The sequence below is a fragment of the Barbus barbus genome (assembly GCF_936440315.1).
Source record: "Barbus barbus genome assembly, chromosome: 39".
Classification (NCBI taxonomy): Eukaryota; Metazoa; Chordata; class Actinopteri; order Cypriniformes; family Cyprinidae; genus Barbus; species Barbus barbus.
Genome location: NC_136717.1, coordinates 3,582,689 through 3,654,777, shown reverse-complemented (window position 1 = coordinate 3,654,777; position 72,089 = coordinate 3,582,689). Strand labels below are relative to the sequence as shown.

At 38.1% G+C, this 72,089-nt stretch overlaps 1 protein-coding gene across 1 annotated transcript; it reads left to right on the top strand.

The window, feature by feature from the left end:
* Positions 1-15,365: 15,365 nt before the first annotated feature.
* LOC306858511 (membrane-spanning 4-domains subfamily A member 5-like) lies at positions 15,366-26,824 on the top strand (the record flags this gene model as incomplete). Its single annotated transcript, XM_079399077.1, has 8 exons — positions 15,366-15,534; positions 16,903-17,013; positions 17,109-17,177; positions 17,889-18,029; positions 21,932-22,048; positions 26,251-26,430; positions 26,630-26,716; positions 26,813-26,824. The coding sequence occupies exons 1-8, from the start codon at positions 15,391-15,393 to the stop codon at positions 26,822-26,824; spliced, it is 861 nt and encodes a 286-aa protein (XP_079255203.1). The 5' UTR covers positions 15,366-15,390.
* Between the last annotated feature and the right edge of the window lie 45,265 nt (positions 26,825-72,089).

Sequence of the window (72,089 nt, the reverse complement as noted above, 5' to 3'; positions counted from 1 at the left end):
GCATTGCTCCCCTCACCATAGAGGGTCACCTATGAGCATGCTGCTCCCTTCCGAGCATCTGAGTTTCTCTCTCATCCTGAGAATTGGATTCTCTGTTCTGTGGGATCCACCGTGCAGTCATGCCATTGGTTCAGGACCGCCCTTCCCCTTAGGCTGATCTCATGGTGTGTTCGGTAGTGCTCCCCTCTCTCCGAGGGTCTCTTACGAGCACACTAACCCTCCCTGAGTGTTTGAGTTCCCTCTCATACTGACAGTTGAGTTCTTCACTCCCAAGAGCTCTGTGATGCCCCCTGTTAAGTTGCTCTCCTTGTTGGTCGAGCTAACATTGCTCCCCTCACTATAGAGGGTCACCTATGAGCATGCTGCTCCCTGCCGAGCTCTCCTTGTTGGTCAAGCTGCCATTGCTCCCCTCAACTTAGACGGTCACCTATGAGCATGCTGCTCCCTTCCGATGCTCTCGAGCTGGCGTTGCTCCCCTCACATTAGAGAGTCACCTATGAGCATGCTGCTCCCTCCCGAGCATCTGAAAAGAATTTCAGCTCTGTGAGTCAGCAACTTTAGGTTGTTAGGCCTCTCTCTGCCTCCCTTTTAAGTTGCTCTCCTTGTTGGTCGAGCTACCATTTCCCCCTCACAATAGAAGGTCACCTATGAGCATGCTGCTCCCTCCCGAGCATCTGAAAAGACAGTGTTTACAAATCCATGTTATGGTAAGTGCGCACGCTAGTCTCTGTGCACTTTCTGAAAGCCACGTTGTGGTAAGATCGCACACCAAATGTTTTGCAGTCTTTCAAAAATCCTATATGGTATGGGGTACACGCTGCGGCTTCGTGCCCATTCTTTCAGTCGGACAGGCCCCGGTTTCACCTTGGTCCCCACTCTACCTATGTATCCCCAGTGATACTACTTGAACAGGGTGTTGCTACCAAGGATCTGTTGAGACAGTTCCTTCAGCGAGCTCTTGCAGAGCAAGCAGTAGCCCCTGAGTGACAGGCCAAGACTTAGTTACTATCCTAGGCGCTTGGTCGTATCCCCTTAAAAATGTTCTCTTCATCTAAATCAACACTTTCTGACTGTGTGTGATTGCAAAAACTGATACGTCCTCAGTAAGAAGTGGTAAACTTTTACAAAATATGATTTCAGATGTTATAATAGTGATTTTATTATGTCCAAATAAAAGTCCCACAGCAAAACTTAAGCAAGTGGGTAGAATGAGCCAATAAGTGATCCTCTGCTGCCATCTTCTGAAACTATATTAACTGTAACCATACATAGCTATATATATATATATATATATATATATATATATATATATATGTGTGTGTGTGAAGTGAAGTGACATTCAGCCAAGTATGGTGACCCATACTCGGAATTCGTGCTCTGCATTTAACCCATCCAACGTGCACACACACACAGTGGGCAGCCATTTATGCTGCGGCGCCCGGGGAGCAGTTGGGGGTTCGGTGCCTTGCTCAAGGGCACCTCAGTCGTGGTATTGAGGGTGGAGAGAGCGCTGGACATTCACTCCCCCCACCTACAATCCCTGCCGGCCCGAGACTTGAACCCACAACCTTTGGATTACGAGTCCGACTCTCTAACCATTAGGCCACGACTTCCCACCCCCCACGTGTGTGTGTGTGTGTGTGTGTGTGTGTGCGTGTGCATGTTTATGTGGTTTATGAGGACACAAATTTGTATAATGACATGGGTATGACAGAGGTATTACAATATGAAGGTGGTTTATGAGGACACTGCCTATGTCCCCGTAATTCAAAAGGTTTAAAAAACATACTAAATGGTGTTTTTTTTTTTTAATTTTTTTTGAAAATCTAAAAATGCACAAAGTCTCCTGTGAGGGCTAAGTTTAGGTGTAGGGTTGGTGTAGGGCAATAGCACACACAGTTTGTTCAGTATAAAAACCATTACGCCTATGGAGAGTCCCCATAAACCACAAAAACCAACGTGTGTGTGTGTGTGTGTGTTATTTTTTTGCCAGGGAATATATAACATGAAGTAATTATTTAAATGTGCATCTCATATGATAAAGAAATAAATAAAAATCAATAAAATAGATATAAATGTAATTTTGACTATTTTACACCTCACGTGCAATAGAGTGGTGGAACTATGATGTCACTTTGTAGGCGAACAGTTAGCAAGTTAGCATTTTAGCACTTCCGGTTCCATCGTCCCAGAGTCAATGGGTTTTTTGAATGGAATTTTGGTTAAAACCCTTAAATAAGGTCCGTGGTTCACACAGGCTCAAGATATTTTCACGTTTTATTCTACGACATAAAACACACCAGTTACACACCACTCGTGATTTTTTTTAAACTGTTATGTTTCTTAAAAAAGACGGTTGCTAACAAGTTGCTAAATGGGACTACAGGCGCTGTCGGAGACATTAAACGTCATCACGCCGAACAGTTTATTAATTTACAGTATTTTCCAGTTGTAGTATAATTTGTAATTCAATTAATTGTAGAATAACCAACGAATACTTTCCCGCATTTTATATTGTTGTTCAACAAGGTTTTTTTCTTTCATGAAAGTCTTCAGAGGGAAGATGCTCGTTTTATCGCTCACTGATGCGGAGACTCTGGGTTCGGACCATAAGGTAAACTTATATTACAATTATTACATGTAAACACCACATTTACCAGCTTTACGAGGTGAAAGTGAAACTTTAATGATGCATAGTGCTTAAATCCACGTTAAAATTAAATGTTTACGGCCACATGAAGCTGTTAGAATGCATATAGATTGTAGAAGCAAGGATAAAATAATATTTTGTGTAACCACCCTAACAAAATGAGAGCAGAAATTAGGTGCTTTGTTCACTAAAATAAGTTTAATCTTAACATATATAAAAACTTGCGCTCTCTGCTGTTATTTAATAGATTAAATGCACTAGCATTTTATTGAATGACACATTTTCAATTAAAATATTCATATTAATCAAGGATTTATTGACTTTTAATAAACTATTTGACTTTATTTTCAGAAATACGTGCTTTCATATGTCCTTCAGTTTATTTCATTTATTCACTATACTATTTATTACAATGTCTCAAGCATCATCTGATCTGTTTTAAAAGTCATGTATTTTGTAGTTTGCTAGTGAATTTTAATTATTATTTACACAACATATTATGTGAACAGTGTAATAATGTTCCTGCTACAATTTTGTGATTGCTTTTTTATATATAGTTTTTTGCCAGATTTGTCAAGATCATGTGAAAAGAGTTCACCTGTGCCATGTAAGTAATTGAATGTAATATTTTGCTAAAGAGTAGATGTGTAAATATATGGTTTCTTTTAGGATATTGTAATCAGATGAGCTAGGACATAATATATTAAGATGAATTTTGTTGTACTGTTTGAGTCAGGGTGTTGTAAGTGGTCAAGTAGTAGTGACCATGCAGGGTGCCCGAATTTGTATATTTTTTTGTCATTTTAAACTGTAAAACTGTATTAGTTTTAAATTAAATCTACAACATAATAATGTCTGCAAAAAGTGAAAAAGTGTCACAAATCACTCTCTCCGATCACCACCAGAGGGCACCCTCACCCGAGTATTAACTCTCCACGTACCTAGGACTGATTACGCCAGGTGTTTCTCATCTACCCCATCTACTTAAGCAACACTCTCACTTCACTTCATTGCGAAGTCTTGTTTAGCCCCGTCTGACATTTCTGAGCGTTTACTTTGATTGTTTAGTCTGTGTATGATCCTGGACCGCCTTGACCCTTGATTGTTTGATCTGTTCCTGACCTGTTCCCAGCCTGCTAAACTCTTATGATTCTGGTTCTCTGTGACATTCTTAATATGTACATAAAATGTATATAAGCTAGTTTGGTGTTAGTATCCTGTGTCATTCATAAACCCATGTTTTTTTAAACATATGACATGAAAGAGATTGTTTTTCAGTGCAACATATGGTCAAAGAACAGACACGATGTATGATTATATATGATATTTATTATTAGTAGTTCTTTCTCAGATTCTCTAAACTTAAGCAATGCTCTGTATTTGACTGTTAACTAAATACAATTAAGGAAAACATGCTTTTGTAGGTCCATTTTAAAGGGACAATTCATTCAAAAATAAAAATGTCTATGTCTAAAATAATGTCTAAATTATAATTTACATGATACATAATATAACATGAGAAAAAGGAATATTTGTAGTTTGGTGTTGATAAAGATACTGATGGGGAAGCTGGGAAATACTGGCTATTAAAAATAAAAAAGAATGACAGGATACTCACACCAGACTAGCTTATATACATTTTATTAGGCCCCAGATACATTTGTAGAGGTTTGTTTCAGGCATTGTTGTAGCTACACACTGCAGTACTAGTCAGCAATGACAACTAGAGAAACTAAATACATTAAAGCCCCACAAATGAAATATATAAAAGCTACACATCATAAAGAAAACAACAACAACAAAATATATTAGCCTAGGTTAGCATAAGTTATTCACTTATTGTTTGTTTTGCTGTGTTCCTGTAATCAATCAGGCAAAACCCCATATAGACGAATTATCATATTATTACACACTGTTGCAGTTAATGCTTTAATGCTGAACATTGATACTTCATTACCTTTTCAAAATAATCCATTAAACACGTAGAGATTTGAGGAGCATGCACTAATATTTTCAGTTTCATTCTTTTGTGCGTTAATTCAAGGACACGCCCACAACAGGGGAACTAATATTATTACACAATAAAACTTCACCTACTGGAACAGTTTTTCACAGGAGCTGAATATTACACAACACCGGCCTCATTCCCTTCTTCCAGGACTGTTTGAAAGTGCATCACAGGGACCCAGACCCAGTTTTGTGCCTCAACGAACCCCAGCATCGTATCAGGTCTGCAACAGGGTATTTATTTTATTGATGGCCATTTTGAACATTGACAATTAGTGGTTTGATTACTGTTGGGGACATTTGAGTGAACTAATTGTGTTAATTGTTGGACTTGAGTATTATTCGCCTTCATGTTTCATTTGGTGATATTCAACACCCATCTGCAAAAGTTGTCTAGTGCTTTGTAAAAAATCTCAGATTTAATCCCCTATTATATACTATTTTTAAGTCATTTATGATCATCACAGGTAAGTGTCCACACACTATTGCTCAAAAAATATAAAGGGTTTTCTCCCATTTGTAAAATGCAGTATTAAGACAACACAAGTGCATAACTGTCCTTATGTATTATATCTACAAGTGATCACAATTCTATCTGTGGTTTTCAACCCGATTAAACATTTGCACACTGGATTGAGACCATAACCTAATACAGTTATTGACTAATTTTAAATGCATAGGTATCGGCTTTATCACTTATAAACTAAGTTCATTGTATATGCAAAAATGTTTAAATGAAGTTTACCTATTTAATACAGAAATGGGTATAGTCACTGATTTGTGATATGTAATTCTCAAAATACTACAGCCTAAATACTACAGCAGTAGAGGACATTATCTTTTAATATGCATTAAAAGGACAGAGGTGAAAAACAGAAAACAAATGAATACAAATAGTCAAGTTCAAGGGACAATCATGGCCCAAGAATAGAAATTACACAAAATCCGAGGCCTAACTCATATTAAATTTATGTTTTGGCTGTGAATGTATCGTCGATAATGCTGGAATTGCTCTAATGTGATGCTGGTCTTTGAAATACTTGCTTTTTTTTTTTGTCCAAAGTTGTGGCCCCTTAGGAAAATGAATTGCCGACCCCTGGTCTACATGCAAGCAGGCTTTGTAATGAAATAAGGTGGTTGAGTGTTCATAAATAAAAAACTTAAACTATAACAGTGCTGCTTTATCCGACGATCACGTGCAGTGTCATAGAACTACATTTAAATAAATTAATTGTATTATTTAATAATAATTTAATTAGAAGAAGTTATGTAATGTTCTAATTGTATATGATTATTTATGTAAATTCTGCGTGACTGTGACGTGTTTTAATGCGTGCGCGCTGAACACTGGAGTGGAGGGAGTTGCCATGGAAACAGAGCAGAAACACAACGACTGACGAGCATCGCTGCTGTTTTTACTGTTTTCGGTAAGTTTAGTCCCTAAAATCTCACAAATATTAAATACAGCTATTCCTGACTCCTCTCTTGCTTGTATTTGACTCACTTCTGGTGAAATTAGTTCATAGAAATGGTTTAGTGTCTTCTCACGAGTCCGATACCATCTTAGCCGTTTTCAGAGGAAGCAAGTTAGGCTAACTCCATAGACTGAGCTCTTTTTGAAAGTTTGGGATTTTAATCACATTTTTATGTGTAGATGAGAGGTTTTGACAGTTTTGTAAAAGTTTAGCTGGTAATTTTTCAGTGGGTGATTGGAAATAGGTTTTGTTTAACCTAAACATTAACCGTTAATCGGCGACGTCACTTACATTTGCAGGACAATTAAACATATTTTGATCTCTTATGGTAAACAAATATTGATTAAAAAAAAAAAAAATTCTGTGATTTCAGAAAAAAACAACAAAAAAAAACACGGAAACATGGGAGGCTCCAAGATTTCACATTTTCTGAAGGGAGCCGCAGACGGAGAAGTAAGGAACACAAGTGAACAGGTGAAGCTTCTTCATTTGAAGAGGGCTTTGACATCCACAAGTAAGAAGTATGAGCAATATTAAATAAGTAAACCTAGAAGCAAATGATGTTTTCTGTATATTCTTTTTTTCTCTTTTCTACATTTCACCTGCTCTAGCTTGGCTCCTGTCATAAACCTGGCTGGCATTATGTACTAAATATTGTTGGCTCTGTGACAAATAGTTTATGTTCCTACATTCTTCCATGTTGATGGCCTGCACCCCAGACTTAGAGCGGACCTCCTGTCGGACAACATCTCCCAGGCACAATGAACCATATGGCTAGTAAGTTAACCTCAAACATACACTAATGTTCAAAATTTAGTAAAATATTTTATGTTTTTGAAAAGAAGTCTCTTATGCTCACAAAGACTGAATTTATAAAAAAAATGCAGATTTAGAAAACAGTAATACTGTGAAATATTATTACAAATTAAAATAGCTGTTTTTTGTGTGAATATATTGTAAAATGTCATTTATTCTTGTGATCAGAGCTGAATTTTCAGCATCATTACTCCAGTCTTCAGAGTCACATGATCCTTCAGAAATTATTCTAATATGCCGATTTGCTGCTGAAGAAACATTTCTGATTATTATGAACGTTGAAAACAGCTGTGCCGCAGAATATTTTTGAATAGAAATTTCAAAAGAACAGCATTTGAAAGAGAAAACTTTACACTCACTTTTTTTTTTTTAATCAAATTAATGCATCCTTGCTGAATAAAATAATAATTTCCTTTAAAAAATAAACAAACAAGCTTTACACTGTTAAAACATTCACACAATTTTTTTTTTTTTTACATTCATATTTGGGTCTTTCTACAGAAATATCCACTTTTGGTAAAGTTTTCTGAAGGTTCCAAAGCAAATCACCAGCAACATTAATTCTTTCCACCCAATTATTTTCTTAATAATCATTACTGGATTAATAATCACAATTTAGCTATTTTCTTTTATTTAGAATCAGAATGAGCTTTATTGGCCAAGTATGTTTACACATACAAGGAATTTGTTGTAGTGACAGAAGCTCCACAGTGCAACAGAAAGACAGCAACAGGACAGGACACAGATATTAAAAGAATAATATACAAATATCCAAATAGGCAAACACACAATATATAATATAGACAATTATGTGTGTACAGGTCTGATATGTGAAAATTTGAAATAAAAAAAAAATGGATAAAAAAGTAAGCAAGTGTGGTGATTAAATAAAGTTGTGTGTTCCGCGTTTTATTGTCAAGTGTTCATGAGATGGATTGCCTGAGGGAAGAAACTGTTCCTGTGTCTGGTCGTTCTGGTGCTCAGAGCTCTGTAGCGTCGACCAGACGGTAACAGTTCAAAGAGGGAGTGTGCTGGATGTGAGGGGTCCAGAGTGATTTTACCAGCCCTTTTGCTCAGCAGTCCGGACTACCATCCGTAGTCTTCTGAGGTCAGATTTGGTAGCTGAGCTGAACCAGACAGTTATTGAAGTGCAGAGGATGGATTCAGTGATGGCAGAGTAGAACTGTTTCAGCAACTGCAGGGGGTCCAGTGATGTCCTTCAGATAAGCCAAAACCAGTCTTTCAAATGATTTCATGGCTACAGACGTTAGAGCCACAGGTCTGTAGTCATTAAGTCCTGTTATCTTGGGTTTCTTTGGGACGGGGATGATGGTGGAGCGTTTGAAGTATGAAGGGACTTTGCACAGCTCCAGTGATCTGTTGAAGATCTGTGTGAAGATGGGGGCCAGCTGATCAGCACAGGTTTTCAGACAGGCTAGTGACACACCGTCTGGGTTGGTGCTTTCCTTCTTTTGTTCTTTCTGAAGACCTGGCACACATCTTCTTCGCTAATTTGAATTGTAGGTGTGGGGGAGAGGAGGGTTGCTGGAGGTGTTAATGGTTGTGTGGAGAGGTGTTCAGGGCGGGTGTGGGGTGACCTTTCAAAACGACAATAAAACTCGTTCAAGTCGTCTGCCAGTTGTTGATTCTCCAGAGTGCTGGTGGATGGTGTCTTGTAAATGGTGATATCCTTTAGATATCACAATTTGATGAGTTTAGCTCCTAAACTCTAACTCTGTGTCATAACATCACTTGACTCCATGTAAATATAACTATATCAATAAGCTATTCATAATTTTTCTCTACCTCATATTGCTGCTATTTAAATACCCTGTACAACGTTTTTGCACATTCCTCTTATATTACTATTTAAGTCAACACCATACTGACCTGCACATTTATATTTATATTTTTTATATTTTATTCTTTTATTTTTTTCTACTTTTCTTTTTCTTAATATTTGTATTCTTTAGAATTGCACTGTCCTTGGAGCGGAGCTGACTTACATTTCACTGCTAGTTATACTCTGTATAATTGTGTATGCGACGAATAAAAATCTTGAATCCTTCATGCCTTTCCATACTGAAGCAGTATCACTGGAAGATAATTTTTTCCTTAGCTTGTCAGAATAATTCCTCTTTGCCACTCTGATCTCCTTTTCCAGTGTGTATTTGGCCTGTTTGTACAAGACTTTATCCCCCTTTCTGTAAGCATCTTCTTTGGCCTGACGGAGTTGTCTGAGTTTTTCAGTGAACCATGGTTTGTCATTGTTGTAGATTAGATGAGTCCTGTTAGGAATGCACATATCCTCACAGAAACTGATATAAGATGTTACAGTCTCTGTGAGCTCGTCCAGGTCGATGGCAGCTGCTTCAAAAACAGACCAATCAGTGAGAGAGAAACAGGCTTGTAAATCCCGCTCTGTTTCATTAGTCCATCTTTTAACAGATCTTAATACAGGCTTTGCAGATTTAAGTTTCTGCCTGTAGGTTGGAATAAGATGAAATTTTGCCAGCACAGGTCACATTTATTTGTAAGCAAAACTGCCAGATGATGCAGGATGTTAGGGGGTGATTGTATGTTTAATTTCTTTGTCCTGTGTACTATAACTTTTAAACAAGAACTAATACTCCTTTGACTTGTTTGAGAAGATTTAGATGGAGTGTTTAGCTGTGTTTCTCCTTTCTCCTTATTTTATTTGTTTTTTTTATATACTACTACTATTAAATTATTAATCAGTTTGGAAATCTTTTTACCACATTTATTAAGAGCACTTTGGGACGGAGTATGTATTTATGATGCAAATGTAAATGATTGTAAATGAACCTAAAAGCTGTTACATGCCTTTCTCATAAGGTTAGCAATGTTATTTATTATAACAATAATATTATTTAGTGAAGTTATTAATGAGATCATTTAAAAAGGCAATATAGTGACTTCATTAAATGACCCACTATGAAAATACATTTTTATCAATGTACTTTTAGGGACGAACTTGTCAACAAATCTACCTCACAGCGCATCAATGAAAGCAGTTTGACAATTACAGATGGGTGTTGGATCAGGGCTAGATCTTAATTCTGCAGATGGGTAGATCTCCAGGAACAGGATTGGGCAGTCCTGTTATATTGGTTATGTATGATGGATTTTGAACTGTAATATTTTTATTGCAGGTTTTCTGGATTCCCAGTTGAAGACATCAGATTAGAGATCGACCGATATATCGATTTACCGATATTTAAGCTTTTTTTCCATAATCGGATATCGGTTTTGTAATATCGGATTCATCGATAAACACTGCCATCTTGTGGGCGTTTTGAGAATTGCACGCAGGATCGCACTTGCAGCGCATCTGAGGGGAGCAACAACAACGGCGTGCAGGTACTTGATTTGCTGTAGTTAGTAAACTATTTAATATTACAGTCATTAATGCACAAATTAGATGTATTACATAAATGCCTGATATATAGTTTATGCAACTTGGCTCTAAGAAATATGATAAATAAGATACTCTGTCAAGCCCTGTCCCTATAAAGATATAACTTTGCCTGAAATAACACAGCCATGAATCAGCGCATGTTGGAAATAAAAGCACTGAATTTAATTCTCTCTCTGTGGTCTATTAGTCTCGTGAAGTCGGAGTCACATAGATAATCTGTCAAGTCCTCTCCCAATAAAGACGTAACTTTGCATGAATTAAATAATACAGCCATGAATGATTGCATGTTGGAAATAAAAGCATTGAATTGAATTCTCTCTCTGTTGTCTATATGCTCATCATTAGTCTCGTGAAGCCGCTTTCATATTGCAGTTCACTCAGCGGTTGATGCTCAAGAAATGCTCAGCACGGCCACTGCATGTAACTTTTAACAAGATTCACTTTTTTGAAGCACCCTAAATTGTTTTAACACTTACTATATAACCATTATTTCATTTATAAACATCTAAATTAATACAACTCTATGGAAATTCTCTGCAATCGATGGCAGTTTGAGTAGCCTATAGTTCTGTGTAAATGCATAGATAAACCGCGCTGTCAGCAGCATAATTTAGAGCATGCCAGTTGAGAAATGCAATAAAATAAAATGCTTGTTATATTCCAATATTCCAGAGAATATTATTCCATGAATTAACATTATCCAGTGAATTATTCTTCCTTCTTTAGCCTACTAAACAGCTTATAAACCTACTAAAACTGTAGTTAAAAATGAAGTTGATATGACTCCTGTCCTTTATTTATGTTCGCCATTTGAAAACATTAGACATTCTACGTTTATTTTGCTCACTGCTAATATTAGTGTTGCTGCTAAAGCTTTTTATAAATAAAATGTTTTTTATTGTTGTAATACGAAGATTAAATTTAACATGACAGGGCTCTAGACTGCGACCAAAATGGTAATTTTTTGCGAGTTAAAATTTGACGTGGTCGCATTTGTACGAGTGCATGGTCTGCGCTGCTCCAAAGTGTCTGCTTCATACAGCGCGCGCTGCCAGCCGCAGCACATTATAGCAGGAGTCAGATTTCACTCTGGTTTATACTCGGCGCGTCAGCACGAGCTTGAAGGTGCGCGTCGCGGACAGAGCACAACGGAGGATTTTGTTTTCAAACTAAAGTAAAAGACCGCTTCTTAAACCAGAGAAGGTGAACATGCTGGTGTTCTTGTAGAAAAAACATGCAAGTCCTGTCAGCGACAGCCAGTTTAGTTTTACTTTTCTTTTTGTTTTCGTTTTGAGAAGCTTGTTATCTTTGCTGTTTACCTCAGGTTATGCTATGGAGGCTTTCCTTAATTAAAAAAAAAATATATTAATATTTATTTGCTTCCTCAGAGTTTGCTAAACATTCTGTAATATACTCTGTATATAAGACAGCATGTGGTGTGTCCTGTGCCATGCCTCGTCTTATTCGTTTTTGTTAATAAATGTTATGTAAGCTAGTTTGTCATTGTCAACGTACTGTTTATTGTTGTTGTGCTTTTTAATTAAGAATAACAATGAATCCATCTTTTGTTTTAGTCTTAAAAAATGAAAGGTGTGTAGATATAAACAAAACACAATTATCTTTTCTTGTAAAATGTGACACCAAGATCGCGAATTTGAAAGTGATAGCGCACGAAAAAAAGGAATTCCTGTTCACAAAATCTAAATCACAAATAATACTGATAAAAAAGAATGAGTTGAATGTTGAACACTTTCGTTACCATATAACTATAAACTATGATAAAAGTTCATCAGCATGCATTGATTAATCAAATGTTAAAATGTGCAAAAACAAAAAACAAATTGCAACCAAATTATGTGCTCGTGCGACCAACTGAGAAGGTTAGTCGCAAAAGTGAGATCAGTGGGAAGAATGAGTCTAGAGCCCTGCATGAAAGACTGCTAATTCTCAAAACATTTTTTGTTAAGATGACTGAAAGGAGGAAAAACCAAAGTGAAGTATGGACTTGCTTCACGCTGTCATTTATTTACTTTAAACAGGAAATAAATATCGGTTCTGCATATCGGTTATCGTGCACACAAACATGCAAATAATTGGTATCGGTATCGAAAAAAAAAAAAAAAATCAATATCGGTCGATCACTACATCAGATGTTGACCTGGACAGCTGTCTCTACAGTACACCACACTGACCTCTCTGCTTTTGTATAGATGGCTGACTACTGCCATGTTCTGTGGTATTATTGGAATTATGTTCTAAGGTATTATTATAGCAAAACTGAGCACCTGTGACAGTGGAATTTGTAGCTGTAAAGAATAGTCACACGTGTATTACAGGTAGTAAATTTAAAGTCACAGAGAATTTTTTTTTTCTTTCTAACAAACACAACAGTTACATAATTTCAGGTGCATAAATCATATTCTATAAATCACAAATTAAGAAACTCATGTGAATGTAGGGTACATTCACACACCCAAATAAAAAATGTGAAGTCATGAACAAATTTTGAACATTTGCATATATACAGTCGTAGTCAGAATTGATATGGTATATATGAACAAAGAAGCCTGTGAAAATAAATCTGCATTGTCAATCCTTTTTGATAAAAGATCAAAAAGGGGGTAGGGGGAAGCTCATTAGTAAACAGTTGATCATAACCATGACAAACTTTTTTTTATTCTTCTTTAACAGACCCAAATTGGACAGGTATAATTTCACGTTGTTTCACAATTTAATTGTTTCACTGAGGTGATGGAACTGAGACAACTGGTAAATGCAAACAACTGATTTTATTGCAATGATTTGAATTTCAGTCACCCTGCCTCTTCGACTCTGACAGTGACTGAAGACACTTTTCGCCATTTTGTTTTTATTATATTCTTTGTAATGTATATAATTCATTCAATTCCTTAAAAAAATTTTTCTCTCAAAATAAATGATAATCAACATTGTTTTTTGTTCATATTATTTATGTGATTTTATCATAACACAATAAGATACACATCTGTTGCATTAATAAACCAATCAATTCACTGATGTTGTAATTAATACGTTAAGTAAATCAACAAATTATTTACAATGATTGAACAAATGTGTACCGTGTTGATTTAATAAATCGATCAACTGATACAATTAATATACTAAGTAAAATCAATAAATTCCTAAATGTTTAACTTTTTGTTGAATGATGTTTCAGTGTTTTAATGGGTCTCGGACAGAACTGTACTAAAGATAAGTTCATAGTCTAAAGTTTTTTTTGTGATTGCTGGGATGTCCTTTTTATTTGTTTGTTTCCAAAAAAAATGTATATTGCCTATAGGCACGTTAAATATCCAGTAAATATGCTAAAAGCCTAGCCAACGTCCAGAAAGTACCACATACAACGTGATATCAATTTTTTAGAACGTGCCTAGTAACATTAAAACAACGTAAAAAAAAAAAAAAAGTTTTCGCAACGTTGTGAAATTATGTATTTAAAACGTTTAAAAACTCTGACATCTGTCGTATTAAATACGTCGGGAAAAACTTTATCACAACCTTTTCACAACGTTAAAAAGAAAATGTTTTTATGTTTGCTGGGTTAATCCCAGTTGGATTTCCCTTAACAGTCTGTGTGGTTATTTTATTGATTAATAGGCCCACCAATATTAACATTAAAGGGTTGTTGAAACAAAGCTAATAATATTCAGAGAATATTTGGAGAGATCTAACAACAAACGAACCCAGGACCCCTTCTGTTTAACTTAAGGGAGCGGGCCGCTACATTATGTTCACAAACAATTAGGCTTATTATTTGTTTAATATTTACATTACTACTTAATATTTAAATTACGTAGTACAATAAATGAAGTGGAAGAGAGTGCACTCTTAACCCAAATTAATTGTGTAAGAGCTACTAGACTGCTCCCGAATTAATAACAGCAGTTGTCGAATTGGAGGTGTCAACCCGGCTTTTTTACAAACGGGAATTTTAGCTTAGCAATAGAATATAAAAACAATTAGAACAAAAGTTACTAGGCAACAGAGACGCGCATTTTAATCCGTGGGAAAAAGCAGCTAAAGTTGAAATTATACGCCGTCTGTAATGCTTTGGCCATTCGAGGTAGAAATACAAAAAAATAAAATGACTCTTAGCATTAACTAAAAAACTAAACATACTCTTTATTTTGTAATTTTAATAAAATATATAGAATGAAATATGCACGCACTTAAGAAAAGTCAAGGAATGGTTATGTGGGTTTTATTTCTACAAAGTTATTAGAAGAAATGTGCAGCATTTTGTCCAAGCAATAATAAAAAGACAACTTTTAATTTATAATTTGTATCATGAATCATCGCATCATGAGTGAATCGTTACATTCCTACAAAACATGTAAATACTGTTTGACTTCTGCTGATCCATAAGCGCCACCTACTGTCAGAAAGTGAATTTACAATTTTTATTCAGCGTCTCCTTCACTCATTTCTTGCTCCTTGTCCAGCCTCTTTTACTCAGCATACAGGCAGTGTTGATAAATGGAACCGGTTAATGGAAACAATGTGGTCACACGTGTCTAGGCTCAAAATCTGCTGGAAATGTGTGACCATTTTCAAAAAATTGCCAGCTCCTCTGAATATTATGGAACTTGCTTGATGTAGCTATTTGAAATATTAACTATATATGTTTAACAAATTATGAAAGAAAGATATTACATTACATCTGACTACCTTCATAAAAAAATCTTTGCATTATGTTTGAGTGTTGTTGTTTTAACTAAAATGGTATAAATGGATTTAATTTATTTGGTAATAAGTATCTATAATGGCAGTCAGGTCACTTTTGTCGATGTCTTCGGAAAAGAGCATCTGCTAAATACCTTAAATGTAAATTAGATATATACCTACATATAGGTATACATGAGTTGTGTGTTATATACAATTAAAATCTATTTCATAATCAAATCGTTTACATGTTTTGATTTCCTATGGTTTTGTACAGGTCAGTTTGATATTCAGACACCAGAATGTCCAGCACAGTCTTACCCGTGAACTCTTCAGCGCTTGTCATCCAGTTTCCACCATCATCACAAACAACACCTGTGGTGACGGGAGTTTCACCTCTTCATGGACTTCAGGCGTTTCTGAAAGGCCAACCGAAAGCCCTTGGGGTGAGAAAAGTCTCATGAACCCAGATAATTGTTTTTTTATTTTTGCATGCCAGTTTTAGGTGAGAAAAGTATTTGAATAGATTTTAAATTAGTACACACACTAACAAAGCATAATTTTTATTGAAGAATGTGACTTGCTGCCTTGGTGACAGTGCAGGAAAGACACCAGTATAAAACCAGGGTTATCAAGTAAAATAGTAAACTTTACAGTGTATCAGTCACAGAGAAGAATGTTTTAGGAAATACAAAGCAAATACAATGACATTCATACAAATTAGTTCCACACTTGCAGAATGTATATATATATATATATATCTATCTATCTATCTCAGGGTTCTGTCACTTTGGTCTAGTTTATTCATGGTTTTTGACAGAGCTCTGACACTCCCTTCTTGTCTTGTTTTCTGGTGAGCGCGCGGCTCTTTCGTCTGCGTGCTCTGTTTCATGTTGGGGCGTGGTGTTCGGATCCCAGCACTCCTGTCTTGTTCAGGCTTAGTTTTGGTCTTGTGTTGGGGTTCAGACACTCACGCTCCAGGTTTGTTCTTGCTGTGGGAGCGTGCGATTTCGAGTTCGCTCGGGCTGTGCGCTCCTCTGTCCTCTGTGTGTGTGTTTTGTTCGGCACGCGGTTCGGTTTCGGCCGCATGGTTTTTTTCGCTTGTTTTGTCTTGTTCTGTGTGGCACGCAGCTTGTTTTTTCACTGGATGCGTGCTTTCATGTTTGTCATGTTTTGTGAACATGCAGCTTATGAGTCTCCTCATTAGCTGCGTGTTCGTGTCCTGTTTTGCACATGGCTAGTGATTTTTGTTTTGCTGGCCATGTGCTTGTGTTTTGTGTGAGCACATGGCTTGTCTTGTTTAGTTCTATGTGCCATGTGCTCTCGTGTCAATTGTCTTGATCCCACCCACCTTGTTTCCTGATTATTGGTTAATTTGCCCCACCTTTTTTTCTCGTTACCCTCCTCATTTGCTCCCTTTATAATCTCCTTGTGTTTGCAGTCCTGTGCCAGTTCGTCGTCGATGTTACCCTGTGTGAAGCCTTGCCTTGCCAGTCTGTTTTCCCCTATGGGGTAGTTTTTGTTTGTTGATTTTAATTTATAATTAATAAAGCCTCATTTCCTCCTGCAAGTGAGTCCTTGCTCTCATCCCTTCACCCACACCTGATATATATTTTACATATATATATATATATATATATATATATATATATATATATATATATATAGGTTATTTTTCTTGTAAAATCATGTCCATAAATACAACTGCCATGAATTGATATTGTACATTTTAAATCGTTCCCCTTTACGAAAGAATCCTGTCACACTCAGACTGTACATTCTTACACTTCCTGCATTATTTTTGTCCCTCACAGACGGTTCAGATAATGATCGGTGTGCTGACTTTCCTGTTTGGCATTGTGTCTTCATTTTATACACAGTCCATCTTTGTTGTTACTGGTGTTCCTTACTGGGGATCTCTTATCGTAAGAAACTATTTTACAACTAAGTGTTCTGTCTTTTATGATATAAGCTACATATTCCAACGCAAGGGTTAATTTTTGGCTTTTTTTCTTCTCAGTACATTACAGCAGGCGCACTCTGCATTTCTGCAGAAAATAAAATAAATTTTCCTTCCAGTATGCGTTTGGTATGTATACAGCCGTTATTACTTTTAAGGGTCTAAGTCAGCGGTTCTCAATTCCAGTCCTGGTTGACCCACCGCTCTTGCATGCATCTCTTATTTAACACACCTGATACAGATAACTAGCTCATTAGAAGAGAGCTCCCTGTGTTCCCATTGTCAGGGTCCCAGAGAATGGGAAATTACTTCGGAACATTCATTCACGGATTTGCACTACACCACGTCCTGCAGTGTCTTCACACACAGACAAAACTTACTAGAGAAGTGTGACATAATATACCTTTGTAAATAAATACAATTTAAATTCACGCCTCGCACACTTTAATGTACTTTGACTGGAACAGATACGTGCCCTTTGAACTGGAATCATGGTGGAATATCCTGTGATGTCCGCTACGCAGGGCACTTATGGTCGAATAGAACAAATGTCTGAAGTGATGAGAGATGCATACGAAATGTGCAGAGTGGGCGAGCCGAGGACTGGAATTGAGAACCACCGTAATGGTTTGGTGACCATAATTCAGAAACCCTAAACTTGTAAAGAACTGTAAAGTCCTACGAGCTTGGACCCTGATGATTCCTGTTTGAAGCTATATTTTTATTCATTCATTTATGTCAGTTAGTGTATTTTTATCACATATATATTTTTCCATCTAAGTGTACGTGACATGTTAACACAACGTTTTAAAGTTCTTGCTAATTTCTTTTTGTCTACAGGTGAATGCTTCACTTGGAATGAACATTTTCAGTACTTTAACTGCAGGCATCACCATTATTCTCACTTCACTGGATTTGGCTTTTGGACCAATGAACACTTGCTGCAGCATTTATGACTGTTATTTAGAGAGAAAGTATGAGGTATGTCATCAACTTTTAATTGCATGTTAACTTTTAAGGCCATGTTTACCACTGTGTGGCATCCCCTCTTCTTTTTATAACAGTCTGCAAACGTCTGGGGACTGAGGAGACAAGTTGCTCAAGTTTAGGAATAGGAATGTTGTCCCATTCTTGTCTAATACAGGCTTCTAGTTGCTCAACTGTCTTAGGTCTTCTTAGTCGCATCTTCCTCTTTATGATGCGTCAAATGTTTTCTATGGGTGAAAGATCTGGACTGCAGGCTGGCCATTTCAGTACCCGGATCCTCCTCCTACGCAGCTATGATGTTGTAATTGATGCAGTATGTGGTCTGGCATTGTCATGTTGGAAAATGCAAGGTCTTCCCTGAAAGAGACAACGTCTGGATGGGAGCATATGTTGTTCTAGAACTTGGTTATACCTTTCAGCATTGATGGTGCCTTTCCAGATGTGTAAGCTGCCCATGCCACACGCACTCATGCAACCCCATACCATCAGAGATGCAGGCTTCTGAACTGAGCGCTGATAACAACTTGGGTTGTCCTTGTCCTCTTTAGTCTGGATGACATGGCGTCCCAATTTTCCAAAAAGAACTTCAAATTTTGATTCTTCTGACCACAGAACAGTTTTCCACTTTGCCACAGTCAGGGCTCCAGACAAAAAAATCGAGTAAGGAGCCATGGCTCCTATAAAAGAAAAACTTAGGCGCCAAATTATTTTTTTAGGTGCCACAGAATAAAAGTGGTTTATTTTATTATTATCATTTTATTTTTCCCCCCTATTTTAACATTTCAATCATTTTGTCATGTGTTTATGTCTTATCTTTTCTAGGCTTTATCAGCATTTTAATCCATCTTGTAGATGATCAGGTCGACCGGGGGACTAAGGTTCACTTAAAGTGTGAATTAAATGTCTTTTACAACTTGAAATATACAGTCACAAAGAATTGTTTGTTACACAGAATCTGTACCAATATCATGGACCATAAGCATCACTTGGCAACTGAGTGCAGTGCATCCTATAAATGTTGTCACGTCTTTCACACATTCAGTCTGTTTTTCTTCATTAGTAAAATGCAATTTTATAGGAGGAGTTGAATCATGTACAACAGAATAAGTAAAAATATTAATATGCAACAGCGCATGAATATAGCAAAACGCTCCTCTTTATAGTTATTTTTCTAGCTGACTGATGAGTTTATGGACACTGAGTGGTTATTCTGAGGTAAATGTATTACAATGCAATGTTTACAAGCTTTATACATTTCCTCAGTTTGAAACACTGAATGAGCTTTTACATAAAACATTTCAGTAAGTTGTACTATAGGCTTTCTTATTGCCTACCTTTTGATCATGTTCATTTCATACTATAGTAGTAAATCGAAATATATAATGGGTTCACTTGCTGCTTTAACTGAGGTGCTAAAGAGATCGCGCCTGAGCATTAAGTGCGCTACTCTCCGCTCGCGCGATCCGGACGCATACACGGACCGTGTGGACGCGGGGTACTGGTGTTTATATTACCCAAAGTGTGCGCTTGTGGTCCGCATTAAAGAGCACCCAAACCGCATCATTTGAATTTCGTAGCATTTTAAAGCTGATACTTTGTTTATTAAAAAGTAAGACAGCACAAAGCTTTTTGCGATTACTGGATGGCAAGTGCGCTTCAAATAACAGGAAGTCCATGCATTAACAGAACACAGCATATAGACTAAGATCTCGATAAGAAGATCGACCGGACAAGTGTAAATGCATCTGGTTGTTGAAACTACATATGGTAATTTTACTCCTCCCATAATATTAAAATAATAGACGTGTGAGAGCGTTTTATAGGCTATATGGCATGTTATAGTCAGATATGACAGCGCAATGCAACAAGCATCACCGCGAATGAGTCGCGGAGTATTTCTTCAGCAAGCGACGCGCAAACTGAATGAACCTGAAAGTAAGCCGCAGACGCTCAACACACAATCTTCTTCATTAAAAGTAGCGAGACTAGTCTATCTTTCCAGTGCTGATGCCGCGCGCTCTCTTGATATTGAAATTAGCTGATAATTAATAAAATTATCCATTGCTTTCATTGACGTGAACTCCGTTATATTTGCATATGAAGCGGGAATTGAAGAACGGATTTATATCCGTTTTGCGAAGACACATTTATGCGGCCAAGTGTAAATGGGGAAACGTTTTAACAAATCATATAGATATCCGATCAGAGAAAATGCATGAAGTGACCAGGTGTAAACAGGCCCTTTCAGGTCTCTCTCACTGCGTTCAGCAGACTGTGTGCGGCAGAGACGAGGACTGTTTGAAACCCTTTTCAGTAAAACTTTGATGCGCATCGTCTTATGTAAGTTTAATAAGTGAACATAACAAAAGATGTGAGCGCAAAACAATCGGGAAAAAAGTCCTTTCATGCAAATTATATATAGTCGCCAGTGGCGACCTCAGCAAAAACTTCACTCGCAAATTAATATTTTTGGTCGCAAATGCGACCATTTTAGTCGCAGTTTGGAGCCCTGCACAGTCCATTTTAAATAAGCCTTGGCCCAGAGAAAACTTCTGGATCATGTTTAGATATGGCTTCTTTTTTGACCTATAGAGTTTTAGCCGGCAACGGCGAATGGCACGTTGGATTGTGTTCACCGACAATGTTTTCTGGAAGTATTCCTGTGCCCATGTTGTGATTTCCATTACAGTAGCATTCCTGTATGTGATGCAGTGTCGTCTAAGGGCCCGAAGATCACGGGCATCCAGTATGGTTTTCCAGCCTTGACCCTTACCCACAGAGATTGTTCCAGATTCTCTGAATCTTTGGATGATATTATGCACTGTAGATGATGATAACTTCAAACTCTTTGCAATTTTTCTCTGAGAAACTCCTTTCTGATATTGCTCCACTGTTTTTCGCCGCAGCATTGGGGGAATTGGTGAACCTCTTGCCATCTTGACTTCTGAGAGACACTGCCACTCTGAGAGGCTCTTTTTATACCCAATCATGTTGCCAATTGACCTAATAAGTTGCAAATTGGTCCTCCAGCTGTTCGTTATATGTACATTTAACTTTTCCGGCCTCTTATTGCTACCTGTCCCAACTTTTTTGGGAATGTGTAGCTCTCATGAAATCCAAAATGAGCCAATATTTGGCATGACATTTCAAAATGTCTCACTTTCAACATTTGATATGTTATCTATATTCTATTGTGAATAAAATATAAGTTCATGAGATTTGTAAATTATTGCATTCCTTTTTTATTCGTAATTTGTACAGTGTCCCAACTTTTTTGGAATCGGGTTTATAATTACTATAAGGCTTGTGTTCTGACCACACAGTGATCTTAATCTGCACTCATCTGTTCACTCTTTTTATCTGGCATTTCAGAAGTAGTTTATAGATCATTTACAATACAAGAAGTCATTCGCATTATACATTTATTGTAAACTCAGTCCAGTTTGACCTATAAGAGCCAGATTTACTAGCAGCTTATGACCATCTTTTGGCATTAAAAACTACTGTCAGGGTTTACTAAAGACATGCAGTGAAACATCAGTGAAAAGGACACAGTTATATTTGTAGCTGACCTTTTTTATATTAGCATTTGTAGGACTTTTATTTTTATTTGCATTGGTCATTATGGAAAGGAGATGCTGTGCCTGTGTTCTTTAATGTGCTAATTGTCAGTAGATCACACACAGAACATTTCACTCTCATCAGCACTTTTATGGGATTGTGCTCTCACGCTAATTTGCCCTGTTTAGAAAATCTGACCCTAAATGTGTTATAGTACTATATGAACCTGAAGGATAGTAGATTCTTGACTGCTGAGCATTCAGTGTACCAGTGTGAGTAGTAATTATCATTTATTTTGTTATAATTGATTGTGCTAATGTTGAATTTTCTTTCAGACTCTCTTCAGGGGAATCATTGGTGTCTTGTTGATATTCGCCTTGCTTGAGTTTACCATCTCCATCTCTCTGTCAGCATTTGCCTGTAAAGCCAGTCCCTGCTGTTGTCCTCCTCAGGTGAGTAATGAGGCAAAGGAGTTCTCAAACGTTTGTGTGTGTGTGTGTGTGTGTGTGTGTGTGTGTGTGTGTGTCAACTGAACCCCTGAGATGAAGTTTGTGAGAAACAGCATTTACTGTGAATTTAGTAGCCCTAAAAACGTATTGTATAAAATGTAAATCAGCTTTCGTGCGACATAGTTTTACATGCATAGATGTATCCCATTAACACAAACTCATAATGATTCAAAATAAACTTTCCAAAGCACTTGACAAATAATTGTCTCAGCTTCACTTTGAAATAAAGGTTACGTATATTTCTAAATGAGCAATTTTGAGTGTTAGTATATACATTTACTTATTCTCTTTATATACTTAAAATACAACATTTTTTATGTATAAAGCCATTAAATAATGTATGTCCCTCAAACTTACCGGTGATGTTTGCCCTTTTTAAATCTTAATCATATTGACGGTAGAATCAGCATCCTAGTTCCACCCGTTCTCCATCTCTAAACTCAAATCTCTTGGTTCTGCCACGGCTCGTTCCATTTTATCCATATCCACTGGGATGCCAGCTCTGTCTGTCCCAAGCAGGCCAGGGGTCCTTCAAAGTGACTTCCCTGTAAAACATCTGCAGCCAAATTCTATTGCAGACATTTGTTATTATTTAATAGTCTAAAACCGAGGTCCCCAACCACCGGGTCGCGACCCACTACCGGGCCGTGGAATAATTCCTACCGGGTTGCGAGAAAGTTCTGGGGAAAATGTGTAAAGATATAATTTTTCTAATTATTCTCTATTTTCATTGTATGCAATTGATATCGAGTAGGAATTTGACGATTTCATGTTAAATTAGTAAGTAAAAGACTGCTCTGATCTGTCATATAGGCTATTAGGGCTTAAACTTATCGCAGTTGATCAAATCAGCATGACGCGCTGTCTGAAACATGTCTCTATGCTTGTGTGCACTTCGGGTGTGTGCCAGTAACAGCGCGCACAAGAGACGTGTTTCAGACAGCGCGGCATACCGATTTGATTCCTCTTTCGTGTATCCCTGCGTTTAAGATACATATGCATGGGGGGTTGCAGTTACGTTGCAATACTGGAAATATTTCTGTTTTAAACCATGAAGGCGAGCCGATTGATATCACACAAGCAACTTGCAAACTTTGCGCAATAGTTATGCCGGTGAACGTCTTAACTTCAGTCATACAGAAAGTGAAAGTAAAAAAAATACGTTTTCTAACGCTGCATTAACAGCGCATATTCTCTAAGAGACGAATATACTTCAACATGTGCTGATAATAGTATAAATGAATAGACCTGTTTTAAAGACCATCCACAACAACACACCCCAACCCAAATCCCCGCACCCACCCACCCCCGGTCCGCAACATTTTTGTCAAACCGTAACTGGTACGCATAGTAAAAGAGGTTGGAGACCCCTGGTCTAAAACATAACATGTACACCCTGTTGTGTCCGTTCATACTGGACATGAACATTTTTATTTTTATTTATTTATTTATTTTTTAAATCTTAGATATCTATTCAGATTTTCCAAAATGTTAATCTTCATCTAGCATATTCTATAATCTATCTATGTCGTATAACAGGGTGGATATATTTCCTGGGCCACATGTGAAATATTTGGTTAGGGCTCTCAGGTTATACTTGAACTTAAGGCCTGAGTTCAACCTGTGTATTTTCTGATAGATACTCATTTTCTCTTCCTGATAGAACTAAAAAATTAATCCAACAAACCTGCTCATTTCAAAATAATCCACCTCGCACCTCATACTCATCATATTAGAACCACAAAACGAGTTTAAGGATTCATTTTCTTTAATTAAAATTCTTATTTTACTGTATGGTCACAAATGTAAACCTGTAATACTGATGCATTTCTAGCATCTCACAGTAAGAAGACAAAACATTACATGCACATTTTTTTTCAGTGCAGTTTGTCCCTCAAGTTCTACCTCCACAGCCCTCTGATTTCAGGCTCATTAATTTCCATGGTCTTAACAACTCAGAGGTAAGAGAAACTTGTAAACCCAGTTTAGTTGGACTTTGAGTAAATAAAAAATATTTGTGTAAAACAAAGTATTGAGTGTCCATGTACTGGACATATGCAAGGCACTCGGTAATGCAGTAATTGTTATATAATATTATCAATAAAAAAGTAATCATTAAACTGATCATATAGTGTTTTTTTTCTTGTAGATATCTGTGGCCAGCAGCTCTTCCATTCATCCCCAGCCTGCAGACGCTCCTCCACAATATGTTCACTTATGAAACAAAAATATATGAGAATGTTTTAGAAAATATAATGCTATATATTAAATAATACATTTCCATATATGGGAAACTAGTGCTTAAATTTGGCAATATACTGCAATACATTCATGGAGCATGTATGGCCACATATATACTATGCATATTATATACTGATGCATATATAAAAAAAAAAAAGTGAATTTTTAAAAAAATTATTTCTGTTATTTTGGCAACCCAGTTTTGCTGGTTTGCCAAAATAACCAAAATGTTTTTTGTTTTTAGGCCAGCAGTTTTTAGAGTGTAGTGCACTTTTGTTGGCTTATATTGGCTTTTTTATTTTAATTACTACATTGCTAGGCTAAAATTAACCCAAATCGAGCTAGGAATTAAACCTAGAAATCTTGTTCATTTTAAAATCACTTTTACACACAAAGAATGACTATCAAAAGGTAAATATTTATTAAAAGCAACAACGAGAAAAAATTAAAACATGCATGTAAGAAGAAATGCAGAAAAGTATGGCATTAACAGCCGAGTTTATAAATTAAGCATTGAACATTTGTTGAATATAACTTTTCAGATCAAATTTGACTTTTTTGGTAAATTGTATATATTGTATAAAAACGCTATTATACAATAATTGTACAGAACAAGCATTTAACATTTGGTTTTTACAAATTATACACTTACAGTTTGTTTCATAGTCCATGAATACTGATACATCACTGCCAATTTTCCTGATCTCTTTAGCATAATTGATGTAGTCATGAAGAAGCCCCATCAGCACAGCATCTTTTACATTATCCAGGGCAGCGTCCTCCTCTAAAACCACTGTTGCATCAGTTTGGGGTAAAGGTCGTTCTCCTCTTTGACCAGCATTCATCCCAGTCACCGCCTGTTCTTCATCAGTGGCCTAAAAAGAGAAAAATATTTAACTAAAATCTATCCATTTTCAGATAGAGGTGCATCCACATCAGTAAGGATAGATAAATAATCTGTTTTATCATTTCAGCCACTTTGTGCGGATGTTTAATGTCTCTGTCTACCACAACGCTGTAGAATGCTATAATTAAAACAGACATGACATTCACATACCTCACAAATTTCCATGTACGTGGAGGGCTGCTCTTTAATTGTTTTCACCCAAAAATTATAATGGTCATAATTTACTCTCCCCCATGTTGTTCCAGACCCATACAAATTCTGCTAATTTTTGGAACACAAATAAATATATTTAATATTCTCTTAATTTTTGTCCTCCATTGCAAGTCTGGGAGACCAGTATTTTCTTCTGAACAGACATGTTTGCTATGATATAGTTTAAGATTTATTCATATATAAATATTGGCATGGATTACTTCTACAATAACTCTGTATTTTTGACGCTTGAAAATACTGATTATCTAGACTCTCAATGGATTAACAAAAAAGTATGAGAGAAAATTAAAAATATCTTCATTTGTGTTCTAAAGACAGACAAAAGTCTTATAGGTTTGGAATGACATGAGGGCAAGTAAATGTTTGTGTGAACTATTCTTTTAAGAAAGGATGACCAAGAATGATGACTCTCCAAATCAGGCAACTCCAAAGTTGGTTTGACTTCTGCAATGAAAAACACAGACATCAGTGGTTTACATAAAATATGAACACGTAATCACACTGTTGTTGCATCAAAATGTGAAGTAAACAGGCAGGAGACAACAGAAACATTTATTTTATAAAAATAACTTACATCAGTCTCAAAAGAATGATGCTCTCCTATGTCTATGGCTTTCAACATCTACAAACAATCTTGTACTCTTAGTAAAGAAAAACTGATGACATGGAATTATGACTCCAACTGTCTTTCCCTCTCTTCCGAAGAAGCTGAGAAAATCACCTCCTCACACAAGTTTATTGTGTGGCATTAAGGGTGTTTTCACATTTGAGTCCTCTTTAAAAGAACCGAACCCAGACCCGTAAAGTGGATCAAGAGGTGGACCAAGTGAAAAAGGACCCAGTTTTCTTTGTGTTCACTCTATCGCAGTTCCTGAAAGAGGACTCAGACCCTTTTTTGGTTAACTTAAGCAGTAATGGTGTCTCAGACCTCTTTGTGTTCCAGGCACGTGCAGAGGGGGGTGCGGTCAGTGGCGGAGCCAGAGGGGTGTCCAGGGTGGCACTGGACACCCCTGACATCGGATCGGCCACCCTGGGTGCCAAAAATTTATATGTTACAATTTAATTTTCTTTGTTTAATCGTACTGAACTAAGCGTTTATATTAGCCTCGAACTCAAGGATGTGACGCGTTTGGTGTTCTGCATTGTGCTTCGTCCATTTCCAGCCTCTCAGGCACACGCTCTCGCGCCACAGAGAAAAACATCAGAGCAGAGAGGACATGGACAACGAGCTGACGGACACGACAGAACAGGTCACTTATAATTACATGAAACAAAGTCTCAGCCTTCAAATTCTGTTAGTTTTATTAAGAATTTCAAACGATAAAAACTGTTTTGGGGCTGTTCAGTGGCTGGCGTAACGGATCATGCGCGCTCCCGCTTTTTAAGTTCAAGCAAAGCAGGAGTGCATTCTTATTAGCATGACGTCAACATTGAATGAACATCCGATCCATGCTGAATGATGCACTACAACTTACTGACTGTATAGTGTCTCATGTAATCATTCAATGAGTGTTTCAACCGCGGAAAGATAGCAGCTAGAAAACATTGTCACATAAAATAAAATCCACACAGTGTCCATAAACTTGTGAGAAAAATAGAGAGAATTTTGCAAAAATGACATTTAAATATTTACTCAATTGCTCTTTTTTTAATTATAATTAGTAAAAATGAATAATATAACGTTATTATAAAAATAGTCTAGTATGAACTTGTATACAAACCAATTGTTACTTTAACCTTAACAATAGTTTAGTTTAGAAAAAATTTGAAAAAAATGAAGTGTACATTACCAGTCAAAAGTTTTTGAACAATAAGATTTTTAATGTTTTTAAAGAATTCTCTTCTGCTCACCAAGCCTACATTTATTTGATCCAAATGCAGCAAAAGCAGTAGTATTGTGAAATATGTTTACTATTTAAAATAACTGCTTTATTTTAATATATTGTAAAATATAATTTATTCCTGTGATGCGCAGCTGTATTTTCAGCATCATTACTCCAGTCTTCAGTGTCACATGATCCTTCAGAAATCACTCTAGTATACTGATTTGCTGCTTTAATCATAACTATTATAAATATTTAAAACAGTTGAGTAATTTTTTTTCAGGATTATTTTACTGAATACAAAGATCAAAAGATTAGAATTGATCTGAAATAATTTTTTTAGCTTGGAGTCAGTATAATTATTTATTTATTTATTTATTTGTATTTTTTTTTGGGGGGGGGGGGTATTATAGAAATTAATACTTTTATTTAGCAATGATGATGAAGACATTTATAATGTTACAAAAGATTTCTATTTCAGATAAATGCTGTTCTTCTGAACTTTCTATTCTTCAAAGAAACCTGAAAAATTCTAATCGACTGTTTTCAATAATAATAATAATAAATGTTTTTTGAACTAAAAATTCAGCTTTGAAATCACAGGAATAAATTACAATTCAAAATAGTAAGCAGTTATTTAAATAGTAAAAATGTTTCAAAATATTACTGCTTTTGCTGTATTTTGGATCAAATAAATGCAGGCTTGGTGAACAGAAGAGTTAAAAAACATAAATCTTACTGTTGTAAAACCTTTGACTGGTAGTGTTAATCACAGGCTTGTTAATTATTCATGAATAATTCTCACTCCAGGCTGCTCCAGCCACTGGTTAATGAGGTGAGAGAATTAAGAGAAATAAGTTTCAATAGAGTAACATTTGGAGTTGCGGTATGAATGTATAGCTAATGTGTCGTAATGTGAAGTAATTAGCAATCGTAGGATTTATTCATGCCAGGTTGGAGTTATAAACTGATTTTCTGTCATGGTCCATGGACCCCCTGAATTAGCCTTGACCACCCCCTGGCCACCCCATGTATAAAACTCTAGGTCCGCCACTAGGTGCTTGACCACCCTTGATGCCCAAAGTCCCTTTTATCAAGGCCATTTTTTTATTTACATTTTTTTTCTAATTAAACACCCTTTTGTGAAAGCCTGCCCAATCTAACTATTATTAAAATGAATTAATAATAGTTTATCCGTAAATTAAATTATCCTCATGATGACTTTTCACCTGACGATCTCATCCGGGACGATCCCTCACGTTCAGACACCTTTAGGATGCCTTCAATAACGTTTAAATTTTTGTATATAAATCATTAAACAACCAGGTACCGTTGTACCTCACAAACCTTTTGACACATGATAACCCCACTAGAGCCTTGCACTCAGAAAATTATAAATTCTGGTAGTGCCTAGGACAATTCGTCATCAAAAAGGCGATAGAGCTTTCTCAGTAACGGGGCCGAGATTGTGGAATGAGTTGCCACTACATATCAGATTTACTAAATCTCTGTCAACGTTTAGAAACTTCTGAAAGCTCACTTTGGGGTGGCAGCTTATGGGAGTTAAACTATGTGATTGTCAGATTGTTCATATGTGTGTGAAGTTGTTTTGGTTGTTTGTTTTTATGTAAAGCACTGTGGGTAACCCTTGGGGTTCTTTTAGTAGTGCTATATAAATAAACTAAACTAAACTAAACTACTACGAACACCCTTTTCCCATTTTTATCACAAAATAATTCAGGAAATATATTTTATAGTTTCTATACTAAATGATGTCAATCAGTACTGCATTTTTCATATAGTTTATTTATTACCTGAAGATAACTTAAACACACACAAACCATATATTTTCGCAATTGTGTTTATTGTCTTCACGTTTCACCAGTAAAAACGTTTCTGCTTTTTATTCAGCTCAGCTACAGCAATAGCAGTGTGAGTTTGTCCATATTAGGGATTTCCTGCACGTCATAAGTTTCTGCTCGAGAGCGCCCTCTGGCTTCCAGTATGAATGAAACATGCACTGCACGAGAGTGTTCAGCTCTCCTGATAGTCACATCTCCTTATTTTGGATACGAATAAAAAGCTAGGTCTTGGCTCTTTTAATTTAAATCTAGATTTAAATCTAGAAACTTCTATGTGAAAACACCTGCTCGAGCTCAAATAAAGTGTGGGGGACGAATTTACATTTGATTAAAATTAATATTAAATATGCAGCTAACTTCTACACAGCAATAAAAACAAAGGTGCTTGTTCTCTTTCGTTCTTGCTGTTTAATTGGGAAAAGTTTAAAGCGCGTCGAGGTGTCTTGTCTTTTTTATGTTATCTGACTAAAAACTATTCATACTTTGAACTATTATTACAGTATTTATTTCAAAAACGCAGAGTGCCTTAAAAATAATGATCACAACACTGGTAAAACAGGCTTATACTGATGTTCTCGTCCTCCGAATTATACTTAATCAATCCTGTTTTTATAATCATTATCATTTAAAAAATTTACAAATTCAGAACAGGATTAGAATAGAATTATATTTTAAATAAGACAGGAATATTTTTTCTACAACAACAACAGTAGTGTTTACAACAGCAAAACCATACCCTGTAAACTCAATAACAACAACAACAACAACTGATAATATCATTCCAGAGCAATTAAGAGGTGCAAAAAATGTCTTTAACATTTAAACGTAAAATGGTCTTTTCTGTTCTGTGTTTCTTTTCCAAACCTGCGTAATGGCATTTGCTGTTGTATCAATACAGATGCATCCATTTCGATGCACATATCAGCAAGAAGCACAGCCCTAAAAAAAGCAGTGTTCCATGTGCCCCTTTTATACTTTGAGCACCTGCCCCTCCAAAGGTCTCTGCATGGCCCTTTTTTTTCTGTCACCTGACAGTTTGTGTTCGTGGTCACTGTCACCTTTGGCTTGATGATTTGGGTTTTAAAAGACACTTAATATTCAGCAATATCATTGATTTGACTGCAGTGACACTGTTAGATGAGAACAAAACTTGAATTGAACTGAATAATGACTCGTGTCTGATCATTGTGGTTTTTCATTGAATCACACACATCCTCTCTGAATGCAAGTATAACTGCCCTAAAAAGACCAGTTGCTTTGTGCTCAGCTTCTTTTGTGGCACTCGCTCCTTCCTCACTGGTCAATGTTGGGCTGCTTCCCAGGAGGTGTAGATTTATATCAGAAAATGATAGTCCTGCTTCCTGTCGTGACTCCTCAACTAAACGCCAGTATAATTTATTCCATTCTGTTTTAGAGAGCCGTTTATTCAGCTGTTTGAACCGTTTCACGTTCTCGTCCAGTTTCTGCTTCTGAATCTCCTGAATACATTTCTCTTTTTCATCAAACATGTCACTTGTAAAGTGAGTCCCTCCATTTTCTTCCATCATGGTCTCTATTTTACTGATCATATCTTTGAACTGTGGGAAACTGGCAAGACTCATTGTCCAGATAGAAGAATCGACTTCCACAGCTCTGTATAAGTTCTTTAAGAGCTGGATCAGCATCCTGCAGATACTGCTCAATGGTTTTATTTTGCTTCTCTAACTGATCTTTGTAAGTGAAGAGGATCATGGTGTATTTTAGTATCTGTTCTCCAAACACTTCTTTGAGATGTTGCACTGTATTGTTCTCCTCCTCAGGGAATCAACCCACTATAATGATGATAATAAAAGCTTGTGGTCCAGGAGAGGCGAATGTTACACATTTCACTATTTCTCTTTGAACCTGCTGTTTACTGAGTTCAGTATCATAAAGTCCAGGAGTGTCACTCACTGATATTTCTTTACCCATCCTCACTGTAGTTTCTGACCAACACTGTTTGGTCTGAGAGGTTGAAGCGGCTTAAGAATCAAACACTTTTCTGCCGATGATACTGTTTCCTGTGGCACTTTTCCCACATCCAGTTTTTCCCAGAAGAACCAGCCTGATCTGGTCTTTCCTATCAGTCTCAGTAATCTGTTGAATCTCATTTGGACGTTTTGCTGGAAACTCTCCTGAAACTACAGATCAAATCAAATCAGTAATAAAACACACTCCAGGGATTCTTCCCATATGAGTAGTGTAACAAAGTAGTGATGGAACAACAGACAAAACTACAAAATTTTGCTATAAGTTTAATCGCAACATAATCATTGCAGTTAATAGTGTTCACCGTCTAATTTACAGTTGGGCAAAAAAGTATTTAGTCAGCCGCCAATTGTGCAAGTTCTCCCACTTAAAAAGATGAGAGAGGCCTGTAATTTTCATCATAGGTACACTTCAACTATGAGAGACAGAATGGGGGAAAGAATCCAGGAAATCACATTGTAGGATTTTTAATGAATTAATTGGTAAATTCCTCGGTAAAAGAAGTATTTGGTCACCTACAAACAAGCAAGATTTCTGGCTCCCACAGACCTGTAACTTCTTCTTTAAGAGGCTCCTCTGTCCTCCACTCGTTACCTGTATTAATGGCACCTGTTTGAACTCGTTATCAGTATAAAAGACACCTGTCCACAACCTCAAACAGTCACACTCCAAACTCCACTGTGGCCAAGACCAAAGAGCTGTCGAAGGACACCAGAAACAAAATTGTAGACCTGCACCAGGCTGGGAAGACTGAATCTGCAATAGGCAAGCAGCTTGGTGTGAAGAAATCAACTGTGGGAGCAATTATTAGAAAATGGAAGACATACAAGACCACTGATAATCTCCCTCGATCTGGGGCTCCACGCAAGATCTCACCGTGGGGTCAAAATGATCACAAGAACGGTGAGCAAAAATCCCAGAACCACACGGGGGGACCGAGTGAATGACCTGCAGAGAGCTGGGACCAAAGTAACAAAGGCTACCATCAGTAACACACTACGCCGCCAGGGACTCAAATCCTGCAGTGCCAGACGTGTCCCCCTGCTTAAGCCAGTACATGTCCGGGCCCGTCTGAAGTTTGCTAGAGAGCATTTGGATGATCCAGAAGAGGATTGGGAGAATGTCATATGGTCAGATGAAACCAAAATATAACTTTTTGGTAAAAACTCAACTCGTCGTGTTTGGAGGAGAAAGAATGCTGAGTTGCATCCAAAGAACACCATACCTACTGTGAAGCATGGGGTGGAAACATCATGCTTTGGGGCTGTTTTTCTGTAAAGGGACCAGGACGACTGATCCGTGTAAAGGAAAGAATGAATGGGGCCATGTATCGTGAGATTTTGAGTGAAAACCTTCTTCCATCAGCAAGGACATTGAAGATGAAACGTGGCTGGGTCTTTCAGCATGACAATGATCCCAAACACACCGCCCGGGCAACGAAGGAGTGGCTTCGTAAAAGCATTTCAAGGTCCTGGAGTGGCCTAGCCAGTCTCCAGATCTCAACCCCATAGAAAATCTTTGGAGGGAGTTGAAAGTCCGTGTTGCCCAGCGACAGCCCCAAAACATCACTGCTCTAGAGGAGATCTGCATGGAGGAATGGGCCAAAATACCAGCAACAGTGTGTGAAAACCTTGTGAAGACTTACAGAAAATGTTTGACCTCTGTCATTGCCAACAAAGGGTATATAACAAAGTATTGAGATGAACTTTTGTTATTGACCAAATACTTATTTTCCACCATAATTTGCAAATAAAATATTTAAAAATCAGACAATGTGATTCTCTGGATTTTTTTTTCTCATTTTGAAGTTGTCACCATGTTTTATAATAAAGCTTTGCATATGGATCCGCACGTCTCACGTCTCGTCAGCCCCGTAACAGAATACTCGGCCCTGATGCTGAGGAAGTCCATGGCTTAAATAGTGTGTGTGATTGTGAAATGAGCATCAGGTGTGTGTGATGAGTGAATGGTGACAGCTGTGATCTGTGCAATGCATAGTGGGAAATGGAGTCCAGTGTGCTGTGTAGTGTGAGAGTCAATGTGGTGAACGGGTGACCTCTGGTGGTGGTAAAACAGGAGAGCATGGACCAGATTCGTGACAGGTACACTACATCCCCATAATCAAGAATTGGTAAGAATGTTGCAGACACAAGTTTCTTCCTTGCATAAAATGAAAAACAAGACTTATTTCTAAAATAAAACCCTAACGTGTATTAAACCCTTTCCTTAATTTTTGTTTCAAATAATTAATGTGAGCCAAAATTTAATGTGTTATCAATTATAATGCCCAGATATGTATACTCTGACACTAAAGTAGTCCATTTTCCTTGCAATATCTGGAGGGCATCGAACTGTCTGGCGTAGATCTAGAATTTGATAACATCATAAATTTAGTTTTCTCATCATTTAAAACCAAATTTAGAGTATAAAATCCTGCTTGAATGATATCAAAAACAGTCTGCAATTCACTCAAAGCTTCTTGTTTTGTAGGTGCAGAACAATAAATAACAGTCATCCACGTAAAAATGGAAACTTGCTTTGTCAATGTTAACATCAACACAATTTATGTAGATAGTAAATAATAAAGACCCCAATACAGAACCTTGAGGAACTCCCTTAACCACATCCAATAATTCTGATTTGCAGCCTTCAGCCTTTACACATTGAGTTCTTCCTTTTAAATAAGCATTAAACCACAAAACTGCATTATCTGATAAACCAACATATCTCAGTCTATTTAGCAGAATCTCATGGTCCACTGTGTCAAAAGCTTTAGTCAGATCAATGAATAGACCTGCACAGTGGCGTTTTTCATCTAGAGACCCAATAAATCATTTAAGACTTTCAAAACAGCTGTAACAGTGCAATGCTTTTTACGAAATCCTGATTGATTTATAGACAGAAGTTTATGAACACGTAAATATTGCGTCAATTGTTCACTAATAAAACCTTCCAAACGTTTTGACAAAATGCAAAGCTTGGAAATAGGTCGATAATTATCCAGTACAGTAATGTCATTATGCATCTAAAGACAAAAACTTTCATGGGAAGTAAACAGATTATTTAGACCATACCATATTTAATCAATACATTTTCTGGTAACGCTTTAGATTACAGCCCGCAATGTACTGTGTAATTAAACAGAATTTACATTGTACTTATTTGTAACTATATAGTGCCTCCACAGTATCTACTATGTGCATAGTACCAAATGATTCATTTAAATGTTAAGGCCACTCAATATAAAACTGAAAACCCTCAAAATTTTAAACCATGGTGTTGTTTTAATGTATTTGTTCATAATTTTATAACAAACACAAATTAAAAAATGTCTTTCTTTCTTAAGTCACAAAGATTGATTTTTGAGGAAAACATTACAGGATTATTTTTCTCCTAAATCGTACTACATCACACCGTTTTTATACAGGGCATTTGACCTTCTTTGTTCACTTTGTAAACACTGGGTCAGTACTTCTGCAACGATGTAGGACAATTTTGAAGTTGGAGGAGAAAATGAGATGGGAGTTTTTAGACCTACCCTAACTGTCATGAACCGGAAACAAACACAGTTCATGCAGAGCTAGACAAGAGGAGCGTTTAACCAGTCTTTTCACTACATAAGACCCTTCTTCCTCAGCTGGGATTGTTTAGAGTCTTTGAAGCTGAATTTAAACTGCATTTTTGAAGTTCAAACTCGGGGGCACCATATAAGTCCATTTTATGGAGAGAAATTCTGAAATGTTTTCCTCAAAAAACATAATTTCTTTACAACTGAAGAAAGAAAGACATTAATATCTTGGATGACAAGGGGGTTGAGTACATTGTGTAAATTTTTGTTCCAGAAGTGAACTACTCCTTTAAGGTGAATTTCAGCCTATCAGAGTGGAGTGTCACCTACTTATTCTCTATTTTGTTATACTATTAAGTTCTTGTTTTTATTTTCCAGTTACCTGTGCACTTTTGTAGTCCCTTGTTAATTTATTATTTATTGCTTTACCGTATCACAGTGTTGGCAACTCTTACAGATTTTCATTGCTGTGACACAGAGTCCTCACAGAAGTCCTTATTTTATATATTTGTTTAAATATAAACTTTGTGCAACACTTCTTTACATTATGCAAACTTGACATGTATTAACAGTTTTGTTTTGCAATGTATTTTTTTCTAATTGTGATCGCTGGTGAAAACTGCATCAGAGGGGGAGGACTTTTCTGCTCCCTCATATACTGCAGGGACAACTTTGCAAGCATATGCAAAAGATCTCCAGAAATTTGTCGACTCCTGCCCACAGCCGAAAGGAAAAATTGCCAATATGCCTATTAAAAATAAATGTAGAACATGATTGTGTGTGTGTGTGTTTTACAGTTCTTTGTATTTTGTATAAGTGGTTGCAAATTTATTTTTTTTATGCATTCTGTTCTTGGAAAAGATGTTAAAATTGTTAAATAATAAAAACATTTATTTGTTACAGCCCACAGATGTTACACTTACACAGTAGCTACACGTAACAAGAGGGTAACAAGGCATCGCTTTAGATTACAGCGTGCGGATGTTACACTTACACAGTAACTACACGTAACAAGAGGGTAACAAGGCATCGCTTTAGATTACAGCGTGCGGATGTTACACTTACACAGTAGCTACACGTAACGAGAGGGTAACAAGGCATCACTTTAGATTACAGCCCGCGGATGTTACGTGTAGTTACTGTGTAAGTGTAATACGAGGGTAACAAGGCATCACTTTAGATTACAGCCCGCGGATATTACATTTACACAGTCGACAGTTCAATGCTAGTGACCTGACTCACTGCTGAGATGACCATGAGCAATACTCTTTCATCAGGTAAATTTTCATATTGGAATTTCTAAACCAAATCATATCAGAAGCTCGCTACATAATTACCCCATACTTTCAGCTGAGTTGTTCAGTAATCTCCATGACCCCCACATAAATAACACTAGTAAATAATATAGCTTCTATTCTTTAGTAAACTGTGGTAAAATGTATAAAGACCATGGTGGTTTTTAATTTCACTATAATTACTAAATTATACTATAGTATACTACAGTTTACTATTTGTATTAATGTCATGTAAGATACATATGTTGTTATAATACAATAAGTAGGCTACCCAGTACGTAGTGTAAAAATATATGTTGCATCATATTTTGTTATTACAATAAGGCAAATTGTTCTAAATCATAATATTGTTGCCTAACACAGCAGAATATTAATACCACGTAATCTTAGAATAGTTACACCTTGCTTATGAAATACTAACAGTGTAAATACTTTTAATTTTCAAAGTCATTACCCCCTTATTCCCCCAATTGTTTCCATTTACCTACATATACATTCAGCTTTAAGTTATGCTGATGCGGAAAATCGCGGTCTCTACATACAAGTAATTTAAGAATAAGTACCCTTTAGTTACAAAATACTTACAGTATAAATGCTTTATAATTCCGCTGGTTATTACCCTTATTCCCCAAACATTGCATATTGTTCCCTTATACCTATGAGAAGGTACTGTGAAGGTACTCTATAGTTAAAAATAGGTACGCTGTAAATTCTGTTTAATTACACAGTACATTGCGGGCTGTAATCTAAAACGTTACCCATTTTCTTTATACATGAATCAAAATGTTAAATATAGCTGCAAGCAGCGATGACAGCCCCATGCCGTCAGTGCAAACGCCACCCCGGTGGCATCAGGAAAACGGTGCCCAGCGAGCACATGCATTACAGTAACCCTGGCAGTCTGGTTTTAAGGGATACAGCAATTAAAAGGTTAATCCAAACCATCAACTCTGTGAAACACACACACAGAACAATATATAAAACTTTAGTAACACTTTACAATAAGGTTTCAGTTTTTAACATTAACTATATTAATTAACATGAACAGTTGCATGCGAAAGTTTGGGAACCCCTTGCAGAATTTGTGAAAATGTAACAAAATAAGAGAGGTCATACAAAATGCATGTTATTTTTTATTTAGTACTGTCCCGAGTAAGATATTTTACATAAACGATGTTTACATATAGTCCACAAGACAAAAAAAAAAGCTGAAATTATTAAAATAACCCCATTCCAAAGTTTGGGAACCCTTGGTTCTTACTACTGTGTGTGGTTACCTGGATGATCTACGACTGTTTTTTTGTTTTGTGATGGTTGTTCACGAGTCCCTTGTTTGTTCTGAACAGTTCAACTGAGCACTGTTCTTCAGAAAAATCCTCCAGGTCCTGCAGAATCTTCAGTTTTCCAGCATCTTTTGCATATTTTAACCCTTTCCAGCAGTGACTGTATGATTTTGAGATCCATCTTTTCACACTGAGGACGATTGAGGGACTCAAACACAACAATTAAAAAAAAGATTCAAACATTCACTGATGTTCCTGAAGGAAACACGATGCATTAAGAGCCGGGGGTGAAACCTTTTTGAATTTGAAGATCAAGGTAAATTGTACTTAATTTGTCTTCCGGAAAACATAAGTATATCCTGTAGCTTCCGAAGGGCAGTACTAAATGAAAAAAAAAAAAAAATATATATATATATATATATATATATATATATATATATATATATATATTTCTACAAAATAAGAAAAATGTGGACATCTTCATCCTGATCAAAAGTTTTCACCCCCAGCTCTTAAAGTATGGTGTTTCCTTCTGGAGCATCAGTGAATGTTTGAATCTTTTTTAATAGTTGTGTTTGAGTCCCTCAATCATCCTCAGTGTGAAAAGGTGGATCTCATAATCATACATACTTATGGACTAAATGTAAACATCTTTTATGTAAAATATCTTATTCAGGACAGTAGGCTACTAAATAAAAACCATTCATTTTGTATGATCTCTCTTATTTTGTTAAAATTATTCACATTTTCACAGATTCTGCAAGGGGTTCCCAATACTTTAGCATGCAACTGTATATAGTATTTATTAATGTTAGTTCATATTCAAAATGGGCATTAGTAAGCATTTTATAAATAATGCTATAAATGTTTTGCTCTTGAGCATATATATAATGTTTAATAATTGTATTTTCATACTTTATTAATGACCAATTTAACATTTCTAAATTATTACGTTATTTGCAAACCAGTTATTTAGGAGTTGTCAGTGGTTAATAAGATCATTAAGAAAGTGTAAGTAAATGATTAATAAACTATTTAAATGTAACACTTTATTTTAGGGTCTCTTAACTAGTTGCTTATATTACTATTACTAGAATATTGGCCATTTATTAGTACAAATTAAGCACATATTAATGTCTTATTCTACATCCGTAATCCTACCCAATACCTAAAAGTAACAACTACCTTACTAACTATTAATAAGCGGCAAATTAGGAATTTATTGAGGGAAAAGTTATAGTTAATAGTAAATAAGTGTTATTCTATTCTAAAGTGTTACCAATCTTATTATTTAGACAAATGATAATAATTGCTCAGTGTGTTAATAAATGCTTTATTAACACATATTCCTGATAGAATTCATGATTAAAGCCCTATTCGCATGGGATTCGTATCATCTGGGGACCATGTGTGATTTTGAAATTACCCCCCCCCCCCCCCCATCCCCCCATCTGAATCTCGTGTGGTGCATTCGCACGGGATAAGAGAGGCCTGTGATTTTACTCGAAATTACTGACATATCTCCTGGATACCCGGATGTCAAGGTTTTGAGAGTCCCGTTCTATGGTCCAATTAGATGGATTTAAAAAATACTATCAAACACACCATCACAGCTCCATTCTTTGCGAAAAATGGATTAAAAGGCTCACAGGAAACAAAAAGCTTGAAAAATTATATACGACCCACCAAATGCTGGCCAAATCACAGAGATGACGATTCGCACGGGACTAAAATTATCACAGGACCTCAGTGTTCAGGGAAATATGGTAGGTCATTTACGGGGGAATTTTTACTTTACAAATTACAGACATGGCCGATTCACAGGGGATTAAGATCACAGACAACCTCTGCAATTATTACAAATAACTGGAGGTCACCAGGTAATACTAATCCCGTGCGAATAGGGCTTAAATCAGGGACTATTTATACCTTATAAAGCATTTAAAAAGCAGATTTAAAGGCTCCCAAACAGAAAAATTAAACACAACACAGAGGGATACAGATCACATAAATATTTTTTCAAGATGCAAAAAATAAAACTGTACAACTGTACACTTGATAAAAAAATAACAATTAGGTTACCCAGATTCTTTAAAATAACTTTTTCTGTGTTCAGCACAAGAAAGAAACTCATACAGGTTTGGAACAACTTGAGGGTGAGTAAATAATGACAGAATATTAAATTACCCCTTTAATGTTTCAACTAACTACATAAGACTGCAATATTTATTAAGACTCCATCATCACTTCCTGCTCGTTTGCAGTGTTTGCTCTGTTTGACTTTGCCAGTTAGTTACAAACTGCTCTTGTACTCATGTTTTTACCCCTAGACGGGGCGTAAAAGGGTCAATACGTCACTTTAGTGGGTAAGCGGGATGAATAGTGGGTTCGTGGGACGAAAACGTGTCCACCCCCCCATATAGATGCATGCCATTGTCATAATCCCCCCAAACGTGGTCAGGGTTGATCTGGCAGATGCGGAGGGTCTGCGGCGGTGGGTGCCCCATGTGCCAAAAATTGGATTGGGTGCCCGCCACGCACCATCCACAGCCAGTCGAACGTGTGAGGAAACGGACACCTGTCAAAACTGCTGTGCTTCCACGAGTATTCCATAATCTTTTTATGCACTCTTTCACAGATTGGAGAGCCTCTGCTCATCTTTACTTCTGAGAGACTCTGCCTCTCTAAGACATTCATTTTATAGCTAATCATGTTACAGACCTGATGTCAATTAACTTAATTAGTTGCTAGATGTTCTCCCAGCTGAATCTTTTCAAGATTTCTTGCTTTTTCAGCCCTTTGTTGCCCCCGTGCCAACTTTTGAGACTTGTAGCAGGCATCAAATTTGAAATGAGCTCATTTAGTGGATAAAAGTGTAAAATTTCTTATGTTCTATTGTGAATAAAATATTGTCTCATGTGATTTGAAAGTCTTTTAGTTTTAATTTTATTCCAATTTAAATCACTAAGTCAATGATGAACTGACTAACTGAAAAATTGATGGTTTACTATTGTCTTCTTACATTACTGACACTATTGTCCTGTTTTAACACTGTGAAGCTGCTTTGAAACCATCTGTATTGTATAAAGTGCTATATACTGTAAATAAAGGTGACTTGACTTGAGAATTAAACTCATCCATTCATCCATTCAACAACATATTAGTGACATTAAATTTACACCAAACAAATCCATCAACTGCTACTGAAATTATAGATGATAGATTTTTAGATTAAAAGTAAGGCAAGAAACAAAAATCAAATGGAGCAGCTGCCTGAACTGGCTGAACTTGATCTACAGAAATGCTGCTGCATGATGGGATGGAATGGCCGCTCCCTTCAGAGTCATTGTGTCTTCTTGCCAACGGTAGCCTACATAATATAACCTCCTGTAACCACAGAATTCAATAATTGTTTAGCTATGATTTCTGTACACTGAAAACTGTGGTTGAACAACTGTATCTGTTTACAAAGATTAACACAGGACAAATCTGTTGTGAACATCAAAGGTACAGTATGTGTTGTTTGCAATGACTTTGAGTTAATACATTATATTTTTACATTTACCCTTAATGTATTCACAGCTTAATTTTTTTTAAATGCATGGCTCACAACATTACAGTTCCATATCACTTCACTAAATTATATCCATAATTTGAGGGACTTTTACAGAAATTTCAAATAGAAATAGAACTCACTTTTAATTTCATGGAATCCATGCACTCTCTCTCTTCAGATTGTGCATTAGCTTTCAATGGCCTGTCATTAATTGTTCCTTAAATATTAAAGTAGAATATTTTCTGATTCATTTTAAAAAAAAAAAAACGTTGTCACCTTGAATTGTGCACCTACAAGTTTAGTGTAGGGGGTGAGAGAATATTGTTTGCTCATTTTGCAAATTGCACTAAACAGAAAAGCAAGAATTTATAATGACATTGAAAATATATGCTAGACTGATATGGCGATATACGCCTGAAAGTAGTCCCCAGCTAGGTAACTAGTTAGCTGGAGACTACTTTCAGGTGCTGCGTAATATCATTTCTCCTGTCGCATCCATGGTACGGCAGCAAAGTTCCTTGATTATTACGCAGGAATGAGAGTGTAGTTCCTAGCCATATCGGCCTAGAAAATCGCAACTTTTCATTTTCCGTCAGTCTTAGTACACGATGTAACTACAGAAGAGTCAAGCTTTAAATAGGAAAAATATCGATACTCTGTGGTAATTTTTTAGCTTGATGCTAATGGTTTAATCAGATTCAATGATCAATGCTAAGCTACGGTTAAAGTGTTACCGCCAGACCCAGAGATCGGCTGAATGGATTTGGTAAAACTCAACTGTTTAACTCTTGGGGAGTAGTAAAATGAGCCTATTTTCAAAAAAGTGGAGTGTTCTTTTAAAGCTGCAGTCCATAACTTTTTTTGTGTGTGTTCAGAATTTACAAAACTTATATAATAAGTAAGTAGGGGTGTGCCATATCATATCGTGCCATGCCATATCATATACATTTATACATGTTAAAAATATTTATTTTTGCGATATCAATGATATAGCGCCGCGATGAGGTACTATTTAATAGGGATGCACCGAATGTTTGAAAATATGTATGAATGTATGAAAATAGCAAAAAAAAAAAAGAAGCTCATTCAGTGTTCGGCCAAATAAGCAAAAAGACTGAATAAATTGTACCGAACAATGACGTGACGTGACGCGATCAAATAGAGGCATGCACTAATGCAGCAAACATGACGGCAGCGTGGAAGCATTTAAAACTGAGTAAGACGCAAAAATCATTACAAGCACCGACAGCAAGAGACTGTTTAGTACTGCATCGCATGTCTTCCATGAGAAGAGGAAGAGGTGGTTGTTGCTGGTTACTGTACGACACAAAATGGCCTTAAACAATTAAACTGCAGTACGTTATGTTTTCTAATACATGCATGAATTGCATGTTCAAACAGCGCCGCAGGAGCTGTCTCGTTAGCCAGGGTTCAAAGGAAAATCTGTGCTGAATTACTCATCGGTTGCTCAGTAACACTTTTATGAATTTTTACAAGGCATGTGACAATGTGATACGTGCATCTTCCCAAATTAGTAGTGCGAATAATTTATAAATCTGCTGCTATCAACAAAAAGAAGCATTGAGGACTTCCTGCGGGTTTCCGTCACATTCATAAATGTTAGTATTGTAATTTTACTGTTGTTCTGTTAAATAAAATACAAAAATAAGACAATAATAATGATAATAACTACAATATCTTTATTAATACAGTTATTATAACAATTCACACAGTGTTCAAATTGGGATCTATCATATTTTATAATGTTTTAAAAGAATTCCATTCTGCTCAGCAAGGCTGTATTTATTTGCATGCCTGATTCAAGAAGAGGGTCTCAAAAATGGCCTCAAATTATTATTTTATCAATCGCCAATAAAACGTTGTTCCATAGTTTTTCTATATCATCATAAATATCATTATCGCAAATATTCTTGAAATATCGTGATATAATTTTAAGGCTATATCTAGGGCTGGGCGATATATTGCATGCGATATGCATGCGCATCTCGTCACTAAAGCCAGTTGCTTGATTAGCGGTAAATCTCCATCACCTGTTTTCAAATGGAGCGGCATTTAATACACAGAGCCGTAGTTCACTGACAAGCTACGCAATAGCTACCGCTAAACAAGGTACCGGCTTTGCTGACAAGATGTGCATGACAATCGCCCAGCCCTAGCTATATCACCCACCCCTATAAGTACATCATGAATCCATTTTCCAAACCGTGTTTTTGTCTTACGCTGAATCACTACTAAGTTTTCATATTCAGACTATTTTAGACTGGTTCTGGTAGGAACCTCTGAAAAAACAAGTTTACCTAATAAGCCAGGCTTATTTCAGTTGGTCTGAATTATTTTGAACCAAATCAAGTGACAATAAGTCAGAATAACTGAAATAAACCTGGCTTTTAAACTTGTTTTATGAAACAGCCCCCAGTACCTGCATGACTCGTCATAAACATAAACAGAGAAGTAGCTCCGGCTACAATCTTCTGCAAGACGCATACAGTTCTGTTTATTATATTATTTTTTGTCAATATGGCACACCCCTAATAACAACTGAATGTCTGTGAAACATCAGTCAGTACTGCAAATTTTGTTTAAAAATGAAGTAAAACGTTGTTGCAACCATGAATGAACCTTGAACCAAACATCAAATTTTGTTTCAGTGAGGTACAAGTTTAAAAGTGTACTGTAAGTTACTGTATTTCTTTCCTATTTCACAGCATTAAATTAGAATAGTGAAAGACATCTCAGACTGTGTTTTCTTCTGTGTCTGGATGTTTGGTTCATGAGCAGTAATCACTTTGTTTGTATTCGCTAAAGTTGATATGCACTTAACAGCAGATGTTTGCAAATCAAACAATAATTTGTCCAAAACAATGATTATTTCTCACTTTAAAATATGCTATTCATATGTTTTCGTCTCTCCGAAAAAGCCTAAACTATAATCCAAATCAGTCAAATCATGTATGAACATGCTCAAGCAAAGTATACTTGAGGTTTCAGGTGTGCTACTAAACTGTAAAATATGTGCAAAGATTTGTTCAAATATTTATCTTGGCAGATATTAAGAAAGTCATTCAGTCCTAAGTGAACATAAACAGAAATCAGACGAGTGTCAGTATATTAGATCCAGCCATTGGTCGTAAAGCCTAATGCAAATACATGCAGCTGTCTGTAGCCGGGTTTCCATTGAAGATTTGCATAAAACTTTTGCAACATTTTATAAATGTTGATGAAAAACTGTTGCGAAGTGACGGAGTTTCCATTAACCGATGTTATGCAATTTTCTTCTCGTGATAAATCATAGTGATGGATGTTGGTAGGTTTACGTAGATCGCAGCCACCACACTAACCATTATTTTTAATCGAAGGAGACGTAGGCATGTATCTTCAGCAAAGCAGAGCGGAGAGCCACTTCTGGGCCGCTTCTGTAATTTGCCAAGGCACTGCTGGAATAAAAACAAGCTTTGACGAGAGTGGCCATTTACATGTTTCCCTTAGGCATATTTTCAGTTTCAATTTGCACAGTTTGAAGGCTAATGGAAACGAGGCTTAAATAAAGATGCTCCTGATATTAACATGCTCACAGATGTTTTTTTTTGGTTGTTTGTATTTTGTTGAATCAGGTACCTGAACCACAGATGAATCCTGCTGACTTTCTTCAAAATGTTTTCCTCTGAGAGCGCTGTACCAACATCAGATGTTCAACTACACTGATATTATATGGTAAAAGCTCCTTGACCACTGATTGTTTTTTTCTTCTTCTTGAATCCATGGAAATAAGCAGAAACACTTCAATAACACACGTAAATATCAGGGTATGATTTACTTGTTTCACTTGTTGAACAGAATCTGTTACAGGAATGACTCAAAGTCTGTTCACATCTCTGTGGTTAGATCAGTGCACAATAATGTGTATTTGACCTTCATTATGTATGTTTTGATTATACTGTGTTGTGAATAAAAAACAAATAATTTAAAACCCCATTTTTTCAGTCTCCTCACACTGTCTTACCTGCCTCAGTCACAGTCACACTGATGGCTCATTATGGGGCCATTAGGGAGGGCCCTTCGTCTCTCAGGTGAAAATCACTTAATATTCAAGCCCATTACCACTCCCTCGCATATAGGCCTTCGATCACAAAACATGTCTTTAAAAATTTAAATCAATATATTGTTTTCTGTGAATGAGTAAGCTGAATGATTTTCACATAATTGTTTAGTAAATATTCTAGCCTACAAGACTGATTACACAAAAGTCTTATTCAGGACTATTTAGTGTGGCTTTTATGGCCTTATTTCAGCTACATTTTTTTTTCAAAAACTTACTAACCACGCATAATTATATTACCACGCATAAATATACTATTTTTTTTTCTCCTCTCTTTCCTCATGTTGTGCTGTATTCTTCTTCTTTATTGCATTTCGTTGCCTTGTACCTACATGTGCAATGACAATAAATTGAATCCAATCCATTAATATTTAAAAAAAACATGTACATCCACCTTGGTCACATATTATTGTAGCACAGTTTGTGCTGAATACAAAAAAAAATACATGTTGGTCAATAGTATATTATAAGTAGCTGAAATAAGCACAAATATCAGGGCATGTCAAAACATCTCAAGGGCCCCAAAATCACCTCAGACCCCAGAGGGATATATAGGTTTTATAGACTCACGCATGCTTTGTACTATCGTAAACAAAAAAAAAGACATTTTATATCTGAGAAACTAATTATTATTGTTTAGCATATTATTCAAATCTATTTTTGAACAGAGTACGCTATTAATAATAAACATGTTCTAAACATACTTAGACTCGTAGCATTCATCATGTTACAGTGTACTCTCATATTACTTTTATTGTTTTATATAGAGCATGAAAAAATCATTGCACCGTAAGAAATTTAAATACAATTAATTGCCTGTCATATTCAACATGTTTTATTCGATTTCAAACATTGTAGTCTGGAATTACAGTTTGGGAAAAACCCAGTGGTGTAGTCTAGTGTTTTGTAGTGAGCATACTGTGATTTTTCCCTCCCTCACCCGTCCCAAAGTGCCACCCCATAAGCACCACTCACTAATGTGTACAGTATACATCTACATGTAACTGACAGCATTCTGAAAGCTTATGTGATATCAACATGTCAATCTATTATAAGCAACACAAAACAGCCAATGACATTTACAGCTGGGGAGACTGGATGGATTTTCTACTGTTAATCATCTAACTCGGCCAGTTAAGAGCTACATTTAGTTATGTTGGCCTGAGAAAGTCAACATACTGTTGACTGTGAAAGATGCTTGGGACAGTTGACTGATCTGTCACTGCTCCCAGGGCCATAGCTGGGGTTTGTGGGGCCCCAGTGCAGGTTGTACTTGTGGGCCCTGTTTGAAATAGTTTAATAAATGTTTGTTCTATGTATTTTTTTGTGCTATTTACACAATGTTTAAGTTCTTTCAAGTTTGTTGGTGTGCAGGTACAGAAACCGAATAATCAAATATAAAATAGCATTGCATAGTATTCACTGTATAAATTAAATATAGTGAGTGATATTCTCAAGATGTAGTTTCTTGGATTAATATTCCCCTTACCATAGGTATTCCAAAGTATTTAGATTGTTACTTAAATTAAGGATTTTAAATTTTACAGTAATCTGTCAAATTTAAAAGTATCATTCCCTCATATTACATCCCATTAAAAGTGTGTTTTCTCGTTGCATTTAAATCGCTAAAATTATCCAGTTTAAATGTTATTTTTAATGGGATAACCAAATACATTTTGTGGTTCACAAGCAGCAGAGGAGCACTTTTCATCTTATAAGTCATTTATATTTACTTTTTGCTTTATATTATGAAATTATATAATTCGCTATTATACAATATCAAATCATCAAGAAATCAAAATTTGTCACTTTGTTTATGATGTAAGAAAAGTCACAGAATGCCATGGAACACACAAACGTTTCTTTCATTTGGAACTGAATCACACATCAATAGCATTTGTTATTCACTGAAGTTGTCAGTCAGTTCTTTATAATACTGTAGAACAGTGGTTTTCAAACCTGTCCTCCAAGCACCCCTGCCCTGCACATTTTGGATGTCTCCCTTGTCAGACACACCCAATTCAGGTTTTGCAGTCTCTACTAACAAGCTGATGAGTTGAATCGGGTGTGTCTGATAAGGGAGACATACAAAATGTGCAGGGCAGGGGTGCTTGGAGGACAGGTTTGAAAACCACTGCTGTAGAAGAATAATGGCACACAGTGGCAGTTGTAGCTCGTGTGGAGCCTTGGGCGAATCCTTCTGCCACCTCTAAATTAAATTAATTTTAAATCAACTTTGACAAATTCAGGCAAATTAATTAACAAAATACCATAAATCCCCCAAAAACTGCACTTTTTTTCTTTTTGAAGTTGGATAGAAAAATTATTGTTGTTGTACATTGAAATTTTGTTGTACAAAAATGATTGTTGTTGAAGCCCTAAGAATTGCAAGAGCGGCTTCCAAGTCTTCATTACTTGGATCTGTCTGCTGCTTTTGATACGGTCAACCACCAGATCATCCTGTCAACCCTATTGAGAAAGGGCATCTCAGGAACCGCAAGGTATCTTGGAGAGGTGAGGTATCCAAGTCGCAACATCTAGCTACTGGGGTGCCTCAGGGCTCAATTCTTGGACCACTTCTCTTTTCTGTCTACATAGCATCACTAGGTTCTGTCATTCAGAAACATGGCTTTTTATATCACTGCTATGCTGATGACACTCAACTCTACCTCTCATTCCATACTGATGATCCGACGATAGCTGCTCGCATCTCAGCATGTCTAACAGACATTTCTTGCAGGATGAAGGACCATCACCTTCAACTCAACCTAGCTAAGACAGAACTTCTTGTAGTTTCAGCAAACCCGTCACTTTATCACAATTTCACCTTCCAGTTAGGCTCATCAACCAGAACTCCTTCAAAGACAGCCAGAAACCTTGGAGTTGTGATTGATGATAAGCTAAAACTGCCCGGTCCTGCAGATTTGCATTATACAATATTAAGAGGATCAGACCCTTTCTCTCGGAACACATGCAACACAACTTCTTGTTCAGGATCTTGTTCTGTCCAGACTTGACTATTGCAATGCTCTCTTAACAGGTCTTCCAGCCAATTCCATCAAACCTCTACAATTAATCCAAAATGCCGCTGCAAGATTAATATTTAATGAGCCGAAAAGAACGCACATCATGCCTCTGTTCATCAATTTGCACTGGCTACCAATAGCTGCTTGCATTAAATTCAAGGAACATTCCACTTGTTTTGGAAATAGTTTCCAACTCCCCTAGAGTTAAACAGTTGACTTTTACCGTTTTTGAATCCATTCAGCCGATCTCCAGTTCTGGCGGTAGCACTTTTAGCTTAACTTAGCATAGATCATTGAATCTGATTAGACCATTAGCATCTCGCTCAAAAATGACCAAAGAGTTTAGATAATTTTCCTATTTCCCATAGGTGCATTTGTTTCTGGCCGGCGGAAATAGATCGACACGGCTACTGTTCGTTTGCAAGAGGTTCGCAGGTGGATTTTCTTGGATCTTGGAGATGGGTGAGGACACATTCAAGCTGCATTCGGTGCAGCTGGAGCTGGAGGCCGTGGAGAAACAGATCCGTGACCTGGTGGAGAAGCAGGCCCAGCTGAGAGAGAGGAGAGCCGCGCTGGAAACATCCCGGGCTGACGCTCACAAGTCCGGGGTAAGTATATAGCACGCTGCTAACACTCCCACCACCTCTACTCCGTGTGTTTCTCTGTACAGACCCTGTGCACCCAGGACGCGAACTTCACAGATGTCCTTCACTCCGGCGCCGGGACGCCACAGACCCTGGGTGCAACAACAGCAGCGGAAGACGCGAGCTAAGCCTTGGGGGACAACCTCGCCGCCTCCAGTCTTCGAGATCTCCACCCGGAACCGCTTCGCTCCCCTCCGCGAGACGGAACGCGACGCTGTGATCGTCGGAAGCTCCATCGTCCGGCACGTCCGTGCTACGTTAGCTGAAGGTAAAGTGCACACACACTGTTTCCCCGGTGCTCGTGTTCTCGATGTTTCTGCGCAGATACTCGCGATCCTGAAGGGCGATGACAGCATCGGTGCTGTCGTGCTGCACGTGGGGATTAACGACATCAAGCTGTGGCAGACGGAGACACTGAAGAGGGACTACAGGAGCCTGATCGAGATGGTACGCAGCACATCGCCCGCGGCGAAGATCATCGTGTCAGGACCACTTCCGACGTATCGACGAGGACACGAAAGGTTCAGTAGACTGTTTGCTTTAAACGAATGGTTATTGTCTTGGTGTAAAGAACAGAAACTGCTCTTTGTAAATAATTGGAATCTTTTCTGGGAGCGTCCTAGGCTTTTCCATGCTGATGGCCTGCACCCCAGCAGAGTCGGAGCGGAACTCCTGTCAGACAACATCACCAGAACGCTACGCTCCATTTGATTAGTAAGACCATTCTCAAATGACTTTTGTTCTACCCACTTAAATGATAGAAGTACCTGCGTTGTCCAATCTATACAGACTGTGTCTGTTCCCTGAATAGCAAGGTCAAAATATACATTTAATGCAGGATCTAGAAAAAATCTGATCGTGATTAAACCAGAAAAACACAAAATAAATGAACAAAAACTATTTTTGAAGCTTGGGCTCCTAAATATTAGATCACTCGCACCGAAAGCAGTTATTGTAAATGAAATGATCACAGATAATAATTTTGATGTACTCTGCCTGACTGAAACCTGGCTTAAACCAAATGAATATTTTGGTCTAAATGAGTCTACTCCACCAAGCTACTGTTATAAACATGAGCCCCGTCATACTGGTCGTGGCGGCGGTGTGGCAACAATATATAGTTATTCTGCCTTTACTAGTGTGTGCGAACTAGCTTTACAGATAGCTAACAATCTCCAATAAAGAACCAGGACGCATCTTGCTTTGTTGGTGTGTTTTACTGGAAAGACTGTAAAACTGTAACATACAGAAATAAAGAAAATGCATATTACAATCTCAATAGGGTGAATATACAATGCAAATATAAAATAAGTAGCTTAGAATAAACTAAAACCTCAAAAAACGATCGCATTAGCGAGCGACTAGCACGATGCCAATATACATGGAAAATGCCATAGGGAAGCTAACAATACTAGCGCCACATATTTCCTCACAAATTACGAATTGAAAACATGTTAAAATGACTAAATTTGGTATCTAAAAGAAGCTAAGATCACTATCAAACAAATACTTACAGACTTTAACACTCTGGAGTTCGACTTGCTGTGGGACTGTTAGGAGAATCACTGAACTACGGAAGCTCTGCGTGGATAAAACGCAAGAAACTCGAAACACAAATAACTCTTCCCACAAGGGGGCAGTACACTCCCCGCCTGGTATACTGCTATAACACTCTTAACCTTTAACTAATAACACAATTTCTGAAACAGGTCTTGTGTACACCTTAGCAGTACCTTCTTTAATTATTCGTACATCTACTTTACGTACTCTCTTATCTCGACCAGGATAAGTGTCCACAATAAGTCCAGTAGGCCATTCGTTTCTTTTGACCTGAGTGTTCTTTAGGAGAACGACGTCACCAATGGCTAAGTTTGGTTGATCTGCTTGCCATTTTCTTCTTGGTTGAAGCGTTGCAAGATACTCTTCTCGCCATCGTTTCCAGAATGAGTTGGTGGAACTCCAGGTGGAACAGAGACGGACAGATTTTCTGAGTGAGAAGGGCACTTGGTGTCGTCAAGTCAGGTTGTTGAGGATCGGATGACACAGGTACTAATGGACGACCATTCATTATGGCTGTTACCTCTGCCATGAGCGTCACAAGTACTTTGTGAGTCAGATTTGGAGAGTGAACTTTCAGCAGCATAGCGTCCAAAATACGTCGGGCCACTCCGATCATTCTTTCCCACACCCCTCCCATGTGAGAGGAGTGAGGTGGGTTGAACTTCCAAGTGCATGCCTCATTTTTGAGGTAGGATTGAAACTCCGGATCTTCTGAACTTATCTGAAGCTCTTTGCACGCTCCAACGAAGTTCGTTCCACAATCTGATCGAAAGAGCTTTGTGGGCCCTCTTATGGCCAGGAACCTTCTGAGAGCATTTACAAAACTTGAAGTTGAGAGGGACTCAACTACCTCGATGTGGACTGCTCGTGTGACTAAACAGGTAAACATTACTGCCCAGCGTTTGTTCTCTAACACTCCACCTCTTGTCCGGCGGATGCTGATGTTCCATGGTCCAAACACGTCCACCCCGACATGTGTGAAAGGAGGAGTTTGGATGAGACGATCCGCTGGAATGTCTGCCATCTTTTGTTGTTGTACATTTCCTCTTAACCTGTGGCAGGTTGTGCATTTGTTGAGAAAATTTGTCACCAACCTTTTTCCTCCAAGGATCCACAGTCCAGCCGACCTGATGGCTCCTTCTGTGATGTATCTACCTTGGTGCACAACCTGCTCGTGGTAGAACTGGACCAGCAAAGCAGCAATGTGATGCTTCTTTGGAATAACAATGGGCTGGCTTTGTTCTTGAGTTATTTCTGCAGAAGTCACACGTCCTCCTACTCGCACCAGTCCTTCTTTGTCCAAAAACACATTGAGATTCTTCAGTGAACTGTGTTTTTGTATTTCCTCTCCTTTGTTCAAAGTTTTTATTTCCTTTTCAAATATCTCACCTTGAACAGTTCGTACAATAACTAACTTTGCTTGTGTTAGAGCGTCCATCTTTGATTCATTTGACTCAGGAGCTTTTGAGATAGATCTGACCTTTTCAATGAGTTTGGCAATAGCTTGTGTAAGACGTTTCCAACTGGAGAAGCGCTCAAACCTGTGTGAGCTGAGCAATTTTGTCACAGTCATAGTTGCAAATGTTGAGACTTGTGGGCGGACTTCAATGTCTGTGGCAGGTTCAACAAGTTGAAAGCTGTTTGGTTGCACAGGACACTCTCCATCACTTTTCCTCAAGAAATCAGGACCAGTAAACCAACTGGTAGAACTCAGTAATGAAGCTGGCACATGCCGTGTTCCATGATCGGCAGGATTGCTTTCCGTGCTCACAAAGTGCCACTGACTGGGTTCAGATGACTTTCTGATGCGAGCAACACGGTTGGCCACGTAGACATAGTACCTTCGGCTGGTGTTGTTGATGTAGCCTAAGACTACTCGGCTGTCAGTGTAGTATTTCACTTTGTGGATTTCGATGTCAAGTTCATTTAGTAGCATGTCTGCCAGCTCTACCGCCAGAACAGAAGCGCATAGCTCCAAGCGAGGTACTGTGTGGACTTGTCTAGGAGCTAATTTGGACTTGCCCATGCAGAAGCCTACGTGAACGTGACCTTCGGTATCTATGGCACGAAGGTACATAACTGCTGATACGGCTGCTGTAGAAGCGTCTGCAAAGACACACAGCTCTCTTTGACAGGTAGATTGCAGTGACATGTTCACATACTGTCTGGGGATTTGTAGTTTCTCAAGGTCAACAAGCGAGTTTTTCCAAGATTTCCATTGTGCCTCTTTTTCTGCTGGCAGTGGAGTGTCCCATTCACAGTTCTCTGAGCACAATTCTCTGATGAGAGCCTTGCCTTGCATGATGATGGGGGCCGCAAACCCAAGGGGATCATACAAGCTGTTAACAGCAGAAAGAATGCCCCTTCTTGTGAATGTCTTGTCTTCTCTTGACACGAGGAAGGTGAAACAGTCATTTTGCAAATCCCAGTTCAGTCCTAAACTTCTCTGTACGGGCAGGGGCTCTGCACCAAGGTCAAGGTTTTTCAGTTCCTTTGCACGTTCTTCAGATGGAAACGCTTCCATTACATCTGGGCTATTGGAGGCTATTTTGTGCAAACGAATGTTAGAGTCTGCAAGCATTTCTTTAGTGCTTTTCAGAGTTTGAATGGCGCTGGCGTCTGAAGGAAAGGAAGCCAGTCCGTCGTCAACGTAAAAGTTTTTAAGAACAAACTGTTTAGCCTCGTCACTGTACTCCTCTTGTGTAGCCAGCGCCGCCCTCCGGAGGCCATAAATTGCTATGGCGGGAGACGGGCTATTTCCAAACACATGTACAGTCATCCTGTACTCTCTGATGACCTTTGTGGGATCGTTACCTTCATACCACAGGAAACGCACAAAGTCGCGGTGGTCCTCACGAATGACAAAACAATAGAACATTTGCTCTATGTCTGCAGTGATTGCCACAGGTTCTTTGCGGAAACGCAAGAGGACCCCGACAAGTGTGTTGTTCATGTCTGGGCCTCTCAACAAAACATTGTTCAGAGACGTGTCTTCGTGAGTGGCACTAGAGTCAAACACTACACGTATCTGGTCAGGTTTGCGAGGATGGTAGACACCAAAGAACGGCAGGTACCAACACTCTTGTTCTTTGTCGAGTGGCGGGACGGGTTCCGCGTGTCCTGACTCAATCATTTTCTGCATAAAGTTCAAGAAATGTTCTTTCATGTGGGGCTTTTTGTCAAGCACGCGACGCAGCGAATTGAGACGTTTGACCGCTTGGTCTCGGTTGTTGGGTAGTCTGTGCCTGTTTGGTTTAAAGGGTAGTGGTGCTACCCAGCTGTTGGACTCGTCCATAAACATCTGCTCATCCATGATCTCCAGGAAGAGTTCATCATCCACTGACATAGCGGGTTTGTCATCATGTAGCGTTCTCATGAACAATTTGTTGGTGAGACAGTCGTTTTCATCTATGTCAATCAAGCTGGTCACGCTCAAAGAGTTAAATGGGGAGACAGTGCTCATGATCTTTTCTTTGACATGGAATGAGTTGAGGCAAGAGTCCAAAAGAGATGTGCGTCCATTGTTCAACACTGTTGTGCGGTAAACATTGATTTTGCTTGGCATGTGAGCACCCCCAAGGCAGACCTCACCTATTATGACCCAGCCAAGGTCGAGACGCTGGGCGTACGGAGCATCGTGGGGGCCGTTGAGGTGTTCTCTGACCTTGTGCACTCTTGGTATGTCCCGACCGAGGAGGACCAGTATTGAAGCATTAGGGTCCAAATCTGGAATCTTGGCTGCCAAATGCTTGAGGTGAGTGTGGTATATTGCGACCTCCGGCATCGGGATCTCAGATCGATCATCTGGGAGCATGTTGCACTCGATTAATGTGGGTAGCTGGACGCTAGTGTTGCCGTCGAGAGACTCTACTATGAAACCGACAGCTTGGCGTGCCCTTGTCTCACTTACACCTGAGCAGGTTTTCAAAGTGTAAACTTTGGTGCCTGTGTTAACATTAAAGATCTCAAAGAATTCTGTCTTTGCTAAAGACCTATTGCTTTGCTCGTCTAACACAGCATAGGCTTTCACTGCCTTTTCTTTGTGTCCAGCAGGATAAATGTTTACTAGACAGATTTTGGAGCATGAGCGTGAGCTGGTACCTTTGCCACAAATCTCTGTACATTTGGACACAATGGCTTGGACAGAACTTTCCCGTTGCTCCCCGCCATGCCCGTCTGAGGCTGCAGAGCCTGGAGCTTCCGTTTTCCAGGGTGCTGGTCCAGGGTGCAGCGCGGTGGTGTGGTGGTCGCTTTTACACTCATTGCAATGTACACTTGTGTCGCAGTCTTTTGCCATGTGGTCGACGGAGGAACAGCACTTGTAACAAATGTTCTTTTCCTTCAGAATGGCTTTTCTCTCATCCAAGGTCTTTGCTCTGAAACCACGACACTTGCGGAGGGAGTGTGGTTTGTTGTGGAGTGGGCACAGTTTATCTGGATCAACCATCTTTTGGTCATAGGAGTCACGATAGCCTTTTGGAGCAGTTATTTCAGTTTTTCGAACTGATACTGCAGTTTTGAAGTTGGCTTTGTTAAGTCTTTCAGGCCTATAAACACTTGGGCAACCAGTGGAGAGCAAGGGGGCAAAGCTTGGATCATTGAGAGTTTTAGCTTTGTCACACACAAACTTCACGAAAACAGGGAATGGCGGGTATGAAGCATGGTGTTGCTCTTTGTAGTAGGACGCTGAAGTAATCCATTTCTCTTGGAGGTGGAATGGGAGTTTTTGAACAATAGGAGTGATGCCCCGGGACGTATCTAGGTAACTCAGGCCAGGTAGGAGACCATCTACACGGGCAGCATCGAGCTCTGAGATGAGATCACCTAGCTCCCTCAACTTGTGGTTTTCTCTGTTTGCGATTTTGGGAAAATCTTCCAACCTTTTCAGGAGAGCATTCTCTATCGCTTACGGGGACCCATAGCTATCCTCCAGTCTTTGCCACACAATCACCACTGTACTTTACTCGCTGAGCTGCAGGAAGCACTCGTGTGGTAGCTTGTGCGAAGTCACAGCGGGTACTGACAGGCGGAGGTGGAACTGGTATGGGCTGGGCGACGTTGTCGCTGTTTTTTGGAAACCAGGTATCTCCACCTTCATCCTCAGCTGCTGCCTCCAGGACCTCTGCTTCGGCGTTGGCGGCTGCAGCTGCACTCTGTAGCCGCAGTTTAAGGAGGTCTCGCTGAGCTCTGCTTTCTTTTTTGTAGCTTCAGTTTCGATGTGGGCTTGTTGTTTTATCATCTCTGCTTCTCTTTCAGCGTATGATGCCTGTGCTTGAGCGGCAGCTGCTTTAGCACGTGCTTTTGCTGCCAAAACGCTTGCATTGGACCTTTGACTGGCCCGTGACCGCTGACTGACACGTGAGATGTTAGAACAGTTCGATCTCGTTTCCCACAGGTCACCAACGTTGCTGACTGTACTTTGGTGGTCCGGGACAGCAGTGTTGTCTTCTGTATCGACTTTTGGCTGACCTTCCATCTGTCTTTTTACTCTTCTGCCTTTACTAGTGTGTGCGAACTAGCTTTACAGATAGCTAACAATCTCCAATAAAGAACCAGGACGCATCTTGCTTTGTTGGTGTGTTTTACTGGAAAGACTGTAAAACTGTAACATACAGAAATAAAGAAAATGCATATTACAATCTCAATAGGGTGAATATACAATGCAAATATAAAATAAGTAGCTTAGAATAAACTAAAACCTCAAAAAACGATCGCATTAGCGAGCGACTAGCACGATGCCAATATACATGGAAAATGCCATAGGGAAGCTAACAATACTAGCGCCACATATTTCCTTACAAATTACGAATTGGAAAACATGTTAAAATGACTAAATTTGGTATCTAAAAGAAGCTAAGATCACTATCAAACAAATACTTACAGACAGATATTTTTTAGGGACCAAAATAATAATTTACAGACTTTAACACTCTGGAGTTCGACTTGCTGTGGGACTGTTAGGAGAATCACTGAACTACGGAAGCTCTGCGTGGACAAAACGCAAGAAACTCAAAACACAAATAACTCTTCCCACAAGGGGGCAGTACAATAGTGATATTCTCAATGTTACTCAGAAAACAGGATACAGGAGGTTTAACTCATTCGAAATACTTCTGCTTAATGTCACACTGTTAGATATGCAAAATAAATCTCTCCCATCTCTTGCTTTGGCTACTGTGTATAGACCGCCAGGGCCATATACAGATTTCCTAAAAGAATTTGCAGATTTCCTCTCAGATCTATTGGTTAGTGTTGATAAACTGCTAATTGTCTGAGATTTTAACATTCACGTTGATAATACAAATGATGTGCTAGGACTTGCGTTTACTGACCTAATAAACTCTTTTGGAGTCAAGCAAAACGTCACTGGGCCCACTCATCGTTTTAATCATATGCTAGATTTAATTATATCGCATGGAATTGATCTTACCGATATAGATATCGTACCTCAAAGTGATGATGTTACTGATCATTTCCTTGTATCGTGCATGCTGCGTATTACTGATATTAATTATATGGCTCCGCGTTATCGTCCGGGCAGAACTATTGTTCCAGCCACCAAAGACAGATTCACAAATAACCTGCCTGATTTATCTCAACTGCTCTGTGTACCCATAAATACACATGAACTAGACGAAATGACTAGCAACATGGGCACTATCTTCTCTAATACATTAGAAGCTGTTGCCCCCCTCAAATTGAAAAAGGTTAGAGAAAACCGTACTGCGCCATGGTACAACAGTTATACCCATTCTCTCAAGAAAGAAACTCGTAATGTTGAGCGCAAATGGAGAAAAACTAACTTGAAAGTTTTTAGAATTGCGTGGAAAAACAGTATGTCCAGCTATAGACAGGCTCTAAAAGCTGCCAGGGTAGAGCATATCCGCAAACTCATAGATAATAACCAAAACAATCCAAGGTTCTTATTTAGCACAGTGGCTAGATTAACAAATAAACAGACACCACCCGATCTAAATATTCCCTCACAGTTTAATAGTAATGACTTTATGAATTTCTTTACTGATAAAATAGATAACATCAGAAATACAATATCAAATGTAGATTCTACTGCGTCTAGTATTTCAGCTTCATTCATGGCACCCAAAGAAAAACTGCAGTGCTTTACAACTACAGGACAGGAAGAGCTAAATAAACTTATTAGTGCATCTAAACCAACAACGTGTTTATTAGATCCTACACCCACTAAACTACTGAAAGAGTTGTTACCTGTAGCAGAAGAAGCGCTTCTCAATATTATTAACTCATCGTTATCTTTAGGTCACGTCCCAAAACCATTCAAGCTGGCGGCTATTAAGCCTCTTATTAAGAAACCACAATTAGATTCTAATGAACTGGCAAATTACAGACCCATTTCAAATCTTCCGTTTATGTCAAAAATTTTAGAAAAAGTTGTGTCTGCTCAATTGTGCTCCTTCTTGCAAAAAAATTATCTCTATGAAGAATTTTAGTCAGGTTTCAGGCCTCACCATAGTACAGAAACTGCACTTGTTAAAATTACAAATGACTTCTTGCTTCAGACCAAGGCTGCATCTCATTGCTAGTATTACTTGACCTTAGTGCTGCGTTCGACACTATAGACCATGATATACTCATAGATCGACTACAAAACCATATTGGTATTCAAGGGCAGGCTTTAAGGTGGTTTAAATCATACCTGTCTGATCGCTACCACTTTGTTCATTTAAATAGAGAGTCATCGCAATTTTCACAAGTAAAGTATGGAGTACCACAAGGATCAGTCCTAGGTCCTCTTCTATTTTCAATATACATGCTGCCTCTTGGTAATATTATTAGAAAATACGGGATTAGTTTTCATTGTTATGCTGATGATACTCAACTATACATCTCAACAAAACCAGATGAAACTTCTAAACTATCTAAGGTAATAGATTGTGTAAAAAATGTAAAAGATTGGATGACCAATAATTTCCTCCTATTAAATTCAGATAAGACAGAGATATTACTTATTGGACCAAAAAACAATACACAGAATCTCTTGGATTACAATTTGCAACTAGACGGATGCGCCGTCACATCCTCTAAAGTCAAAAATCTGGGTGTTATATTAGACAGCAACTTGTCCTTTAAAAATCATATTTCCCATGTTACAAAAACAGCATTCTTCCATCTTAGAAACATTGCCAAGCTTCGAAACATGCTACCTGTTTCTTATGCAGAAAAGCTAGTTCATGCATTCATGACCTCTAGACTATTGTAATGCACTGCTAGCTGGTTGTCCTGCATCTTCAATAAACAAGCTACAGATAGTCCAAAATGCAGCGGCTAGAGTTCTTACCAGGTCAAGAAAATATGATCATATTACCCCAATTTTACAGTCTCTGCACTGGCTACCTATTCAGTTCCGTATCATTTACAAAATATTATTACTTGCCTATAAGGCCCTAAATGGTTTAGCTCCTGCGTACCTAACTTGTCTTCTACCACGCTATAATCCAACCCGCTCCCTAGGGTCGCAAAACTCTGGACTTTTGGTAGTACCTAGGATAGCAAAGTCCACTAAAGGAGGTAGAGCTTTTTCACATTTGGCTCCTAAACTTTGGAATAGCCTTCCTGATAACGCTCGGGGTTCAGACAAACTCTCTCTGTTTAAATCTAGATTAAAGACACATCTCTTTAGCCAAGCATTCACATAATGCATTTTATAATCTTGTACTGCAGTTATATCTGATCAAATGTACATTATTATTATCCTTTAGCTTGGGTTGAACAAATAATCTTTTGCTTAGATGGAACAGCAGCTACGCTAATTATGTCTCTATTTGTCTCTGTTTCTGTCATGGGATTAACATCCTGTGGTAACTAGGAATTACAGAAGCTTTAGTCTGGATCCAACCCCTAAATGATCTGAGATGACCGAACACCTGAGAAAAGATAATGCTAACCCCTCAGAGGATTTCGGAGGATGCCAACGCTCAGACAACATACAGAATTACCAAATGACCACTGGAACCAGTTGAGACCTTACAATCTGACTTTGCTGCAGTTGGAATTGAACTGCTGGTTCGTTTGGAGAACTGGCCCCCGACTGAGCCTCGTTTCTCCCAAGGTTTTTTTTCCTCCATTCTGTCTCTGATGGAGTTTTGGTTCCTTGCCGTTGTCGCCTCTGGCTTGCTTAGTTGGGGACAATTCATTTCCAGCGATATCGTCGACCTCATTGCAATTTTTTTTTTCTTTTTTCATTTTACACTATTGACACACTATTTCCTTTTTTTTTTTTTTGGGATATTGTGCAGTTGCTTTGACACAATTTACATTGTTAAAAGCACTATATAAATAAAGGTGACTTGACTTAGATTTTGTACAATAAAACTAATAATAATGGCAATTATTCCTTCAAAGATATGATGTGAAAAAGGGTTTTTGTTAATGCCATCAACAAGATATCTCATATCACTGTACTTGACATGCAGAGTAAGTCATAAAAAGATATGACATGCTGTTGTTGAACATAAAATAATTATACATATGTTTTAGCAAAAAAAAGGGTGACTCAGCTTACCCCTCCCTCCCTAAAGTACAAATTTGCCTTTGGATCAGGATCCTTCTTTCTATCCTTTTATTTCATTCTTGTGTTTTTCATTCCATGTTTTTTTTTGTTTATCTTGATATTGCTTAACTTCACCTATTTTATTTTTTCTCGTTTTGTACCACATTTATATTCACTTTTATATTTCTGTTATTTCCCTATTGAAAAATAAGGAGGATATTGATGTGCAAAGAGAATGGAAACCAATCTTGGCCAAATTTCTCAATATCTTCCCATCATCACCTAACAAAGGCTGCACCTTAAGCATTCTTCTTGTGCAAACTGAAGTCTTAACGGTCAGGTCCAAAGGTTTCTACTGTGAAGATGTACTGTAATTAAAAATCTTTTGTTCTGTCTCTTACTCATCTTTGAATTATGTTTCCTGTCCAGGCTTGTTTTTAGTGAATAATGCTCAAGTAATTCAAGTACTGATCTTATTCCAAACTACTGTGTAAAGATGTAAATTGCAGTGCTGTAACATCCATCCTGTCCCAACACGCCTTTCTTGAAGTTTCCAGTAATCCTGAAGAGCTTGATTAGCTGGTTCAGGTGTGTTTAATTAGGGCTGGAACTCAAATCTGTGGGACACTGGCCCTTTAAGAGCAGGATGGATAGCCCTGGTGCATGTTACAACTGTTTCTTGAGCAGCAAATCAGAGTATTAGAATGATTTCTGACGGATCATGTGAGACTTGAAAATCCAGCTTTGATCACAGGAATAATTGACATTAACATATTTAAATAGAAAACACATTTAATATATATATAAATATATATATATATATATATATATATATATATATATATGAATTGTAATAATATTTAACAACAAGATTGCATATTTCATCTAATAAATGAAGCCTTGGTGGACGAGACCTCTCTAAAAAACATTTAAATTTGATTTATTTAAATTTTTTAAATTGAGAGAAATTATTTTGAGAAACAGTCAAGAAAGAGGAAGCACCTCTACCATCAATTTTAGTGTATCCAGCCGATTTCTTAAAACCCACTTCTTCACATTTCAGCTTTGAAATGCTTCCTCTTTCTTGACAGTTTCTCAAAATCATTTCTCTCAATTTTTACAAAATAATTAGTTTTTAAATGTTTTTGAGAGAGGTCTCTTTTGTCCACCAAGACTGCATTTATTAGATGAAATATGTCTTTTCATTATCTATAATTTACTTATTCCTGTTCTATTTCATGAAATATCTACTTGTTTAATCACTTCCTGTTAATCTGTCATTACCTCTTGAAGCCCATCCCTTTTGCTAGGATATAAAATGAGCACTGAAACACATGATTTCTTTTGCCTCCTGACCAAAGATGGCTCTGAAAATCTCAGTTTTCCTTCTTTTTATTCTTTTCACTGGAGGTACAAAGACAGTGTTTGTTTATAATGTTATTAGGTACAAGTATAGGATCTCACCACTGTCTCTGTTTTATTACTGAAGGACATTGTCTCAGCTGTTATGAATGTGACAGTATGATGGGTCCTTGTGCGGATCAAAAGGTAATAACATGTGGCAGTGGATTTCAGTGCATCAGTTCAACAAAAGTGAGACGATATTGTAAGTCCAGTATGATGGATTAAAATTAGTTTTTTTATTAATGATTTATTTATTCATATTTGACTGATGGAGATGTAGCTACAGAACAAATGTATATTGGTATTTCTGCATTTGAACTTGTCATGACAGTATCATTTTTTTGTTGTTGTTTTGTAGGTGACAAATTTACTACGGTTCAGGTTAAAGGTTGTGCTTTATCAAATGACTGTAAAACGTGGTCCTTGAACTTCGGCACTGGAAAGGAGTCTTTTTCCTGCTGTGACACTGACTTCTGTAATAGCCAGCATCCTCTAGGTATTGAACCTTAAATATCATATTAAAATAAACCAACAATCAACACTCATTTTACTTCTATAATCAGAGGGAAAGAGTAGAGTGGGATTTTCTGTTTGGAATTGATTGATTGGAGCATCCAGTGGGTTTTTGTTTCATTAGATATGTTTTGTATACAGATTTTTTTTCTTGTAGAATCCAGCTTCAATGGACAGAAATGTTACTATTGTGATGAACAAAGCTGCTCAAACATAGTGAGATGTTCAGGGAGTGAAGACCGCTGCTTTAAAGCAACAGGTGAGAATTTGCTAAAGAAAAAAAATTGAAGTCATTTTTTTTCTCTCTCTTACCTTTAAGCATTTGAAACAGGTCCCATGCACCAGGAAAGCTTAGACTAACCTTTGATTGTCATTCTTTTCATTAGGGTGTTTTGGAGGCTATTCGATGTTTGTAAAAGGCTGTGTCTCTGAAGCCATTTGTAATGCCACAACAACAGACCCTATTGCTGATGTGTCATGTTGTGAGGGGGACCTGTGTAACTACCTTGACAGTGTCGCTCAGAGGACCACTCAGAGCTTCCTGTTCCTCTGCTGTTCTCTCTTGGCCTTCATCCTGCTGCACTGAATCCAGCCACTCATCAGATTCTACAGGTGCAGAGAAACAATGTTGATGTACAAAAATATAGCTCATATTTCCTTTGATGTTCTAATACAATGAACTTAAATGTATAAATGAAAATAGTTTTTATGTATTGGGTTAATATTTAAAGGTTCATGCATGGTCACTCCTGTTGCGTCTATGGGGAACTCCTGTTTACTCTGATACTGAAACCTGATTTGTTCACGTTTGTGTTGTTGCACAAATGAATGGTGCTCTTACCAGCCAGAATGGGAGGAGCCACCAGCTATAGACCAATTTCATCTAGACGTCACAATTATGTCACAAGCAGCTGCACGCGCATTGTGGTGGCAGAAATACACGGTCACAAGCAGAGTGAAACGGGAAAAATACACGGAATAAGAGTTTATCAGAATGCAAATCATTTTTATAGAATACTGTCGTCAAAAATGCCATTTGAAGCTAAACACAGACGTTTAAACGGACAGACTAATGAATGAGACATGCTATGATTAATCTAGCTGTAATTGGATATGATCGGTTATGATTGGTTCCTGCAATAAATCCCGCCTCTTGTTTTCATGCGAGCTCTCGGCCTGAATGAAGAAAATTATGGCGTTATTGACTAATTATAAAGTAAGTAAACAACTCTCCAGCTTAGATATTACTGTTTTGTGTCACGTCAAAATAAAACTGGAAATGGTCTGAAAACGTGATGATTGGTTTTGAGTGAGCATTCAGTGTGATGAAATTAAAGATATAGGCTATCTTCGTGTCTGTGGCAGTGTTTACATTGCTTTTATGACGATGACCCGAAAATAAGTTGACTATTAAAGAGAAGAGCTGAACATCAGTTCACAAATAAAAAAATATTGGTAACATTTTACAATAAGGTGTCATTTAATCTAACATGAACAAACAATGAACATTTATTGTAGTATTTAGCCCATTAATCTCTGTATACATTAGTTAATACAAATACAATTCATTGTTAGTTCATGTTAGTTCACAGTGCATAAACTGTTAACAAACAAATGTTTTGATTTTAATAATGCATTAGTAAATGTTGAAATTCATATTAACTAAGATGAATAAATCCTGTAGAAGTAGGCTTTTGTTTATTCTTAGTTCATGTTAACTACAGTAGTTCACTAATGAAACCTTATTGCTTCCAGAATATTGTTCAAATTTTTACTGCCTTTAGTTATTATTTTGAAAATAATATATTTTGGAATAAATATTAAAATGCATAAAAACACTGTGAAATGTATAATTAGTATTAAAAATAATAAATACACACACACATACATATAGCTATATAAAACTGTCTCCTCATTTTAAAACGCCACTGCAGTGTACGTTTCTGTAATTTAAGTGTATCTATGAATAACGTACGTGTAGGTATAAGGGAACAATATGTTACGTTTGGGTAATAAGGAGGTAACAACCAGATATGCAACCTGCAAAGAACTGCGTAAGTAAACTGAAGTTGCAGTGTAACGTTTTTGTAATTATAGTGTAGGTATAGGGGAATAATATGCAACGTTTTGGGGATAATCTGTAAAACTACAAAACATTTATACTGCAAGTTTTTTGAAACTAAGGGGTACCTATTCTAATATTACGTGGTATGGCCTAAACAATAATCTTATATTTAGGAGGGATTTAGAAAGACAATATACTTTGTATAATTTTATACTGGTATTTTATTATTGTCACGAATCTCATCTGTGGACTTCCATTTACTCACCACCAGAGGTCCATCACATTGACTCTTGCACCACACTACTGTTGCACTTCACCCACAAACTACAATTCCCATCATCCATTGCACTGACGACACATATACAGCTGATTGCACTAATCACACTCACACCTAAGAATTATCACACAATCACACACCCTACTTAAACCATGGACTTCCTCTTTCTCTCTGCCGAGTATTGTTCTGCGTATAGCACTCCCCTAGTGTTAGCTGCCTTACCGAGCCATTCTGTGTTTATGTCTAGCTCCGAGTCTGGTTCTGCGTTCAGCACTCTCCTAGTGTTAGCTGCCTTACCGAGCCATTCTGTGTTCTCTAAGTTTAGTTTATTTTGTTTATTGTCTCCTTTCCTGTTTCCTGCCCTTGTATTGTGGATTAACCCTTGTCTCACCGTTTCGGACTCTTGTGTATACCTCGTTTGGATTATTGCTCAGGTTATCGGACAACCCTTCTTCTCAAGCCCTCTGGATATTGTTCACCGATCAAGGACCCGCGCATGCCCTAGGATTACTCTAGTGTCTTGCCCGTGCCGTACCCGTTTGCTGGTGTTTTGACCCTGCCTGTTATTTGACTGTTTATTAATAAAAGCTTGCTAATGGATCCGCATGTCTCTCGTCTCGTTCAACCCATTCAAATTATAGGCCTAGGTATTTTTAATCATTCTATTATTAAAGGAAACATGATGATTACTGATCAACAAAACTGGACATCTAGTGAAATGAGTTAATGTGTTTCTGTTATGATTTATAATTCACAAGTCCGCTTACCTTATGAAAGCTTATTCTTCGAACTCAGCTAAATCACACCAGCAACTTCCCAACACCACTATCACCAAATGACTTTGCATGATGCCATCAAGGTTCAATGCAGCATAAAACAAGCTTACCTCTTTCCAGCTGTTCAAAGAAAAAAATGCATGATGTTTTTATAGAAAAAAAGGATTTAGTTTGGCCATCAAACAATTAAATTAAAACTAGTGCAATATTTTTCTCTGCAATTACTGTGCAAATATACACTTGTTCTGTGTTTAAGCCCAACTTGTTCCTCCCTTATTCCATGTAGTTACAGGGAAAATGCAACATTTGCGGGCTGTCAATTAAAGTGGTGCTTGTTTCCCCCTTATTCTTGTAGTTACAGGGTAAGTAGAGCAATTTGTTGTAGCTAAAGCGATTGTTTATACAGTAGGTCATACATATATCGGGTAATATATCAATAAACATGGTGACTTTTATTTAATTCAAATATTATTTGAAATTTGGGTTTTTAAATTAAAATCACACAAAGTATGACAACAGTAACGACACAGGCAACAGATAATAAAAGATAAAAATTTATTACACCAGTTCAGAAAACGCAAAGCAATTCCATACTTACACAGTTAAACCAAATTCTTTTGAAAAGTTTAAGAACAAAATTAAGATTTTATTCAATTTGTTCATGTTTTTCACCCACTGACGAAGTTAAACTATGGCCAAACCATCACGTCAAGAAACACACAGTAATAAACACTGAAAGTCAATATTAAACTGTGTATTATAGTGAACTATAATATATACAGGGTTGGTACAACCCTTCCCAGTCTCCAAGAACTGTACTTATCCAGAGTGAGAAAAAGGGCTAAGAAAATCACTCTGGACCCCTCACATCCAGCACACTCCCTCTTTGAACTGTTGCCATCTGGTCAACGCTACAGAGCTCTGAGCACAAGAACGGTCAGGCACAGGAACAGTTTCTTCCCTCAGGCAATCCATCTCATGAACACTTGACATTAAACGTGGAACACACAACTATTATACATTATTTATTTAACACACATACTTATTTACATCTCAAATTTGCACATATCATAACTGTACATACAAACCCGATTCCAAAAAAGTTGGGACACTGTACAAATTGTGAATAAAAACAGAATGCAATGATGTGGAAGTTTCAAATTTCAATATTTTATTCAGAATACAACATAGATGACATATCAAATGTTTAAACTGAGAAAATGTATAATTTTAAGGGAAAAATAAGTTTATTTTAAATTTCATAGCATCAACACATCTCAAAAAAGTTGGGACAAGGCCATGTTTACCACTGTGTGGCATCCCTTCTTCTTTTTATAACAGTCTGCAAACGTCTGGGGACTGAGGAGACAAGTTGCTCAAGTTTAGGAATAGGAATGTTGTCCCATTCTTGTCTAATACAGGCTTCAAGTTGCTCAACTGTCTCAACTGTCTCTTTGTCGCATCTTCCTCTTTATGATGCGCCAAATGTTTTCTATGGGTGAAAGATCTGGACTGCAGGCTGGCCATTTCAGTACCCGGATCCTCCTTCTACGCAGCCATGATGTTGTAATTGATGCAGTATGTGGTCTGGCATTGTCATGTTGGAAAATGCAAGGTCTTCCCTGAAAGAGACAACGTCTGGATGGGAGCATATGTTGTTCTAGAACTTGGATATACCTTTCAGCATTGATGGTGCCTTTCCAGATGTGTAAGCTGCCCATGCCACACGCACTCATGCAACCCCATACCATCAGAGATGCAGGCTTCTGAACTGAGCGCTGATAACAACTTGGGTTGTCCTTGTCCTCTTTAGTCTGGATGACATGGCATCCCAGTTTTCCAAAAAGAACTTAAAATTTTGATTCGTCTGACCACAGAACAGTTTTCCACTTTGCCACAGTCCATTTGAAATAAGCCTTGGCCCAGAGAAAACGCCTGCGCTTCTGGATCATGTTTAGATATGGCTTCTTTTTTGACCTATAGAGTTTTAGCCGGCAACGGCGAATGGCACGGTGTATTGTGTTCACCGAAAATGTTTTCTGGAAGTATTCCTGAGCCCATGTTGTGATTTCCATTACAGTAGCATTCCTGTATGTGATGCAGTGCCGTCTAAGGGCCCGAAGATCACGGGCATCCAGTATGGTTTTCCGGCCTTGACCCTTACGCACAGAGATTGTTCCAGATTCTCTGAATCTTTGGATGATATTATGCACTGTAGATGATGATAACTTCAAACTCTTTGCAATTTTTCTCTGAGAAACTCCTTTCTGATATTGCTCCACTGTTTTTCGCCGCAGCATTGGGGGAATTGCCATCTTGACTTCTGAGAGACACTGCCACTCTCAGAGGCTCTTTTTATACCCAATCATGTTGCCAATTGACCTAATAAGTTGCAAATTGGTCCTCCAGTGGTTATATGTACATTTAACTTTTCCGGTCTCTTATTGCTACCTGTCCCAACTTTTTTGGAATGTGTAGCTCTCATGAAATCCAAAATGAGCCAATATTTGGCATGACATTTCAAAATGTCTCACTTTCATCATTTGATATGTTATCTATATCAAATTCAAATTCAAATTCAAATTTTATTTGTCACATACATATACATACATAGTATGACATGTAGTGAAATGTATTGTACGACTGTCCAACAAATTGTCCAACAAAATTAAGAAAAACCTCAAGTTTACAAAAATACAAATATATTCTATTGTGAATAAAATATAAGTTTATGAGATTTGTGAATTATTGCATTCCTTTTTATTCGTAATTTGTACAGTGTCCCAACTTTTTTGGAATTGGGTTTGTACTTAAAGTGGTGACCACATTGACTGTAAGTCAAATGTATTTGCAGTTGATGCAAATGAACACAGATATCGGTTTATATATATATATATATATATATATATATTAGTAAATGTAACTTTTTATTTGATGTACAGGTCAGTGCTGTTGTGGCGAGAGATCATGTGAAGGATGAAATTGGCAAAAACATGAAAGTAAAAGATGTGCACAACATTAAACAACAAATGAAAGCTGCACTTAGAAATGGCCGTACAGAAGCTGAACAACTGTATGACACCATTACACAGCTGGAAAAGGAGGGCTATATTTTCGAAGTTGTCACAGATGAGACAGGACGGCTACAGTTAATGTACATGCAGACCTCAGAAATGAAACAAACGTTTGATTTGTATACAGACACTGCTTTTATAGAAGCGACATATAAGACTAACAGAGAGGGATTTGCACTGCAGTGTCTCACGGTTGAGAACAGCTCAGCGAAAGCTGAACACATTGCGTACTGCTTCCTAAGAGAGGAAAATGAAGATATGCTGTCCCAAATGTGCAGCATCTTTAAGAAGTACAACCCAAAATGGACTGAGATCAAGCACTTTATACTGGACAAAGATTCCTCTGAGATAAAGGCCCTTCGCAAAAACTTCAATGCAAAGCTGCTTTTATGCACTTTCCATGTCATCAAAGCCTGGAAAAAACAGATAGCTGATTAATAGCTCGGTGCCAGATTATTTATAGATTTTAAAACATAGAGAAGAATTTTGAACTCAATTCTAAAATGCACAGGTAACCAATGTAACTATATACAGTGTTCACTTTAAACTTCAACCGTAGTTTGTATACTGCCGTCCGCTTGCGCTTGACCGAGCTCATGCTAACTAGCCATAACATTGAATAAACCGCTGTAGAACTGTTTAATTAGACCGAGGTTGCTGAAATTACGTTCAGTTTATGTGGGATTAATAATTTGCACCTTTCTCCTTCAAGAGACAGGCCTGTAAATTGTGTCATCTGCTCGTTATTGAGTTAATTGTATTTTTTTTACATGACTGTTTTTTTATGCTAGTGACGTTTCATTAACAACTAGACCTGATACTTTAGTTTGAACAAATCTTTAATGAATAAATTGTTCTTTTTTTAGGTCCTGGCTACCACCAATTGAGTCAATGATTCACTGAGTTTCTTATAAGAAAAGATGCTCATCTGCTACCACCCAGTAGTTTAAATGTTTGTAGTTTCATTGCTGTAAACCTTCAAACTTTCTTCTTTTTTTTTAAGCAGGTGGAGAGACAGTCTGGGCAGCAGCAATAGGATAATGATTACAAGAGAGGGGTTTCAAGAACTGGTACTGTTTTGGTTCCTCACTTTTTCAGTACCGAAACATTTATATAAGCTACAGAATCAATGGTGCTGCTATCAGTATTTTTGTAACATTGCTTCATGACCCTTTAGACACAACCACATCACCCAAATCATCTCCAAGGGACCCTTTTCACAAGACTCTGATGACACATTTAACGGTCATCAGCGTCGTAAATTCTCAAGTTTTTCATGTGTATTTTTTTTTTTTTTTAATTTTAATGTACATGTATAACACTATTCTTTGTATTATTTTACCTTTTGCATCAAATTACCATAAATTAACATTACCCATAAACTCTTAACTTTTCATAAATCACATAAGTCAAAGAATCACATTATCACACACATTGTGACCACACACTCCAAAGAGCGCAACCCGCTCGTCTGGGCTTGGAGAGCGGAACAACCTCAAACGCTGCGCTGTCTCTCTCCTTCCTCAGCGCTCTCTCTGCTATTTTATTTTAGACTCCTCAGGACACACACCAATCAGTGCGCGGGCAGCACTCACAGGTAAACGAGCACAGGTGGTAGCCATTAATCCTATTAATCAGAAACACAATAAGAGAAAAAGAAAGAGAAAAACACATATGCTCTAGCAAATAACACTCTTGGTATACAATACACAAATGAATACGTCCTTGGACGTAACACCATGCTGACAAAAAATTATGGATTTTGTGTTGATAGAGTAAACAGTTTTCACATACCACAACAAGAAATTTGAGGCATGGTGCCAAAATGACACTTGAGGCCGTATCTCTGCAATGCTTTGGCATATTGACACCAAACTTTGTGTGTGTCCCATTGTCAACTCACACAGAACACACCACATCGATTTGATAACGGTGCCACTGGTTGGTCAAAAGTTAAAAGTCCTTCTATCATGTTACTGGTAGTTTTAAATGATTTTTCAGGCATTTGGACTACAATAATCTTAAAATGGCTTCAAATACTAATTTCTGCAGTTGTTCTGATGCTCCATACTATGCTTAGCTCCTCATTTTGCTGCTGATGTGCTTGGCCCCGTCATTGCTGCTTGCAGCTATATTTTCTATTTGCAGCGCGTTGAGCTCTCTTGGCCACCGTAGTTAACAGACAAAATGGATACTTTCTGACAGGATCAGGCGTCTGGGGCTAAATCTAATATTGTTGGCTTGATCTAACAGATGTGATACCAGATAATTATTCTATTATCACGAAATTGTATTTCTTGTATTTGGAGCACAAAATGTAACAGAGCAGGAATGTGGCTCTCCAAGAATGAGGAACTAACTTGACAGACATGTAGACAAACCTGTTTTATATGTCACTCAGACACAGAACCAGGAATCTTTTTGAACACATCAGTTCCAGAGAAAGTTAAACTTACAGGTGTGGTGTTACGGGGCTGACGAGACGTGAGACATGCGGATCCATATGCAAAGCTTTATTATTAAACATGGTCAGAAACAGGCAGGGTCAGACAGTGGCAAACAGGTATGGCAAGGGCAAGACACAGCAATCCGTGGAGCAAGCTTGGGTCAACGATCGGCGAACAAAATCCAGACAGAGCAAGGCAGAGAGAATAATCCAAGAACTCGGGCAGGAATCAAAACACAGGAAAAACTGACTAGAAAACAGGGAAACGCTTTGTAGAGTAGACTGGCTAACAATACTCGGCGGTGTGCAAGAGCAAGTCCCAGGCTTAAGTAGTGAGTGGTGGTGATTGTGAAATGGTGATCAGGTGTGGGTGTGATAATTGAGAACAGCTGTGCGTGATTAGGGAGTGCAATGGATGGTGGGAAATGGAGTCCAATGTGCTTGTGAGTGAAAATAGTCACTGTGGTGAACGGGTGACCTCTAGTGGTGGTTAACCGGGAGAGCATGGCCAGGATTCGTAACATAGCCCCCCCCCCCAAGGAGCGGCTTCTAGACGCTCCGATACAATCAAGGAGGGCGGTGGAGCGGAGACGGAACAGGGGGAGGGATGGAGGGCCAGATCCCTGCGGAAGTGCAGAGGCCGGGGATCGAGGCAGAGCCGGCAGGGCAGGAAACCAGGGCGGAGCCAGATGGCACGGGAGCCCACCAGGGCGGAGCAGGCGGAACAGAAGCCCACCAGGGCGGAGCAGGCGGGACCAGAGCCCACCAGGGCGGAGCAGAGGACCGCCACGGCGGAGCAGATGACCACCAGACCCGAGCATAAGACCACCACGGCGGGGCAGACAACCACCAGACCCGAGCAGAAGACCACCATGGCAGGGCAGAGGACCACCACAGGGAGGCAGACAGAGCAGGAACCCATGACAGAGACTGGGATCTGGGGAGAACAAGGACAGACAACACAGAGAGAGTCCTTGTTGCAGGGCAGGACGAGACCAGAGTGCACCTGGGCGAAGCAGGAGACCCCCAGAACCAGACAGCTGACCACCACCGCTGAACAGACAAAGCCGGAGCCCACCAGTGTGGCGTAGACAGGGCAGAGGATCTCCACGGTAGAGCAGGCTGTTCAGGAAGCCATGGCAGGATCAGGGATCTGGGGAGAGCAGAGACAGACACCACAGGGAGAACAAAGACAGACAACACAGAGAGAGTCCCCATGGTCCCAGGGGCCGTGACAGGGCAGGTCGAGAGTTCGTAGACGGTCCCTATGGCCGAGACTGGGCAAGACGAGGATTCACAGACGATTTCCATAGCCGTGTCTGGGCAGGACAAGGATTTACAGACGGCCTTCATAGCCGTGACTGGGCAGGACAAGGATTTGCAGACGGCCTCTTTAGCCGTGACAGGACAGGGCTTGAGTTCACAGACGGCCTCTTTAGCCGTGACGGGACAGGGCGTGAGTTCACAGACGGCCTCTTTGGCCGTGACTCGAGCTACAGGAAGTTCTGGAGTGATCTCTGTGGGGTGCTCAGGCAGCACGGACTCTGCAGCGACGACGTGAGCAGACTCTGGCTTGACAGCGACGACGTGAGCAGACTCTGGCTTGACAGCGACGACGTGAGCAGACTCTGGCTTGACAGCGACGACGTGAGCAGACTCGGGCTTGGCAGACGTGACGTGAGCAGACTCGGGCTTGGCAGGCGTGACGTGAGCAGTCTCGGGCTTGGCAGCAATGACATGCAGGGATGTTGTTGTTGCCGCCATTTCGCGAGTGAGTGCAGTGTCACGTTCCTCCGCG